This window comes from Tyto alba, unplaced genomic scaffold, assembly GCF_018691265.1.
Source record: "Tyto alba isolate M040663 unplaced genomic scaffold, T.alba_DEE_v4.0 Super-Scaffold_13, whole genome shotgun sequence".
Taxonomy (NCBI): Eukaryota; Metazoa; Chordata; class Aves; order Strigiformes; family Tytonidae; genus Tyto; species Tyto alba.
In genome coordinates, this window is record NW_024881275.1 from 21,986,418 (window position 1) to 22,058,506 (window position 72,089).

The following is a 72,089-nucleotide window of genomic DNA, read 5'->3' on the forward strand; positions in this document are numbered from 1 at the left end:
GGCTTTACACATTGGTATGCTGTTTCTGGGTACTTATTCTGACACTGGTATATTGTTCAGTGACTTTGCACTCTTAGGTGTGTTATCCAGGATTTTCTTCTGAAAATTTAAAAATATGTGTTGCTATAGAGAATCTTAAGATGATAATTTCTAAGGTTACTTGTTAGAACTTGGAAGCGAAATCAGATCACATCTGAATATTTCACATGTATTACAGCCATTTAAATTACTTACTGCCTAGTAGGTTTTCCTTTTCTCTCTGTGTTAGGTTATATTGATAGCATAATTAAGATGCTTAAAACTTTTCATTAAAGCTCCTTGGTGCATTTAAAATGTAATGAAATCATTGTGAATTTTCAGCCTTTGTTAGATCTTTTTAAAGAAGTGGAAGAATATTGCCATATAAACAACATATATTCAGTGATTACTGTTTTGTTCTGCTGCTTAGTGAAAAGAAGATAAAGCTTCGTGGAGATGTTTTAATACACTATATTGCAGCCTGTTTCATAAATTTGTAAAAAAAAAAATTCTATCATTTTATTCCACATTGATAATTATATTACAGCTGAAAAATCAGAGTGGTTATAGTCATAATTTTTAAGATGAACTGTAAAGCTAAAATGGAATAATGTAACTTCCCAAAAATCAAGTACCATGTTATCAGATGGCTCTGTGGGTACATTTGTGCTTTCAGAAGTTATTCTCAATATAGTTAACTTTTAGCTCACCTTTATTTAAATACTGTTTTCTTCTTTCTATTAACCAGTTGAGTCTGATTTTCCAAAGTTGTGGGTTGTCCAGGAATCTGTCATTTATTAAGGTTAATAACACTGATGTGAAATCCTAGCATATTTGACAACAGCAGGAATTTCCTAGTACTCTCAGAGCTATAGTTTAATACAACTGAGAGTCTTACTGTGGAAAACCCATACTGCCCCGTGCTGAGCTCGGTCAACTGGCTGTAATGTTGAGAACGGTTTACTTTGTGGAAGCTCTGGCAAATCAGGAATCATGAGAAAAAAGAAAGAGAGAGAAAATGAAGAATATTATGGCAAATCAAATCATATAAATGTGGAGTTAAATTAGGCCTAATTATTTTTAAAAATTAGCTCTGAAATTCTCTTTTCTCAATTAAAGACTAATATGTTTACTACTGTCACCTTTTGAGGAAAAAATTCTAGCAAGATAAGATCTCATTGTGTCTGTCCCAAAGAGCTTGCATTTTAAATTTACACAAGTTAATAATGTAATAGACTGATCAATCCTTTTCTTTTCAGTAAAGGTTTGTAATTTTCATTGTTCTTTTCTGTTGAAAATGGAATGATGTAACTGTCTAACAGTGAATGCTGATGTACACCTGAGCCCTTATTTTGTCTGGCTAGAAAAGTAGCTAATCCAGTAATATGACATGGGAAGAATGAACAGTTTTCTAAAGGTCAAAGCAGGGCCATGATGAAAACTCAAATTCCCAAGTCCCCTTCACGTGCTAAGTGTAACATTATCAATTTATAATAGACCTAAAGTTAATTACTTTAACTCCAGCCTCTAACACATGCAAAGCCATCAGCATCAGTTCCTGTGGCTTTGTTGAAAGTTATTGTAGCTGACTTTTCAAGAGTTGACCCTAAACTATAATAATAAAATAAGCAGGCAGAAGTATAGTGATCACCAAATGCTCAGTGCAATTTTTTACTTCCTCTTGTTTCATTTGGAAACAACACTATTCGTCTTACAAGGTAAGTGAAATAATACTCTTACAGGTTCTCAGTCTTTCCCTTTCAGATTACTATTCTGACTCACAAATTAAAAAGCCATTTTTCAGTCAGGAAACTAATACCAGGAGGCTAAATGTTTCACGTTGTGGTTTCTGTTCTACTAATTCTATAGTTTGCCAGTATCATCTCCTCTGTGGCTGGCTGTTATTATGCAGCAATATTAAAAAAAAAAAAAAAAAAACCACTCAGGGAAACATCTCTGTGGTACATGGCCATGTTCAGTTTCTTTTATTGTTTGAAACATGCAATATGAGTTCAAGTGGGGTTTTTCAACCAGACAGAAATCTTAGAGCTAGAAATGAACTCTCTCTAACCCAGGACCTTTCTGCCTCTCGGTTTCTCACTCTTTCTGTTTCTCTCCACCAAGCCCAAAGCCAGATAACACTTTCCTGCTGTGAACTTTTTAAGTCACCCAACAGCTCTAGCAAATGAGGGCTGTCATAGTTTTCGGATGAGAAAATCATCTGCAGCTCACACAGATCTATGAGCTGATAGGAGTTAATTGACAGCTTGCAGGATTTTGTCTCCAGGAAGAGTTAGAGGGAATGGGAGCCCTGTGGGTTTCATTTGGGCAGAGATAAAGCAGGTTTTTATTCAGTGCTCATGGAGAGAGCATAATTAACCTTTTAGAAGTTTTAAGAATGATCAAATTGTTATTCATTTTTGCAAATGAGAAAAGAGAGCTTCTTTCTCTGACAGGAAAATGCCAGTGCAGATTTCAAGGTCACTTGATGATTTCCTTTGACTGAAAAGATAGAAGTAGAAAAAAAAAAAAGAGGAAATTGAGAAATGCCATCATAAAATCATGCATCATACAGGATGTGAAATGAACAAATGTCCTTTTCTAACATAATATACTTTAGCTAACATTTACTACAAGTTCATATTAGCCTGCTGGGCTCTACAAGTGATGAAGTTTTCCATTGTTATTGCAAATAAGAAACTTGGTGCCAGCAGCTGCCTTTAATGTTGCTGCTATAATTTTTTTAAAAATCTAGTCTTAAAGGAGAAAATGGACCATTATACAAGGTCAGGAGCTTGGTTTTCAAGATGTGTAATATAATACTTTCAAATGTTGTAAATTCCTGGAATGATTATGTGAGTACAGAATGGGAGAATTAAACATCTGTAAATTAAAAATAAATATATCTTAAGTCCCTTTAAACAATAATATAAAAAACCCCTGAACAACTGAGAGTCATGATGCTCTAAAGTCTCTGATGGAAAAACAAAACTCAGATTTTTGCTTGTTGACTAGGCACTAGCTTTTATAAAGTATAGACTAATAATCATGCTTCAGTTTCTGTCTGTCTGTGTTTCACTTTTCTAGAGAAGCCAACACAAGGCATAAGATACCTTGCAAAATTATAACCTCTTTTCTGCTTGTATTATTTATTACTAATTTCTAGGGTGAGAAGAACAGCGTATCTCCTACACAAGAATAGATCCAGTGTCTTGTGTTGTGTAAAAGCAGCATTGCAGTCAGCAATAAGAAACCATGAACAACAATATCAATAAACACATTTTTCCAATCTAAACTGTAGGTTTTATGACACTCTCCTAATTCCAGTCTTGTAGAACACCCTTTTTTGTCCATCCCAGTATGACGACACTCTACATGTAGGTTGAGACTCTCGCTCTTCTTCCCACTCCCTCTTCTCACTCGCACTCTCTCTCTTCCCCTTGCTACCCCCCAACTTTTCAGATCTAAGATCCACACAGTGTGACAAAAATCATTGAAACATGTCATACCTCCTTTTCTGATCTGGAGGTACACAGGAGTGTACTACAGGAGTTTGCTGCAATAAATGTATAAACTACTGGTGATGTGAGTCTCTCCTGATCGATGGGCTCCTGGCCTCTACGCTGTAGCTGATTGCTGTAGTATGTGCTCTCTGACCCTGTTATTTTTTTCCTGTATGGAGATGTGAGTGCCAAAATTGTGGAAACTTTTGATACATTCTTTAAATAGATACCTTATAAATAAGTTTACTGCTTAAAGAAATCAGCTTAGGGAATGAGGGATCACAGACTTTGCAATGAGACTTTAAAGAGTACTTTCCTTTAGCTCACAAAGATTATCTTATCTTGTTTTGCTTAAAGTAAATCCCTATTATTACAGTACATGAGGAAAAGGTTGTTTTGGCTTCCTAAAACCCACATGTGAGGACAAGGCGTTCTTGGCATGATTCCTGTTTATGTTACCTGCTATTTATAATTTTTATTTATTTTTTTTTTCCCTAAATGCTATTGTCCTTTTAATTTAGGCAGGCTGGATGGTAAACTGATACCTTTGTTAACTCTCAAAAAAGTGCTGAGACTATGGCTGTCTTGAGCTGCCTCTTTATTCTTAAAACATATTTAAATATGGTAGGATAAAGAAGTCATAAATAATAATTCCTTCTTTTTTGTGGTACTGTTATTACTGTGCTATTGACTTTATTAACAAAGAATGTAGAAGGTTAGGCTGTGAAAATTTCTTCTTTTTCAAGTTGCAGTAATCCAAAATTCATGGCTCCATTCTCTACCCAAGTGAATGAAAGAGGTCTGCACACTACTTTAAAACATCTGTGCTTTCCATTCCAGCTGGAACAACCTCTCTCCCCCAAAATAACGCAAGTCATCCGACTGATTTACCAGAGCCCCCTGTTACTATGTGAAAATCATAATGCTCAACCAAGACAAATGTGAGTAGTTTTTCAATCTGAGTGCCAATGGGTCCACAAGAGGAGAATACTTCTGATGAGTCTCTAGAAGGCTTTCCAGTTAAATCCTTTTATTGCCATGAATTATTCATAATCAGATCATTGGTTACCAGTAAATAGGAAGGCTTTGCAGTAATAAAACTGCCAGACAGTTAAATGTTCAACTATACATTTTAGCCTAAAACTCTCACAGTTTTACAAAATATGTCTGTCATATCAGTTTCAAAAAACTAATAATGAGCTAGCTTATATCTTCAAACTTGCAGCAGGCCTTTAGGTTTTTATTCTGAAAAACTTATTTAGTTTTTACAATATGAAAATTATAGACATGGTGACATTTAAACCTTTTCTTTTCATAGCATTTCACACTTACACCATTTTAAAAGACAGCTATTAACATTTACAAAAGTCTTTCAGAAACCAAATGTTCTAACATGCAGAATTCCAATTATACTGTGTAAGAGGGTTATCGACTATTCTTCTACAAGAATACTTTGAAGTGCTTGGTATTAAACCAAGAGCTAAAATGTCAGTTGCACATAGACAATAAATTAAGGTTTATAAAACCATGTTAGATTTATTTAATATTACAATTTTGACCTTTAGACTGTCTTAACCATAGCTTGCTTAAGTTTTCTTCTCTCTTGTATTCCTTCTTTATCTGCCTAATCTTACTTGAATGTTAAACAAAGGTTGTGATGCCAGTTATGCAAAGCAATATAAACCATTCATAGTATTAGTACTTTCCTCTAACTGTTGTAATACAGTCACATAAACCATGTTTTGTTCTTCAGAGATGTTTTCTGAATTGCTTGGGGAGTTCAATAGCAACATTTCTGGGGCTGACAAGAAAGAGCTGTTTAATTTTCAGTTTCTCATTAAAAATATCCAAAACTTTCAATGAAATGCAAAACTAAAATTACAAATGCAGGTCAGCTCTCGTATCCTACCAACAGACACTGAGAGGAAGACAGACAAAGTCAAAAGAGAGGTGGCAATAAATAACAGGAGAAGAGGAACTCAGTGTCAAAGGAAAAAAACAGAGCTTGCAGAAGATAGGTCTAACTGAAAGCTGTTTTGAAACACATTTCAGCTCATAATAAACAAAATCCTGCCCTGCAAAGGTAGGGGATGAATTAACCAATTTTTGCTGGCTTCACATTAAGGAAACTCCCTCTCCCCAGACAAAGAATCTCCTATGTCAGAAGCTAAGTATCTAAACTATTTTTTTCATCCCTCATATCAGTGGTATTATTAATTAGCAATGACCAGAAAAGTCAGGAAAACTATTAAAGAAGGAAATAAATGCTGAAAAATCTACAAATAATCTTTGAAGTCACCTATCACTGATATACTGAAAGGTATAGCAGTGTACACCAGTTAGCACTGAAGAATGACCCGAGACTGTACATGGAAATTAGAAACTCAGCTTAATGATGCTTTCTTCTTTGCACAGCAACATGGATGGTGTGAAGGAGATTTTATAGAGAAAACATGCCAGGCTTTCAGAAGTCATGAAGGACACGGAGGAAGTAAATGTGGAAAACTTAATTGAAGCTCTACTCTAGATGATATTCTGCTATGAGCTGAGCTGTGAGACCCAGACGACTGAAAGGGCACACAAAGTGCCAGTGCAGAGTCACCACCTGGGAGCTTTCCCTAGACACGTTTCTTCAGATGTCTCAACTACAGAGATAAGGTTAAAATGTTGAGATTGGCTGGACAAAGATCAGAAATTAAATTCAACTCCATGTTCATTTCATTTTATCCAGACTGTAGTTTAAAGATCCAAAGAGGTCATGGTTATTTTCTGAAATTTGAAGAAAGTCCTCAGAGATCAAAATGTTCAGTATGTCACAGCATGCTTCTTTCTCTGAAGTTGAGAGGTGAGCTATAGTAAATGGGAACACTACATTTTCTAACTCAACCTGACAGCAGCTTAACATTTCAGCTTCACCAAAGCCACAACATTGTTTCTTCTAGCTCATTTTGAAAACAGGGATTTCAAAACAATGTTTAGGGTTTTTTTAGTTTTCACTGCAGGTAAGTATTGGCATAACTATGCAAAACAAAGTAGAGTTGTTATAAGACAAAGTATTTTTCTTCCAATATGGATGGCAAACTTGAAATTTCTTTTTTTTTCTTTTTTTTTTTTTTTTTTTTTTTCCCCTGATAACAGGCCTTGGTGAGGTCATACATGTCTGATAGCTTCTTTCCTTCCTCAACATCAACACAAAAGTCAAATTCTCAGCTGTAATTTGATCTATATGAGGAGATTCTGCTCAGATAGAGTGATTTTGCAGCCCTGTAAATCACATACCAAATCCTCTGTTTCTATCATTTACCATCTTCTTATATTCTTTGTCTCTTTTTTCACCTTCTTTCTCCACTTTTCTGGTTATTCAACAGAAGGCATTTCTAGGCAGAACTCAAACATCACATGAAAGGGTTGTGTTGCCTTCTCCCATAAATCTTTCCTTGGCCCACACATGTCTCTGCTTTAATTTGTCTGCTGACATTCATTCTGCCTTTCAGCAGGCTGCAGCCTCCAGAAGGGTGCCTTTCCTTTTCTCTCCTCTGAAATCCACAGCAACTGCATTGTTCTACTATCAGATGAATAAATAGCCACGCTGGCAAGACAAGTCTCGAAACACTACAGAAGTTTAGAAATTTTTCTGTATAACTGAAGATTTTTGTGTAATTTTTTGTTCAGGCAGCTTTCCTTCATCATTCTTATCTGTCTCAGTGCCTCAACATAAAACATAGAGCCCATCTATGCAAGTTCGTAATAATTTGAGGTGCAGCATTCCTGATGTTATGTAAAGGAAAATTAAAAGTCAGCTCACAAAAATAATTTGAATGAAATGGGTTTTGTAAATTCCATGAAAAGTAATTTCATTCAGCCTGGTACTAAAATTGGTAGCAATTATTTGCAAGATCAAGGTCCCAGAGAACAGTCATCTCAGAACAATACAGTGGGCAACTTTTCCCAGAACAGTGCAGCACCCAGCAGAGAGGCAATATTAGGGAGCTGCAGGAGAGGTAAAAAAGTGAAAAGGTTTATGTCACTGATTGCAGAAAAGAGAAGCTTTCAGTCACATATCAAATCAATCAACCACTCTATTTCGGTTTAGTACATTATTCATTTGCTACATCTAGTAGTGCCTTTAATTGTTTGCAGTATGATGAGATTTGCAGATTTCTTGAGAATTTCCAAAAGATGAAATCTGGAGACCTAATAGTTAAGTCGTTATTATCTTTAGTTGTGGTTTTGGGGTTTTTGTTGGGGTTTTTCTTGTTTGTTTGTTTTGTTTTGTTTTGTAATGTTTTTTCATGTTTCCTCTCTCTCTCTCTTCCCCCATACCCACTCCAACCAGTACTATATGAAGGGGGGTGAGGGCACTTAATCAACTTTATTGAGCTACCGCAGTTTCCATACCTCTCAAGTGTCTGGATTTTATTGGAAAGTCTTCCACTTACAGGAATTTGAATTATAGGCTATGCAGTGTTTTCATGTTTTATTCCAATTTTTGCTTTGTGGCCACTGAAATTGCAAGCAGATATCACTAAAGGTCTAAGAAATGTAGTCAAATTCCTGTGAGTTAAATTTATTGTGTTGACTCAAATACTGTGTAAATTTTTCCTACCACCTAGAACTAATATTGATTTAAAGAAGAAGAAAAAATAATCCAAGAAAACAATGAACTAATCCATCTAATTTATGTGTCCAGCATCACCACTTCCATGCCTGGATTTTCTTTATTTATATTGGGCTGGTAAAGACTCTGCAGTGCATTCTGGAATGGTAGAAATAAAAAGCCAAATACATTAGACTTGAGATTTAAATACACTGCAACACTGAATTAGGGAATGATTAATGCTACTGAGCGTTATGGGATAAAAGGACTTGAGGATCTTAGTGTCATTTGACATATGTGGTTATTACGTGCATTTTTAAATTTTCTCTCATTACCCTGGTATGCTTAGTTGCATACTGAGCTAAATAAATAAGTGAAAGAAACCATTTTCATCTGGGACATAATAACTTTTCATTCACTATATGATGCATTGTTGAACATTAAAGGACAGTTCTGTTTCCTGGATGCTAATGAGGATGTTGTTTGACTTGAATGGCACTACAGTCGGAGATCCTTACAGTTGCCATATGCTTAAGAATTTCCTTGTATAATTCTTAAGACTGCAAGTCACTAAAACCAGCCAGTAGAACTCCCTATGTCTTTTCAAGCTGTATCTGTAACACCAGTACATTACTGGCTGGAAATGTAGGTTGCAAATTGACTGTAAATTCAGAAACATAAATTTTTAGCAACATTTGATAGTCAGGTTTTTCTTGCAGTGATATAAAGAGGAAGAGGCTAAGCAGTTGAATGAAGGTAGAATGAGGAATGTTGCTTCAGCCAAAGGTAATTTGTGTAGAGGGAAGCTTCTCTTCGTTAGTGTGATATGTAATGAGCCAGACACATGTAACTAGTGATATTTTGGTTGTTAGAGTCCTGTTTTCTTATCCTGCACATGTGAATTGCACCTGCTGTGCAGGTGTAATTGAGGTAGTTGTACATATGAATAAAATAAACACTTGAGCAATTGTGCTTATATTTTGAGCACAGACTTTGGCTTTGTCTCTTCCAATCTCTAGACCACCCACTGTCTGTAAGGACTGCTCCTTCCATCATCTACTTTGATCAGATAAAAATTGAAGCTGTGACACAACAATATGTAACAATTTGGAGCTAATCTTGGGAACATTAATGAATGCTCTCTCTCTCTAATATCAGGCTCTAGCCCCAGCACACAAAATGAAGAACACTGCATTTGAAAAAATTGCAGGATAAATGCAGTCAGAGCAAATGTAATTGCCCCACAACCAGCCTTTAGGGCCCACCATGAGCCACAACCTGAGTAAATTTTATGTGCAGACTGCCCTGTATTTTATCATGTCACCAGACCTGGACTGCTTTTAGAAGAGATGGCCACCTGCAACACCGTGAAGTAACCAACCCCTCCAGAAGAGTCTGAAGAGAAACTGGTGTGAAAGGGATGCAAAACCAAATGTCCATTTGTGAGGCCGGTGTTGGGAAGATGTGAAGGTGAACCCCAACATGAAATGTGAAGAGGAGGAACAGCAGAGGCGTAGGAGACATGGAGAGTGGGCAGGATAGCAGAGAGCAGGAAGGAGTCAAGGAAATGCAGGAGAAGCAGTGGTGCCACCAAGAAAATTGTCAAGGAATGGTGAAGGGTAAAGAGATGAGGAAATATAGAGGCTAGAAACCATGTGGCTGATCAAGAGGCTTTGAGAAAATTAGTACAGAGAAACATGGGAGTAAATGGAGGGTGTGAGAAAACAGTCACAGAAGAAAAAAAGTAAAGAAGGAAGAAATTTTCCTCCAGGACATGGGACAGGAGGAGAATAATGCTGTTCCAAACAGCCACTGCATGGGACTACACTCTTCTGTGGCTTTCATAAACAGTCTGTTAATTAAATGGGGAAAAAAAGTAGTCTGAAAATGAAAAAAAAAAAAAAGAACAGTGAAACTTTCACTGAGCAGACACCTGCTATAGCAGCTGAGATAGGGCTAGGCTCTCTTATGGTTGTTACAAGGGTTTTCACTGTGCTTAACTTGGAATTATGCCAGACACTGACCAGGCAACCCCATATTCGTGGAATAACCAAAGAGATTTTAAAGATTCTGAATGACTGGAAGATCAGGTTTCCATCCAACACAAATGATATTGTAATAACAGGTATGAGAGGATGATAAAAGCTGAACATCAGACTTTTATTTTTTTTGTTGTTGTTGTTAAGAAGCTGTGTGGTTTCTTGAAGTCTTTTTGTCCTCTGAATTTCTTTTTTAAACAGATGTAAAGAAGTGGATGGAAAGTTAACTGCCAGTAATTGGAAACAAAACCACAATGCAATCTCCTGCTTGTCTGTCTTCATTCTAATGTAATTTATCTAAAAATGCATCACTTTATACATATGGGAAACTGGGATGAGTTCATTTGAGTGCTTTTCAAGTGCAATGTAATTGTACGTTTCTCTGCTGTAAAAGGCCAACAGAAAATTGGACACAGTGCACAAAACAGATTTTTAACTTTTTTTTTTTTTTTTTTCCATCTGCATAACCACCCGCTTTCAGGACTGGAAATCACATAAACAAGACAGAGTGGAGTGAAAATCACTTAACATCAGATTTGTGCATTTGGCTTTAGGAACAGCTTTTTCAGCTTATGTTTTTATTTATAAAACCACCACTGGGCCAGACCCTTTAGCAAGCTGTAACTGAGAGCAGATTCAAGAGGAACATCAAGTACTTTTAAAAAATTCAACCCAGTAACCAAAATTATTTGATCTTTTATTGGCAGAGTGTGACTGTTGTAAAAAGAAATGAAATACAGTGACCAGTCAATGCCAAGTAACTGTAGATGAATCCAGCCTACACTGGGCTTAGATAATTCTTGGAGTACGCTCTGCATGACAATTGACTTCAGGTCAGACAAACACATGTGTTATACATGCGTTCATGAATTCATGATATTTTGCATTTTTCCTCTTTTTTTTTTTTTTCTTTTTCTCTTAAAAGGATCATTTTAATTTTTAACAGACCACTGATATTCTTGCGCCAATAGTCTTTTTCACAAACAGGTCATTTCTGGAGGATTTCTCTATTTTATGTGCAAGCAAATAAATAGTATGCAAATAACACACACATATGCCTCCTTTCTAACTGGAAGAAGATATTTTCTTCTAAACCTGATTTAGTTTGATAAATGTGAGAATATACTGCAACAAGATACTTTAGGCTATGCAAAACGCTGGACTGGAGCTGCATTTAGTCATGGCATGGCAAATCCACTTATGACTCCCCTGAGACAGCCTGGTGAGCTAGAATAACAGCTCCATTATTCGGAGTTTCATGTCTATCACCCTACTTATTAACATAGTTTTGAGGTTAAACAATGGTGTTAGTTTTCTGTGTGCATCCTCCTACTTATTCAATATCAAATTACTTTACAATGTTTATTTAGACTGCTATCATCTGTATCAAGCATACGTAAAAATGTAACTTCCCCAGTAATAAGACAATTTCCAGTGAAATTTCCAGTGGTTTATCACCTAACTTTAACATGGAACTGGAATCACCTTAAACACAGGTTTTGAAAGCATTTTATCAAGGAAGAAATACTGTGTTTGATGAACTGGTAACAGTGGAAAGTGTTTCAATGGTTTCAATGGGTTTTGAATCAGGATCAAGGTCTCATTTTTGGAAAGTATTTAGTACATCTCTCCCTATTCAACAAAAGCATTTAAGGACATAGACCAGTGGATTTTGTTTCATGATTAGAGGTCAAGTAGACTTATAAGTGCTTTCCTGATCAAATATTCAATATTGACAAAAATATCCAGCACTAAGCACATAAAAATACAAACGATGAGGCCCATGCCTAGGCTTTTGTCTATACTAGAGTAAAACAAAGAAATATTTCCCCCTGAGTGTAAGAGAACGTTTTGCTTCCAAGCTACTCTTCACTCTTATCACACTTATTTGGATCTTTAACACCCGATAGAAGTATTCCAGTGTGCTGCTTGCCACTCTTCCGCTCACAAGTAACACATGACACTCCTCGCTCATGCTATGAAACTTAGGACTTTTTATGTAATTCTTTCAAGAGTTTGATAAAGAGTATTTATCCACAACATGGTCATGCCTAAAAAAGTTTAAAAACCCCTAACCACTGACCCAACCAAGAATTGTTAATCTTATGGATGCATCAGCCCAAATTTTTATGTAGAAGTAACTTAAAGTTTCCTACTATTCACTTCTTATATTTATATGAAGTGAGACATACTGTATGTGTGTGTACATGCCTAGCTGGGTGGTAGCATTAGATAAACACAGACAGAAAGAAATGACTGTGGTCTCAAATTGTGAAATGTAGACAGTGATCATTTTCTGGATAAATGTCTATAAAGTACACACATGTCTCACTAGGATATGCGTTACTTTGCCCCTTTTTCATAAGCAGTTTACAGCTCCCAGGACTGGTGTCTACTTCTCCAAAGCCTGGAATGACGGAAGCTGAAAACAGGAAATTTTCTTGTTCAAGAAGTCATTGCTCTTTCTTGCTCCTCCTTCTCTGTTTTTGCCTATGTCCACCAAGAAATGGCTTAGGAAAAGTCTAAGCTGAGCTAATTTAATTCATTCTTGTGTTCAAACTGAACTACAACTGAACAGCATTTGATGGTGTTCCCATGGTTTGTGTGTGATGCTACAAACAAGAAGAAATCACAGATCAGAATAAACCTCATGTCAGCTGTCATTTCCCACTAATATATTTTACTGCAATTGCTACTTTTTGAAAACTGGCATACATTGTAAACTACAAGGTTATTTAAGTTCTTAAGATGTGCTATATTTCTGCTGTGAAGTTTTTGAAGAAATTGTTTCTTTTTATGTGTTTACACTAGAGCTCAAGTCTGCCAGAGAAAAACCATACTACGTTTTAAAAGTAATGTGTATGCGATTTCTCTCCTTGGCATCTCTACACACTTTTTTTTTTTTTTTTTAAACTATATATATATATATAAAGAGGAACTCTAGCACCAATCTAATGTTTTTATAAAAAGGACTACATGACACCCAGAATATATTATGATGCATCTATTTAACATGCAGCTTTACCAGAAGTACAAATTTGATATGTTACACTTCTCTAACCTTATGTTTTCAGTACAACACTATGCCTTTTTAACACTGACTTGGAAATCAGATTGAATATGTCTGGGAATACAGTTTCACATTGTGCATAATCCTGGTTCTGCCACTGAAGAAAATCAATGAGGGTGAAGCATTGATCTCCTTGCAGAGTGCAAATGCAGTTAGCTCTGAAACACACTGCTGGGGATTTTGTTATTCAAGTCATTCGATCGCTCAGTGTGTTTGCTAACCAAGTTCTTATCATGCAGCACCTCACTAGCCTAAGCTTAGCTTCAGTTATGTATATAGTGAAAAAAGGTCCCTTTTGGAAGAAGAAAAAGGCTTTACATATGCACAGTTCTACTACGTGTATGTTTGCTCAAGGCTAAACTGAAATGCCTTTTCTTCAATGACATTTCACAATGTCACTAAATATATGAAAGTCTCACAGAAGGATGTGTGAATATGAATCACTCCAGGAAAATATTCTCTTCTGCTATGATGGATTTTATTTTAGTCTGTACTGGTTAGTGAATCTGTTTTCCTTTTTTGTTAGAGAAGGAAATTTGAGCAAGTATTTCTTGTTGCCAAAATATATAAATATATATTCTTCCACATAGATACCTACATAATTACAGGTATGACAAATTCACGCACACACACATACACACACTCCTTAGATAGAGAGATATACTTATTTTTTTATTTATATATGAACTATATTTCATTCTTGTCAGCAAAAATATTTTCCTAACTTACAGCCTTCCAACTGGAGACAGTAAATCAAGTATTTTAAAAATGACTGCAGATGATTCATTTAGTGCTGTCATAATATAGTGTTTTCTTTAATGAAAATTTATATCATTTCCCCTGGTATAAAACTCAGTTAAATAAATTTGTACTGAAAGGTGCAAGAGAACTGATACATTCTGTGGTAAACACTGGCTGGTGCTTGACAATAGACAAGACCTTGACCTGCTGAAGTACTCTACCATTATTTAATGCAACTACTCTGAGTTAGGATTTTCCATGGTATTGCCGTTATACAAATATATGTAGCTGAACCAGGTGGCATTTGTATTAAGACATAGCACTTGCAGATCAGCATTAAGCTGCAACTATATAAAGCAGTTCCTCAGAATATTAACCAGATTAAGATAATGAATTCTGCTTCAAAGCATACTAAGAGCAGACAGCAGCTCTGGAAGTAGAAATGGAAAAAAATGTTCTCTGGTTTTATTGTTGTTTGAGTACTAAATTTTAAGAAAGATTACATATTAACTGGAATATTATATGAAGTATAGTAGATTAAATTGATGAACTGCAAACAAGTGTTATCTAAGACACATATATATTATTCTTTATTTATTATGACCACACATTTGTCATAACTACAGTGAAAAATTAAACAAAAGAGGAATGTTTCAAATTAAATATTTCTTCTGGCCATTCAGTGTTACACCAGGAGCAGCTGAAGTTCACAAGACAACAAGGCCTTCTGTAGTTAAGCAAAGAGCTGATATATATCAGAAACAATTACAGTAAATCACCAAAAGCATCATGTAGAACTCAACTGGTGGTGAAACATTCAATACCAATTGAACAGCAGTATAAAATTAATAGCTAAGCTTTTCATCTGTCTCTTATATCAGTGCATTAAATCCACTCACTTTAAAATGTGAATACTTTGAGAAATTTTGATATTGCATAATTAGGTATTTTAACACAATGGTGTGTGAATATAATAAATATAATGTCTCTCATGCATATGGCACTGCCTTCAAATCACTTACCACAAATTATAAAGAGTTAAAATAGAAATGAATAAAACACCCTGTCTCAGGGTGAAAAAAAGAAACTCTTAAAAATCCTTACAGGCAACCAGATTAAATAAATGTTTTCTTTTATGCTCACTGATTTAATTGTGTGCAACCAGTAATTCCAAACTTGACCTCACAAAATACACAATGATGGAACCTTCTTAAATAGAAGAGTAACAGCCTAAACCTAAACACAGCCCAATCTCTTTCAGCCATGTCATGTCCATGCCTGTGCCACTATCTCTTCACACTCTTGAATCTCCAGCTATGACTTCAAGTAACAGGAAAGCTACAAACTAGGATAATCTTCACATGGTAAAGTGAAGCACCTGATCATCTTTTCATCCTCCTTTACCTGTTACTGCTGGTGATTCAGTTATTCATTACTCTTCTTTTCCTTTGGACTTCTAAATTGTGAATTTAATTTCTGATTTTTACCCTATATTCATGGATACCATTGCAAGAACCTGCTAGATTTCTTCTTACAAAGTCTCTAAAATACATTAATTTTGTTTCTACAACCAAATCTTGTATGCAGATTCCTACTACCTTTCCCTGTGAATACTGCATTTCCAGAGAGGAGAATGAATGCTTCCTCATTTTTTGAATTTTGTTCAAAATAATAATTAAACAAAGTATCTTTAGCTCAGTGTTCCAAATACCAGGATCAAAGCACATCCCCACATCGAAACTTGATCTTTTTCTTCATAGACAACTTACCTTTTATTTACATTTCTATTACTGATTTCTATTACTGTATTTTTCCACCTTCCCACAAATTCACTTTCTTGTATGTCTACTATTCTTGTTTGTACTCCAACAGAAAGAAATAACTTCCAGAACTCTGAGAAGCAGGCCACAACCTTGCTCTTATTTTCCTTGTCTTTTCCTACATAGGCTCCTAGGTAAAGCATGTTTCTTTCAGAGATATGGGAAACAGTTTGCTTCTTTGCAAAATGTGTGAAACACTGAAAATAAAGATACATCAAAATGAGATTTACATAGATCAACCCTTTCCCTCACTTTCTCTCAATAAACCTCTAAAAAATTATCTCAAGTCAATAATTTCTATGGCAATTCTGGCAATACTGGAATACCCCTTTTTATTTCACCCTCATCAGTTGTGAAACTGAACTTCAAGTCAAAACAAGTGTGTTCATCAGAATTACTTTGCTTTTCTGTTTTTTATTCATATCATTATTGACTCACCTCAAAATTAAACTGGACAATATGATTTTTTTTTTTTGTAATTATTTTCTAAAAATATAAAATAAAACCACTGGAAAACATGCCATCTTGATACTCTCAGCATCAAGAGCTGGTTTAATTATTAATTGTGAATGAAATATCTGATGACTCCAGCTTCTTTCCTGTATGTGAATCGCTAGTAAACTAATCCTGATTTCCACAAAATATCTTTCATACATCTGTGCTGAATAGTTTATGCAAACAAATATTACCCTATGGCTTGTTTGCAAACTGCTGACTTAAAATGTTTGTTATTCATGGCAGATGACTTATCAGAGAGTTAACACTTTGTTGATTTAGTGTCCTGATAGTTTTTAAATTTTAATGGAACCACAATAGACTATGGACTGTGTGGGACATGGTTTCAGTGGGTAGGAGGAAAGGAAGCATGAATAACCCAGATAAAAATGAAGCGAGGATAAAATTAAATTTATGAAATTGGACTGGTACATTTGACTTTGAGAATAAAGGTAAATAAACACAGAAATAAGCTTTAAATGTAATATTAAAAAAAAAAAAAAAAAAAAAAAAGACATTGTTAATCCACAACCCAGTGTGTCAGAATATATAGTTAATGATATTTCCAATACAGATTTTCAAGTAAATTTCTTATATCCACTGAAATATTAAATTTCTGTGGTTTTGGTATCAGAAGCATTCATTACAGAACTTGTAATTATTCAGTTAATTACAATCAATGATTAACACAAGTAATTTATACTATTGAGATGAACATACACTATATAAATACAAGAACTCAACTATCCCATACTATTATCTAATAATTTTCAATGCCAGTATTAAGAAACCAACTCACTTTCAGTGGGAGCTCATGTAATGCCACAGACCTATTCACTTAGACAAAAGTTTATTATCCGGACATGTTAATGAAAGAAATGTAAATTTTAAGTTGTACAATATTATGTTAGGCAACATTGAGTGCATAACTGGCTTTTAAAATTATGAAAATACAAACAGAAATAAATCTAATGTTTTCTAATTGTTTCATAGCATAGAACACTTTTTCACAAAAAATGCAGAAGTACAAAGCCATTCCTTGACTAGCTCCCAGTCTGTAAAGTGTATGAAATAGAAGCAACACGGAAACATTTACCCATAAGGGAATGGTGCTCAAACACAAAGACCTGACATTCACTTACTGCCACCTTTGTAAGGAGACTGACTCTCCAGGCTCAACTTATTGCCATGACTCATTGAGACAACTCAACAAAAAATGGGTGGAGTCAAGGATTCATAATTTAGACCTTTCTAGTGAATATATGTTAGTTATAGTTCCTTTATACTTAAGAAAATGGTGATAACCTTCAGTGTCATCTTCAACAATTTCCTGTCATGAGGCACAGTTGACTATTACCTCAATGAAATATTGTTGTGTAAAACTGTGATTCTGAAAGTTTCTGAGGAGGAATTTTAACATGATACCAATTCTGAGTGCCTGAGGCTCATGGGAGCATGAACTGGCAAATAATAGGTTTCCAAGCACTAAAACTATAGACCAACACTGTATGAGTGCAAGCTCCATACTGAGTGTTTGTCTGAAACAATGTGAAAGGATGTAAACTTTTTGTATGATGGTGAATTACTAAATAAACTTCATGTATTTATGTCATTGTTTTGTATACAGCACAGGAAGTGATTGTTTATATTCCCAATCCTGAAAAAAAAAAAAAAAAAAAAAAAAAAAAAAGCAGCATTTCCTTCTTCAGGACAAATCCACAGTTTCATGGTGAGGTGCACAGTGCCCTTGATGGAACTCAATCAATGTCAAATACTTAATCTAGACTTGAACTTCATGACTGTGCAGTCACCTATAGTAGATGCGTAGAGACATAACAAGATTACAGGTCTAAATCTTATATATTGGTAGTTTTTGAATCTTCAAGGTGTTATCAAAACATAAATATGCATCTTTGAGTGAACTCTCTGCCACAGTAGCTTTCTTCAACACACAGAGATTTGATCCGAGTCTGTGGTTCTTGCTGAGATATGCATTGCATCATTGTCTATTTTCAGCTTGTTACATTAATCAAAACCTATCCCATTTATTAAACTGCTTCCTGCAGCTCAGGCATTTGAAATTCAGAGTGCCAGCAAGCAGCTGCCAGGCACCGTGAAGGAAAGAGGTGGAGTAGATTTGAGTAATATACAAATTGAATTTCAAGTGACTGAGCAGCCTCTTTATCTCTCAGTGACACAACCAGTGATTGTAACAGTATTCTTAAAGGAAATGAAACCTGGAGCCACGGTTCAATCATTGGGTAGTTACTATAGCCCTTCCCAGCAGTCCTTCCGGAACTACTGATGAGTGTGACCTTTGCAAAAATGCACAAAGCCTTGATTTCTGCACAGTTAACCTTTACAAGCTGGAACCCTCCTGTGGAACCTAACCACAACAGAGGAATGCTTTGGAATAAAAACACACACACAAATATTTTATGAAAGAGCAAAACTCCAAAAAAGAAGGGGGGGGGGGGGGGGGGGAGGGGGAAGGGCAAAGGGTAAAGGGAGAAAGAGGAAATATTATGGATAAAGGCATTTAACAGTTTTTCAAGTAGTCAATTACCTACATCTCTCTTTTGATGAGTATTTTTTGTGCTTCTCATATTCTACAGGTTGATCTGGAAGACTAGCATCAAAGTTGTTTTTCTCAGAAATATTTCCTGTGCTTTAGAAGTCACTCAGGCAAGAAGCTGACAAAACAGAAATTCGGTACAATCTTAACATTGGACATTGCACCAAAATCATCGTGGAAATAGGTGCCACATCCAGGCAGTCAGCGGGTTCCCTCTTCGCCATCAGTGTTCGTCTCCTGTGCACCTTATATCTGTGAGAGACACCAGACATCCAGATCTTCATGTGAAAAAACCTGTCACATTTTAAGAGAGTCTGAATTACTATTCTTCCATCTTTGCACTTCAAAACTTGAGCTCAGCTATGGACATTATTTTCTTGAGCACTCAGGAACTCATGTTGCGTTAGCCATGGGTGTGTGCTTCTAGAATTCCTTCAGGATTGCCTGGGAAAGCAAAAGCCCATAATTTTCCTTACCAAAATTTCAACCAATGCAAAACAAATTGTTGGTGAACATTTCAGCTGGTGCCACTGCAGGTCAAAACAAGATGGTGGAATGGTTTGTAAAGATCTCTTCTAAAGGAATCTTGATGATACTTTATTCCAATTCTAGGTCTTTTTCTTATTATACTTGATGGCGCTGGTAGATGTTAGGAAAGCTTTAAATATGTCTTTAAACAATGTGAAAAGCAAAGTAATGTTCTTTTATGTTTGGTTGATTTGGTTTCCTGAGTACATGTCTTTGTGGAAATGACCTGCAGGGTAACATCTTTGGAAAAATGACTTTTTCAAAACCAAATCCTTACAATGTAAACTGCACATTTATAGATTTCTTTTCTGTGTACTTTTCAGTTTGATGTATGGAAGTCTTCTCTCTCACATGTGCTGTCCCAGTGTCTATTGTTGTCATGCTGGCAGTATGAAATTCCTTCTGTTGTGTTTTCTTGGGTGATTTCAGTCAGGTTAAGATATCAACTAAAGCATTTAATATAGAAAAAGGATGGATAGTATTAAAACAGAAGAAGAATTAAATGACAGAAAAGTGTCACTAAAAGAGCACAAACTGGGTAAATAACTAACTCACAAAAGTATTTTACCTTTAATAGCTAATTAGAAGCTCCATCTTGGGAAGCCGTATATTAGTTGTCATGATTTCTGTTTCCCTGGACAGACTGAAAACATGTCACAGCTTTTTGAAATGCATTCTGTAAAACTACATCTGTAAGATACATGGGTAAGAACAACTTCATTCTAATCTTCAAAGTGAAGCCACATGCTTGGACCTCAGCAGGAAAATGACTTTAATTCATTCTAGATGACCTTTTCATTGAAAAACAAACCCCTGCCCTTAAGCTATTTAGAAAGGTTAGGTGTACCTTTTTCCTTTTACTATTATGAGACACATATTTATTAGTGTTCTCTAGTGTTTTTTTCACACCAACTCCAGTTAGCATTTAGAAAAAATCAAATGACACCCACCTTCATCTCTACCTTTTTCACTTTTGTAGATCATTAACTACTTCCAGACTCCTGATTTTGAGATCTGAGTGTAAAAAAAATTCATTCAAAAAAAGAGGAAAAAGGATCAACAGTATAATTGATACTATTCAGCAAACAGTAGGTCATTAAATAGCCAGCCTTCCTATTCTTTAAGACTTGTTTTAGTTTCTTTAAACAGTCAATTTAAAGGAAAAAAACCTCTAGTGAAATGGTATTAAATATGTTGCTTTTCATCTCTGCCAATAAGGATTTTGGTATGGATATATGGAGTTAGCACCCAGGGGACAATGTTAATTACCAACAGAGGAAATCATGTTCTGTACACAGATTGGTGAAAAGTCTTTATTAACTGCTAAGAAATAGTTAATTTGTCATTAGTCAGAACAATGAACCAGAGGCTGCTGCTTATGAACCATTGATTAAAGTTTATGGTAGCAATAACCTCACTGAAAAACATTTGTTACCATACTTAATGACCAGATTTTAAACCATTAATCTTCCTTTGCAGGTTAACCAAGCAAATGGGTATAAGCTGTTTGTAACAACCAGTACCACCGGTATTAATATTCAGATGTTTTAAACATCAAAAAGCTTCTTAATATATAGTCTATAGTGACTTGTGTATTAATAGCACCAAATATGAAAGAAAAGGGCCTCCATTCCAAACAGACACAGCATGATATTGTAAATAAAAAGGTATAATTTGGTTTTTAACTAGCACGTTTCCTTAGATAGAGCACATATGCTCTACAGCAGTAGAGTGCCATAGTCCCCTTCCACACAAGTGCTGAGAGATGGGGGAATGCACAGGAGCACATGAGAGGTCCCTGTGATGGATCAGTGTCAGGGGCAGCATCCACTGTGACTGTAACTACCAGGGCACTGTCGTAAGCATTGAATTGCACATCTTCATGGTGATGAGGTGAACTCACCCTCTACCTTACCTATGGTACAAAGACAGACCTGCTCTGCCTGAAAGTCTAGTCTCCATTTCTGTAGGGAGTAGCAGGCAAATGATATATCAGACAGTGAAAACACATAAGATATCAAAAATATAGTTTACTCTGATGGTAATTTCTTCATCAAGCTAGGATCATCTCTGCCAAGTCCAAACCAATACAGCCATCCTTTAGGCTTCTACTGAGGCAACTGCACTCCTTAATTTTCCCTTGCTGCAGACTTCCTGGTGTCCACTAGTATGACAAGTCTAAGGTCCAGAGCAAAATGCTTGCGTGAATAACTGCTTTTGCTGGGATTTGTACTTAGTTGCTTTCAGTCATGGAAAAATCGAGCGGGGGATGTACTTACTCTGAAACCAGTCCAGCAACATTTCTCTCAGGAGTACTTCTGGAAGATGAGTGTGTCCCAGATCACTGCCTATACCCTCTAGAAATGTTTTGATTAGATTAGTGTATAGAATGTGCTTCATTCTGGATGTCTGTAGTCATTGGGCCAATGTCCAAAGCGAGAAGGTTACAAACCACTGCTGGATGCTATTTCAGAACGAGCTCCACCGTGCAGCTACTGCACCTATTGCAAACAAGGCCGAACAACCTGTGGTGGACCACTGGTGTTTTTTACGAACCCATTTTAACTTGGCTGAACATACACAGTGGTATGTACCTACAAATGAATCAGTGGCAGCATTGTTAGGCTTGAGGTAAAAAACAGATAGCCTTAGCTGTGCATAAGCACCTGCCAGCTTCCACTGAACTTAACTAATGCAGCTTTACTATATACAGCACCTCTGGGATCTCAGTAATGAAGTGACCCATCTTTAATAATTCTTCAAATCACAGTAATACAATAACATTTGTGACCCAATCACTTAAGATAGTTACTCTTGAGTAGCAAAATAATAAAGCAGGAACACGTGGGGTTGCTAGATCAATAGAGGTGGTAATGACGCAAACGGTAGCAAACTGTGGGGCTCTATTAGCACAGCAAGTACTTACAACCAAAGACAGCAGCTCTGAGGAATTCGATTGCTCTCAGTCATTTCCTTTTTTGATGGCTATTTCATAATTGTGGGAAATTTCATATACATGTTAATGTTTTAAATATTCTTGGACAGTTTCCATCAAGTAAACAAGCTTTGTTATTATCTGAGTATTTAACTGAGCCACCAAGCTCTCAATAATAATTTAATGACTGGATTTCATATTGCTTTGGGAATACTTGTTAACTGAACGGTTGCACTGAGAAGTTGCAATAGAATATTTTTGTAATCATCTTGGTTTTGGGGGCTTTTTATCTTTTTGAGGGTTGTATTCTTTGTTTTCCCCAATACATTAAAATACTGGGGGAAAAAAAAAAAAAAAAAAAAAAAAAAAAAAAAAGAGTGGTTCTTTATACATAATGACAAATTTCAGTAGACAAATTACTTCTGAGTTAAACATAATCTAAAAAGGCGATTTTTCTGAAACCAGATACTTAGAAGAAAATCAAGTCTTGGTTTAAAGTGCATATTCCCCCTATTTTGTGAATTTGTCTTAGGGCTCATTAGTTAAATAGTACTTAAGAATATTTGACTTTCAGTAAGGAGCTCACACCTGAAAATTATGAAAACATTTTACATATGGATGATAAGCATGGAAAATACACTTACAGGTTTTTCACGTCATAGTCTGTGGTGATACTTATAGCACAACTACACAACATGCACATGCTGTACTACTGATAGCTTAAAAAGTACAATTTCCTTAGTGTGGGAACTGCCATGGACAGGAGGAAAAGCCTGTATGAATATATAATTTCCCTGCATTATTTAGGGAATAAACTACACAAGCAGGCACACTGTCTTTTGACTGACATAAGGAGAATCATACACAAAAGCTAATACCAGTGCAGCCATACTGTTAAAATACTACAACACAACTGTGCACTAGCACTGTGCCTCGCTGAGGCCTCACCGTTTAGCTCTTAATGAGCTTTGATGCTCTCCTTCCTGAAAACCCTTTTATGCTTTCTGTTGACTCCATATGGCACTCTGATGAGCTCACACTTCTTCTTAAGTACTTCTGTATCAGAAAACAAGAGCAAAGCTGAAACAAAGTGAGTCATCTGTTTTAGTCTTTGCTTTCACTGCATAAAATAATATGGAGGTGTTAATTACAAGACTTCACTGAGTCTTGACTAATAACAGTGTGCAAACAAATGTATGTCAAACTCAGCTGTAGAAAGCTTCTACTAATAAGGTAAAACTAGCAATTAGAGTTGACAATGAAGTCATACTTTTCCTTGAATATTCATTTATGAAGTTGTCTTTGTAGGCTTGCTTCTATTTTCTTCAAGAAAACTAATAGGAACTCTAGTCATTCATTAAAAATGACTTAAATATCATTTGGTGAGCGAGTGCACTGGATTAATTCTCCTTTGTACTAATCCAGTGACCCTCTGCATCAAAGGCAGAGAAGTAATGTTCTTTGAGATTCCCCAATCTGTGACCTTGGCATAATAGGAACAAATTGAATTCCTAGAAGAAGAAAAATGACACTGACCATATAAAATCACTAACCGCGTGTCTGAAACACCATTCATTTCATTTAAATTCTACAGTAGAACTCCTTCGGTTACAAGAAGAACGAATATGATTACAACACTAAACTTAGTCATGTCACTTGGTCTGGGGCTTTTTTCCCCCTTCTTTACAAAGCAGTTTTGACATGCTTCTTTAAACACACAAGCTTTGCGTTCCCATGCTGGATGAATGCATACCAGGAGGAAGCAGACTGCATATTCAAATGTCTTTATGTGCCTGAATCCCCAAATAAAAACACTTGCAAGCTCAGACTCAGTCATGCTGTCTAATTCCATATCCATGGATTAATTATTACCCTAAAACCATCTAATGATTATTAAAATATCTATTAAATTAAATACAGATAATTTTAAGGTTTTTTTGGAATAGCATTTCTAGTGGAATATAGAAAACACCATCCTGGAAAACGATTCACTAGAAAGTATTTCATATGTACCTGGCAAACTGAGAACATTAATTTACTAAAAAAATAAGAAAGAAAATTAAATTATTTTGTTTGGAAAGATGCTTTGTTTGACTACCAATCTCCATTTTCTCCCTATGTTATAATGTAAGCCATTCCCAATGTTAACGTATGATGGTTATATACCACTGCCAATCATTGCTGGAACTGTGGCAAATGTAATGTTGCATTTGTGCATCTTTCCTCACCATGATATAAATCTGAGTAATAGTTTGGCTTCATAGAATTTAATATATTGCCAAATACACTTCTGAATTTTATAACTATCCAGGTATATATGGAAATCTGTAGGGATATCTATATAAATAGCTACATGTACACACTGATACATATTATAAGTCTCCAATCCTTTAGCTCAAGTATCTTTTTCCAGGCCAAACTCGGTTTTTTTGTTGGCTCTGAGAAGAAGATGAGAGGACTTAAACAGTGACTAGCCACTGCATGCTCTCGTTTCCGCTTCCATTTCTATGTTGGCACAAGTTATAAAAACAGATGGGACTGACAAGTGTAAGTCTGCAAACCTCATGCAGAGCCCTGGAGTCCATTGTATTCTGTGGGTGACTGAAAAGTGAGAAATCTAAAATTTTGGTAGCTAGAGCCTCTATTTTAGTTCAACATGCATCTACAGAGAAGGAGATATTGTAACAACACTGTTACTTTCACAGACAAAACCACGTTGATATGAAAGCTTTGTTTGACACTGCATTTCTTTATCTGTTAAGCTAAGTAAATACAACTGAAAATAAACAGAAATAAAGTTAGTGATTTCAAGATGAGGTTTGCAGATAGAGGTAATAGGTCAATACAGTAGGAAAATCAGCAAATTATTAATTCTGAAGTACTCTATTTGGTTGTGACATTAAGCTTTGAAAATATTATCCACATTCATCAGGTACTGTTCAAAGTATGTATCATGCAATTACACCTTTAACAGAGAGTGGGTGAAAATAGTATTTTATGAATTCTTATGTTATTTGCAAGTTTATGACTACTTACAAGCACTTCAAACAAATTTCCTCCACAGTGCAAAATCCACTAATCTACTGCAAAATAGTTAAAATCAAATAGATTAAAGTGAACAAAATCAGGAGGAAAAATTCTGCCTTCAGTGCAACAGAATTTCGTAAGAAGGTGTTTCTGCTAATTATTTCTTGCAGCAGGTATTTGCTGTCAAGGTAATGCATTACTACACCATTTGGAAAAAACTACAGTTCTAATTAGATGAGCAAATAAATGTTCATTTCAATTTATTAATATAGCTGCAGGCCTTGTTACAATTTATCTCTCATTTCTGAGACCAATGCATCGCAGGCTGGAAATCATTGTGCTGAAGTAACTGGCTTTAATAATGGATACAGGCGGTGAATTATTCATGTGAAGGGTAGCAAGCCTTGATGCTTTCCACTCAGTCCTTTAATTAACTGTGAGATGCTGATGAGCCCTATAGTGTGTCTAAGCTTTCTAAGTTTAACTCCCCTGTAAATGTGAATTCTTTTGTAGCTGCAAAAATATTCTGTTTATCAACAGCTTAATCCAGAAAATACAATACTGACAAAGTAACTGCTCTACTGTTGTGATATTTTTATTGTTTTCATGTCAGCACCATTTCTATAACTGAAGTCTTCAATTTCAGCCACCAAATTAGCTCAGCTCTCCTTTGCAAAAGTTATACAGCTTACAAATTCTGAAAAATGTTGCCTTACAACTTTGATATTCAATGCTCTTTCTCCCCTAAAATTGATGGGTAGAGAATGCACTAGTGAGAAGCCTGCTGTACCCAAGACGTGTCTCCAGATCCCACAGGAGCATAAGATAACTTTGCAGTGTTTCTTTTTTTTTTTTATCCTAAGGGTTGCACCATGGTAGTGGGCTACCAATGGCAACATTGAGGAGAAATTCCTACCCTCTATGAGACTCAAGTGATCAGTCAAAGCAAGACTTTTCAAACTCCTGGACATAAAAAAGTGTAGTTTTGATTGTGCTTCATTCAACAGAACTGTTTCTGTGAGGCCAGTTATGTATACATATGGCAATTTGTTGGAACTAGCTCCAAGCCAAGAAAAAATCTGAAAGCATATAGTTCAGGAAAATTTTCCTAAGACATATGAAGTAATTGAGTTTTTCCTCTCAGTATTTTGTACTAAACTTTTGTTTAAAACTGTCAGTTTGTAGCTGCTTAAAGTTAATGAACTACAGAAGATATTTTAGAGCCTGTGTTTAGTGTAGCATCAAACAAACATTGCAAACTCATACCAAATGTAGGCACTGCAATTGTTTGTATGGGGATCTGTATGCTATTTATGTGGGTTTACTAATGTGCTTTAATGGTTTCCTGTAGGGGATCAATGATTATAGTTTCATAAGGAAAAAAATAGTAAAAAAAAGCCTTCAGAATTTTTTTTTTTTTTTCCCCCCACAAGTTTCTTAATTACATGTACAGAGTAGAGCAGAAGAAACACACTTCGGAGACAATTTCTGCTGAGATATAATTCAATGGTTTTGCTGCAGTCACATTAGCGACATGCCTAGATAATTGATTGTCCCTTATCTGACAGATCTACATTGCTATTAGCTGTTACTAAGCAAGTAAAATCTGTAGTGCACATGAACATTTATTGAGCAGTTTTTTTATTGCAATGGTAGACTTCCTTTGACTTTTAACATTTCTGAACTAAAGAAAAAATCTGAGGGAGGTCTTATCCTACTACTTTAAGGAATTGAATCACTATTTCTATAAATCAAATAACATGTTAAAAGCTCAGTGAAGTAAACAATGATGTATGTGAATTAGCAACACAACTTTAGTCAATACAAATCAAAGTGGCTTTATGAAGTTATTGATGTTTTTGGCTCTTGCAAAGGTTGAATACATTTAAGCATTTACCCCTGGAGGGACTGTTGATCCAAATTAATCTATTCACTTTAAAACCAGATCATGGTCATGGCAGAAAACAAGCTTACATATACCAAACTAAACATGGCACTTATATTAACCGTAGCAACTGTTAAATTCATAGCAATACAAATGCTATTTGTAATGCAACAAAATAGCGTTGGAAACATGTAATTGACTGTAGTATACAGGCTGTATTTTAATTCAATTTTCCACTTATTTTTGTAATTCCAGGTAAAGGGAGTGGTGGTAGAATGCAATTATAACTATATTTTCACATATTCCACAAAAAAGAAGAGAGATGACTGTGATAGATTTTTTGCCTCAGCCTTCACTAACAGGTACTCCGACCACACTGCCCAAGGTGCAGAAGACAAAGGTAGGGACTGCTGTAAGGAAGAACCACTCATTGTAGGAGAAGATCAGGTTCGAGATTATCTAAGGAACCTGAAGGTGAACAAGTCTGTGGGACCTGATGAAGTGCATCCATGGGTCCTGAGGGAACTGGCGGATAAAGTGGCTAAGCCACTATCCATTATATTTGAGAAGTTGTGACAGTCCATTGAAGTTCCCTCTGACTGGAAAAAGGGAAACATAACCCCCATTTTTAAAAAGGGAAACAGGAAGTCCGGGGAACTACAGGCCAGTCAGTCTTACCTCTGTGCCTGGCAAGATCATGGAGTGGATCCTCCTGGAATCCATGCTAGGTCACATGGAAAGTAAGGAGGTGGTTAGTGACAGCCAACATTTGCTTCACTAAGGGCAAATCATGCCTGACAAATGTAGTGGCCTTCTACAATGGGGTTAGAGTGCTGGTGGATAAGGGAAGAGCAACTGATGTCATTTACGTGGACATGTGCAAAGCATTTGACACCTTCCCGCATGACATCCTTGTCTCTAAATTGGTAAGACATGGATTTGACAGATGGACCACTCAGTGTATAAGGAATTGGATGGATGGTTGCACTCAAAGAGTTGCGGTCAACAGCTCGATGTCCAAGTGGAGAGCAATGATGAGTGGCTTTCCTCAGGGGTGAGTGTTTGGGGCCAGTGCTGTTTAACATCTTGGTTGGTGACATGGACAGTGAGATCGAGTGCACCCTCAGCAAGTTTGCTGATGACACCAAACTGTGTGGTGTGGTCGATACACCGGAGGGAAGGGATGCCATCCAGAGGGACCTTGACAGGCTTGAGAAGTGGGCCCATGTGACCCTCATGAAGTTCAACAAGGCTAAGTGCAAGGTTCTGCATATGGCTCAGGGCAATACCATGCAAAAAAAACAGGTGGAGTGAAGAGTGGATTGGGAGAAGTCCTGAGGAGAAGGACTTGGGTGTAGTAGTGGAAGGAAAACTGACTATGAGCCAGCAATGTGAGCTCACAGCCCAGAAAGACAACTGTATCTTGGGCTGGATCAAGAGATGTGTGGCCAGCAGGTAGAGGGAGGGGATTCTCCCCATTTGCTCCACTCTCATGAGACCCCACTTGAAGTATAATGCCCAGCTCTGGGGCCCCTAACATAAGAAGGATGTGGACCTGCTTGAGTGGGTCCAGAGGAGGGCCACAAAGATTATCAGGGGGCTGGCACACTTCTTATATGAGGACAGGCTGAGAGAGTTGGGGTTGTTCATCCTGGAGAAGAGAAGGTTCTGGGGAAACCTTATAGCTGCCTTCCAGTGCTTAAAGGGGGCTACAGAAAAGGTAGGGAGGGACTCTTTATCGGGGAGTGGAGTGATAGGACGAGAAGTAATGGTTTTAAACTGAAAGAGGGTAGATTTAGATTAGACATAAGGGAGAAATTCTTTACTGTGAGGGTGGTGAGACACTGGCACAGGGTGCCCAGAGAAGCTGTGGCTGCCCCCTCCCTGGAAGGGTTCAAGGCCAGGCTGGACGGGGCTTTGATCAACCTGGTCTAGTGAAAGGTGTCCCTGCCCATGGCAGGGGAGTTGAACTAGATGATCTTTAAGGTCCCTTCCAACCCAAACCATTTTGTGATTCTATGATTCTGTAATCTGTTATTTTCTTATTTTCCTTAGTAGATTAAAGTAATGTCTGCTTTAAAAGAGAAATTGTACTTTGTTTTTATGCAAATGTTACGCAGGATGTGCAAAATTTACTCCTGACTGCATCTGTGTAAACCTAGAGAAACTCCAGCAAAGCCTTCCCTGAGTAACACAGCTGGTTTCAATAGAATTACTTAACATTGATGCTGATGTGCCAGGTCTAGATGGCCTTATGTGTTGAACACTGTTAGCATGGAAGCAGTGAGTGCTGAAGGTGGTATTTATTTCTATAGAAATAATGGCTGTGTGAAAAATAATGCTTTATTTCTCTTTGAATAATAAGATGAAAATAGCCGGTCTTTACAGGATTAGCTTCAGGACAAGCAACCTCATGATTGTAAACATATGATGAGTGGGAAATACTACAGAATGCCTCTATCGATAAAGAAAACTACACCTTTTGTTTCAAATACAAAGTACACGCTGCAGGTCTTCACCTTACAATTTTAAACCTTCTTCTTTCTCTTCACTGCTCTGAAGAATTTGGCTAGTACCCATGGGCTTAAAAGGTAACATGGTGCCTGTACTGAGTGTACAAAAGGGTAAACCTCCTCTGAGTCCTTTTGCCTTTTCCTCCAAGAAAATAAAAACTTATAAATATCTGTTCAAACCCAGCACACTTAATAAATGTCATCTTGCCTGAGGGTGCTTACGAGAGACAAATGTATATTAGAGGAACCTCACACAACTAAAAACCAAAATCACTGTGTAGTTGGAAGCAATATATCTTTTTAAGCACATATGAAAAAAGAATTGTAAATTAAAATGTCCTCCACAATGGTTTTTTTGTAGGTCTCTCCTTCTCTAAAGAATAGTGCAGCATTCAAGTGTGGGAATGTTTCTCTTAAACATGAGTAAATCACACATTTCGCCTCACAGACTGTGTCAGAACCATAGCGGCAGTGGGGGTGGGGAGAATGAAATACTGGTCAAGCAGTGTGTTAATGAAACATTTATACAAGCAGTTTATGTGGTGGTAATGAAAAAGGCCTCTTTCATCCCATCCTTTCATTATTTAGCACAATCTTTAAGAGGATTAGTTAAAAAAAAAAAAAAGATAGGGGGGAGAATGTGCTTATCAGTTGATTCTCAGGATTGGTGGTGCTGAGTTCTTAATAGATTGCCCCTGGATTTGGGATTACCGCAGTGCAAGCTCTTTCAGGCGTTGCTACAGAACAGAAAGCAGTTTGTTTTTGCATCATTCTCACCCTCGGATGAAGAGAGCTATTGACTTTGTGATAAAATGACACGGCACTCTAAGTTGATGTGGACTGATCCCTTCTGTTGCTCCATATTTTCCTTAAAGAAGAAACTACATATTCATAATGATCTCTTTATGGTGGATGATGCAGATTGCATTGAGACACGCACTAATTCCTCAGCTAATATGATTAAAAGCTGCTGACACTATGAGTTTAGGCACAGCAAGCAGCAGATTCTCATGAAATCCCTGAGCTGGGATTCACCTCTACATACAATTTACCTTGGAGCAAACTGGTTACAGTGCCTTGTGCAAATGTGGACATTTTAGTGCTGTTTGGATCAGGAATCGTTTTATACTGGAGCAGATTATGCTGGATGATGTGCGTGAGTGTGCCTCCCTCTTCCTAAATCACTCAGTACTCTGCTTTGTGCCCAGCGCTGCTCTGCCATGTGGCTCTGAGCTTGCTAACAGTGGCCACCACCACTTTGACCTCTTGCATGTGGACACTCTAGCATCATTTGGGGCCACTCCCGAAAGTCTCACCTGTGCCAGCCATGTTTGCAAACAGACTTATGAAGAAGTCTCCAACTCAAATGAGAAAAAAAAAAACTTTACTTGGCCCATACATCTCTTTTAATGATGCAAGGCCAGATCTGCAGCTGACACAGAATCCCTTGGGCCGCTTCAGGGCACCATGAGCACATGTTGATGGTGCATCCCGGCCAAAGCAAGACGTAGCAGTGCTCTGTGGGAAGGTATCACAGCAGCAAGCTCCAGCTGCGTGACACAGCCTAGATGGAGGGAGCTGCCCTGGACTGTCCTGGTGGGTGCTACTGCTCACCTGGTCCTGCCTCTGCTTAGTTTGCGTCTGGCAAGCGCACACAGATATGTGATGGTGTGGATTAGATGTTCTGTTTACTAGCACTGGTGCTGGCTTCCCAGCATTATCACCCTGTTTCAAACCTCTGCTTTCCCATTTGCTCAAGGAAATAAACTAATGAGAGGAAAATGGGCAAATCTGGCATATTGACTGTTTCTGAAATTAATTTTCATTCTTGATATAATTTCATTATGCACTGTCATGAAGAGATTTTATTTTCCATGAGGTATGGGGAACAATGACAGAAGAAGATAATCAGATATTCATCTTCAGTTGTCTGGTATCTCTCACTTGGTATCCTTAAATGTGGGAAAAGAATACTGAATGACAAGAGAAGAAGTAAATGTTCATGTTGATAATTCAACTCTTGATTGGAAATGGACTGAAATCTTGACAAATATGGGAATCTTTAAACATACTTTCCTATTGTCAATTAGGAAAGCAAAAATTCTATTTTGTCTCTAACCCTTAATGATATTGTATGAGAACAGTTTTCAACAACAATTAAGCAAATTATAATAAATGATCTAGTTAAAAACATGATTAAGTAAGTTTTTCATTGGACTTAAAAAAAATGTAATGGAATTCCTGCATCTGGAATCACCAAATGGGACATTAGTACATAATAATTAATGAATTGTATTATTATTATATTATAACATGTAGCATTATAATATTATAACCTATAGTATTATATGTTTATTATGTATACATATATTATATATGTATGCAATTATAATATATAGTAGTATATGTTATAACGTATAATATGCAATATCATAACATAATATTATTAATTAATTGATAATTGATAATTAATTGTTAATTGATTAATTAACAGCTTTGGAAGTGGTTTGAACAGATCATCTGAAGCAGGCCTGGAACATTTTAGCGTTAAAACATGCTCTCTTGCCTTTAAATCCTCCTTTGCTTTAGAGCTTATATGCTTTTGTTTCTTGACGGAAAGGAAGCAAATCTAGTGGTTCAGTCAAGGGAATAGGAAAGAGTAAAAACTAGAAACTTTTCCAGGTGACATTTTATCTGTTCTGTTTCTGATGTTGTCCTGGAGATCTCAATTTAGCTTTTCAGTCTGATTGGAGCTTTTAACTAAGAACATGCACCTCACAGCTGATAACTGCTTGAGCTAATTATTTTGCAACATTGAGGATTTTCCTTTTATTCCACACAAAATCTATATTTAAGAGAGTATTATGGTACCATGGTTAAGCATTCAATAGTCGACATGCACAATCTCAGCACTGTGCCATGAACATTTTTAATTATATTAGACCTTAATTACAGAACTGGTCTTCAGAATTGCTGAACAAATTTTCTACAGTCTGTGTACAACATATGGTAAGATTCCCCTCCCCCCCCATATGTTATGGTCCATTTATTTTAATATGATAACAATGCTGTGTATTTCACTGAGTTAACTTTCAGATTGCAAGTACTATCTGCCAATGGTATTTTATGAAGTTTATAGGTTTCCATGATATACGCCATAGTTCTTGCTACAAACACTTCATAGAGGTCAGACAGGGCATAACCACAATGTCAATGTAGTTGGAAAATTCTGCAGACTATGAGTGCATGTATGTTTCTGTATATGTGTATGTATATATACACATGTGTGTGCATGTGTACACATAGGTACCCATGACATTTTTAAAATACAGCAAAAACAAAAACCAGGTTTTATTGGAAATCAAACTGTTAGTGTCACTTGATTAAAAAGAAATATTTGTAGATTTTTTCCATTTAATTTAGTTTAAATTATATTTTTAATTATATAAAAATTATTATTAAAAACTTATTTAAAAGAAAACAAAAAAGGGTTATGGGGATGCAGACTGACAGCAGCTGAGAAATCTAATGTCATGGTGTTCTGGAAATGAACAGTCTCATCCACCCCTCACCTTGTTCTTCCTTTTGTTGACCATGTGCATGAGCAAGTTTAACTCACTAAATCTGCAGAAAACTGACCCAGGGTAGGCAGGGAAGAGATGGTAGGAGGGGGAGAATATATAATTAGTTATATTAGCCTATTGGGAGGTCCTGAAGTGGGTATATGAGAGTGATTGGAATTACAAAGCCGGATGCAGGGAAGTGAAAGGAAGTGAAGGAGTGGAAGGATGAGACCTGCCCATTGCAATGGTAGTGAGGTGTTAGATCAACCCAGCTGCCTCAGAGACACAGCAGTATTGAAAAAAAAATGGATGTCTTAAATACATGTGTTGTCAAAGTACTGTTTTTATGTGAGGTCCTTCTGTTAAAAATAATAATGAGAGAGCTTAATTAGTTTTTACTTATTAATATGCATACACAGAGTCTATGTTTCTTTAAGCATTTCCTATACACATCTTCCAAGTGTGATTTTGTTTAGTAGTATTTATTACATGGTATCCAAAACACCATACACCTCTGCCTAAAACAATAGTCTTGCAAAAACTTACACATCTGATTTGCTCTATGTGCTGTTGGGTTTTGAGACCGTACAATCTCCAGTCTTGGAGAGTTTCAAACCCTGACTGGACAAAGCCCTGAGCATCTGACCTCAAATCTGATCTTGTCATGAGCATCACTTTGGCCTAGAGACTTTCTGAGGTCCATCCCCACCTGAATTATCCTATAATCCTAAATTATCTCATATGATTTAAACCTAAACAAGTACGCAAGTCTTTTTTAGAATTGGGACGTGAAAGTTCAGAGACAGTGCATGATATCCTAAAAAGAGAATGACATGTGACCACATAATCAAGCACCATGTAGATGTATTAAAAGACAATAATAATACTGGAAACGTTATTGCTAGAAATTGAAAGAAAGGCAGAAATGGTCAAAATAAATACAATCTGAAAAGGCTAAATCCATACTAGGTCAGAAAATAATTATATTTGGTAGGAGCTCCTGATTACATGTGATAAACTGGCTCTCTTTCTTCATACAAAAGGAGAAAGGAACATTGTGAAATTCTTGACAGACTGTGGAAGAAAAAAAGAATCAGTCTACTTTGCTACTTCAAATGCAAACCAGATGAAAGAAAAATTAGCAGAGTTTATTCTGTGTGACTGGATCTATGCCCACAGAAAGATATAGATGTAAATAGACGAAGAAGATGAAGTTTTCAATTTAAAGTCTAATTGGTCAATTTAGAAAGAAATAGATGAAATTAAAAACAAAAGATTTGGAAAACATATGTCAATCAGTCACTGTCTCAAGAAGACCTTAGATTAATAGAAAAACTTGGATTTCAAATTCATTTTCAAAACAGCTCAAAATCCATTGCAGAGTGAACCCCAAACCTTTCTCTGTCCCTTTCACATGCATGCAAAAATCTCTCACACAGTCTTGGTGACAAATTCAGTCCAGGTTTATCTTACTGAGGATGCATGTAATCCTCTGGTTCCTCCCACACTTTTACAATTCAGGAAATTACAGAACAGTTCCATTTACCTCAGGAAAAAGGAACAGCAAAATGAATTTCCCAGTGTTGTCACAGCACAAATAAAGAACACATTAACCTGGGTGTGGGGTTGCCTACAGCTAGACTGGATGAACTAATTTGGGTCTTCTGACAAGCATAAAGCCATAAACTTGCTATGTTCTACTTATACCTTGCAAGGAAGCAAGGCCAATACACTTCTTATTTCTATTTCCATCTCATCCATCTACCCCAAACTTGAGCAACAGCAGGTATAACATGATCAAGACTCTTTATTGTATGATGGAATCGCACAACAGCCATATACTCATTATGCCCTCTGTGCAAAGGTGCAAGCAAGTTCACATCAATATCTGCCTTAAGCACAATTTTCTCTCACTGTGTTTAAAAATGGAGAGTGTTCAAGAACTGTCATCCAAACACAGATAAGCTTTAGAAAATAAAAGACTGTGATGTTCCCTTACCACTGTAATTAGCATTTCAAGGCCAAAAAAATTCCCAACCTTGGATCCAGCTCACCCTTAGCACTGTAAATGCCTTACTTTTGTACAAAGAGTTGATACAGAAAAGGAGGTGAATAAAAACTCCAGTGACACCTTTTGTTGTCATATTCTTCCTCCTGATCACTTTAGATGCATATGTCAGACCGTTAATTCACCATGACATTAAAAACTGTGACTAAGTCAAGTAAAAATACAGTGAGCATACTGAATGTGAAGAATTTTTTTCACCATTTTCTTTCTTTCTTTTTTTTTTTTTTTTTTCCTCCTGGGGGCTTAAATAATTTCTACTCAAAACATCTCTGCTAACTTTATTTTCCACTCCTAAAACCAATTTAGAATAATGTTTTTGTTCTGTGGATATTCCCATCCTGAAGTAACTTCCACCTTTCCTTTTCTTCCTGCAATACAATTCTTCACCAGTGATTAATTACAATAGCTTTGTTATGTTTAGTAATAACAGGGAATAGGCACAGCTGACTTGATTTGTGTGGACATGGAGAAGAATGTTAACCTCTCTGTAGCTTAATTTCTGTGTTGGTAAAATGTTTCTACAGGATTATGGTGGGAGTTCTTTGGCTAGCATTTGCACAATACTTTGAGATTTCTGGATTGTCAGAACTACATATAAATCTTATATAAATACATATGTTGTATACATATTTTATATATATGTGTGTGTATGCATATGTATATCTATCTGTATATCTGTATGAATGGATGTACATATGTGTACATAAATATCACAAATTGCTATCTGATTCCTGATATCTCCCTTTGTCTTAAAGATGGTTTTTAACGTATTTTCCCTGCACAGCATGAACAAGGATTTTTCCTTAATGAAAATCACCCTTAACTCCTTTTTATCCCCTTTTAACTGCTGCATGCTTCCAGGAACCCACAGTAGAATGTTTTGCCTTGTGGTGTGTTTTAGCTTGTGAATTAGGAAATAGCTTCCCTCTGCTCCCCCAAGCTACTCCATTCCAGACCTTACTGAATCTATGTCTTTCCTTCATGGCCTTGCTAAGATGGCCTTTCTGAACCAGAAGTAGAACAGTTTTATAGCCACTGATGTCTTCCATATGGCACAGCCCTCTACCTTTCACAACTCTGCTGTTAATAGATTAGCATCTCATGCAAACTTTCAACTCACAATTTCTTAAGAAATCAAATACACTGTGAACACAAAATAGAAGAGTTTAAAAATTAAAATTCCAAAGGTTCAACTATTATTGTGTTTAGACAATTTGCTGCTAGTAAATATTTTTGGTTCTCTAGTAAACACTGTATCAAAATAAAGTTGAACTGGAAAAGAAAAGAAGTAGGAAAGATCCATCTTCTAGAGGCACTGTTGCCTTTTTAGTGATATGAAGCACTGAGTCACCAGTTACAAGTGTTATAGAAATTACTTTTTGTGTGATAAGTACAGGGAATAAATTACAGCCTTTAACACCCGGTAGTAACACAAAAGATCTTACTAGTTCCTTTTCCTCTTGACAAACAGAAAATTTTTCTGAAGTACAAGATAGAATTCTGTTTGGGAACGAAGATAGAGTAAAAATTTCAGTATACCTGTGTAGGAGCCAGATCATTGTCAAATGCTGCCAAAAAGAGAGAGCAAAGCAGCACATTGTGGATAAGTGTTGTAATGATCCGCTTTTGGATACTGAGAAATAAATGTCAGAACTAAGCATTTTTTTATAAAACTGATTCACTTTTCTTCAAAATCTTCTAACACCCATAGAAATGTATAGGCCTTTCTATTTGTATTCATCTGATTCATTATGACAATACTGTCACATCACAGTCACAAGCTATAAAGAAATCCCCACGTAAGTGCTACATTTTATACCACCCAGCAAACAAACAATAACGGAAAGAAGAAAAGATGCAAATAGATGAGTGATACCACCCCCTCATACTTGCTGTTTTTCTAGAAAGTGAAAACATTAAGAAGCATAAAAGAGAAATACACAAATTTGTCTCCCACAGAATGAGTAGCTGTTCAAAGACAAATGACAAAACATAAAATATCATCCATAAAAGCAATGAATCATCTAACTCTACAGGAATTTACCAGCATCATGCAGCTGATAAGTGAATATGCTGTTGTTGATCGTCTAGGGTAATTTCTAACAAAACATCAAACAATTCATGGGTGTATGAGGATCTCAATGGGTGTTTTCATCTGCTGATAAATATGTGGAGAAATTTCTTGAAAGGCATTAGAGAAGAATGTGATAATTTACACCTGCCTCTCTTCTTCCACAGCGCTCTGTTCTTTAGCCTTTGAAGACTAACATAAAATCCTGAGAAATCAATGGAAAGACTCTCTCATTTCAGTGGGATTTAGAACATATCCTAAGGAAAGTTTTGTAGCATGCTTAAGGTACATTCAGTTAGAGAAATACAGAGAGTAGTGTTCATTCAACTCTCAGAGCTGTGAATCAGCAATATGAAATTATGTTGCTGTGATCACCCACGCATACAATACAATGCCAACATAAACACTTCATCTCTTGCAGTTCTTTACAGTGTGATAGAAGAAGAACAATTACAGCAACAGTTGAAAAATATAAATTTCTCCATTGTTTTTCAATAGCAAAATAAACAAAGCAAATCTAAGATGGCATTTACTGTTATGATGGAATGCAACTTGGAGTCCAAGCTGACAATAGATCTATTTATTAATTGAATTGTTTGAGCAAGAGCTATTGCAGAGGAATATAGCTTCAGCCATGTCTAAGGGGCAAATATATTGATATCTCTTTATTTAAAAGCAGAACAGATCTCCATAGGACCTATGCCTACACACAGATTGCTGAAAGCATAAGTCACATTGGCAGCCATAACACTGAAATTCCGTCTATTTCAGTAACAGTGGATACAAGTTTCCATGATGAAGTCTACTATTGTCAGGCAAGATCCTGCTCAGGATCCTGCTCTTCTCTCACAAAAATACACATCCTTAAACTATTATCTATCTTACAGCTGATGACACCATTGTGGGTGTCAAAGAAGTAATCTACAGTGTCTTAGTAGCACACTGTAAACACTTGAAGCCTAATGAAATAAATAAAAAAGCAAAAGCAAGGCAATAGCACTGCATATATGAAGTCTCAGCATGACAAACATGTTGGTTTTCCTTTTTCACATAAAGAATTCACAATTGTTATATGTTTTTTGTTTTGGGGAATCGCTGTCTTTTACACACACTATTTTGCCTTCTACTCTTTACATGATATACTATAATATTTTTCAAATGTTATATATTTCACAGTGATCTTCTTGAAGGACTAATTCTATTTTAAAGGCAGAACTATATGATAGAGGGCCCAGTTTCTCTAAGGCCTTGATTTTTCTACTGGGGGTCACTGAGCCACACATAAATAGCACATGTGTACGCAAACACTTCTACAATTCCTTCTGTGAACTCATCAGTTTCTATGTTTGCAATGACATTTGAGATAGACTGACTGGCAATATTTCTGAAACTTTTATTGAATGTTCCAAGCTTCACAGAAATTTCTGCAGTTGTCTCTGAGTAATAGAGCAGAAAATTAAATAGAAGAGGCCACACTGAGTTTTTACAACTGAACTATGCAAGTGGTACAGAACATGTGCAGAAGTAACTGAAGTAGAGTTTTGAGAGTATCTGTGGTATCTGAAATTTCTGCAATTTAGAAAAAGTGATTCATAAGATAAAATATGCCACAATGACATCAGATGATGGACTTCTTACTTCGTCATCATTAAATGTATGTGGGATCAGACCAGTAATTCTGATTCAAAACTGATGTGAAATTCCACAACTCATTCAGAGCTTTGTGTCAGCACTTGACAAAATTATGTTTCTGAGGATGTCAGCATTACAGGGACCTCATAAATGCCCATCAAACTCGTGGCTTCTATTAAAAAAGTCCTCATGTTAAAGGAAAATAATTATTGTCTAGAAGTGAATTTCATCCTTCTGTGAAAGAAACTCACTAAAGGCCTTCACATCTCTCAAGTCCCAATTAGATCCTTAGAGGAAGGCAGAAGTGGTGCTAAATGGTGTCGAAAAGATGGCACAGAACTGCTAAACAGAGGAGGATTTTATTCCCTGTGAACATTACAATTGGAAAGTGAGGAAGCTGATCTAACCAAAATGTTTTTGTCATAGAAAAGCTGTATCCTCATGCTCACGCAAGTGAACTGATATGGACATGCATGTGTGTGTGTATTCATGCTTGTGAATAAGCCAAAACATCACACAGCTGTTGCAAGTCTGAATTAAAAACACAAAGAGAAAAAAAAAAAAAAAAAGAAAAAGGGGGGGGGAAAATTGCTCTGTTTATAAATTAGCCCTAATGAGACATGATAAAATAAATGTAAAAACTGTCAGAGACCTCCTTTTCTTCTTGACCAACACTAGCTGTTGGGAACTCCAAAAAAAATTTATATTTACTTATCCAGGAGAAGAAAGGAATGATACATGAGAATTTCATACTTCAAATACAGTATCTAAATTAATGTATAAGAGATTATGTTTTTCTCTAATCTAATACAATCAGAAGTGTAATCTTTTTTTCTTTTGACAAAGAATCTTGTAATGGGGAAAAAAAAAAAAAGAAAACACAATGCTGAGAAAGCACCAGCAAAGAACAAGTCACTCGCTATGACATTTCATTTCTTAGCAGCTTGAGAGATTAATGCGCTCTTCTGCTGCTCATGCATTACTATTCCTAGCTATCCAGAAATGAAAAATCATGTACTCAACTCATTCTTTACTGCATAAATGTTATACAAAGAGAATAGAAATTTGCATTTAGGTCTTCTTTTCTGTTAAAATATTACAGACTTGATAACACTAGGTTAAGAAATACTTTACTGCCTGTGCACTTTCATGTTCAGGATCACTGAAACAGTTTAATATATTCTAATTACAAGGTGGGAAATGAGAGACTTATATTAAATTATGTGGGGGCTACACCGATTTGAAAAGTCTTGTCATCTCTACATTCCATATAAAATCTAATGACACATCTTTCCCATACCCAGAATCAATGAGGACAGAACTGCCAAACTTATCAACAGCTGACAACAGAAGAAGAACATAATGTTGCTGGTAGTTTTTTATGGTAGCTGAACATCAGAGAGAAATGCCATTACAAGGACATTTTAGTGCAAAGAGCTATTCAAACACATGCAGCAGACACCATTGTATGTCTAGTAGTATACATAGCACACCCACACCTTGGCAAGGAATGGCTTGTTGGGTGGATAATACAGTTCAGTTATTTGTCCCCTTGAAATGGGGGACAATTTTTTTCAGTCAGTGAAAAGAATTAAATTTGAGTTTGACAGAATAAACTGTTATAGAGATGAGATTGTCATTGATTAATTTGTTACTGGAATCAACAATGTAAAGCTGAATTTACTTGGTCTGAGTGTTGGAATCAGGAAGATAAAGTGATTCTATATTCAATAGTGTCAAGAAACGCACTCGAGTTCTCATAGATACCTCTCTGCAGTGTTCTTTTATTCTATAACAGCTTTTATACCCATACAAGAAATTCTTGGCATACGTTTGTAGGAAAGCCAACACTTCCATTGATACATTATATTGTTTCAAGACAAAGAAACTCCTCAGTTTTGTATGCTTTTATTTAGCTTTCATACAATGAGCTATTCAGATGTTCTACTGAAGACTGGCCAAACCAAATAAGAAATTTAGTTTTAATTAATTTCTAAAGAAACTTGATTGAGGATTTCTAAGGAATATTTCAGAAGAGAAGCCTCTAAAAATGTTTCGCTATGTCTGGAGACGGTAGTGTGAAAGAAATACAGAGTTTTTCAGATACAGGTATTATCGCATCCATCTACATAAGACAGTTTCATCCAGTAGTAACTAAACATTACTTGAGTTAGAAGAGGGTGTCCATAGCAAGCTTGCCCTCCAAGTTTCTCCCACAGGAAGATTTCACAAGCATGAAAGTGGCAAAAAAATAAGATACTGAAGTTATCTGGAAAAGCCAGTTCCCCTTCAGACTACTACAGCTACAGTAACAACATGTATAGAGAGAGGTCATTTCTCTCTCCCTTACATACCCGGCTCCTGACTTAAAATCCATCCTACTGTAAATACACTCAAAGATTTGTAGCGAGTTGTTGGTCTTAATGTAATTTTATTTTTCTAGCAATTAAAGATACCTTCTTGCACATTTTTTTTTAAAAAAACTCTCCAACTTAGATTAAACCTTGATTCAGACAGGAAAATACGAAATTATACCAAAAAGGGAAAAGCAGGAAAAGTATCAGCTTTCATCCAGCCTAACTTCATTTCATTACTTTTGGTATCTACCATAAAAACCAGTTAGTTGGTTAGCACTAGAAACCTGTTCCTTTTGTGCACTGATTTCTACCTTTGTAACAATGAAGATAACTGCTGGTGCTTACTAGACTGTAATTCTCATCTCACAAGTTGAACTTGGCCAGTTCAACTAACAAAGTACCAAATGTGTGTGTTGACCTCAGTCATTCTACTTCAGCATCTGTTTTAAATCTGAATCTGTAAAATTGTAAGTGTGAGTACATTCTTTCTGAATTATGGACTTTGAAGGGGCAAGCATATCTATAGATACCTTAAAAATTACATGTGATATAAATTATTTGCTATAGTAACATAAATTTGGTCATTCCTCATCTGTTATCTGGGATTTACTCACCCACATTTTCATTCCTAGATATGTCGCTTCTCTTGACATGATAAAACTGAATTTTAAGTTCAGGTTTTCAAAAAGCTGATGTCTAGTCCTGTATCTCATAAAGGTTTATCATACTCAGATTTCACAAGTTCTGCTATTGTGGCATGCAACAGCATAATATTGAAGAAAACATGCCAAACCTTGCTAACTAGTTGTGTTAAACTACTGAAAGACTATGCCTAGAAGAGAGGCTGTTGTACTTCCTGCACTTTTGTACAGTAAGTGTTTAAGAGCTTTGTGATAATTTCACTAATGTTTCATACCTCTGAAGAGAAACAAAAACATTCCACAAATTAAGACCACTTACTAGTTTTCAATCTGTAATATGTACTGCAGGTGTTACAGAAATAAATAGAAAGAAATTAAGAAGGGGAGAGATGTGTAACAGAATAAATAGCAAAAATAGGCACACTTTATTTCTCTTGGCATGTTACTGTTAAGGAACAGCCATCTTTTGGAATATAATTTTCTGGTTTCCTTTGGGAAAGTGGTGAGTCTCCCAGGAACTTCAATGGCGCTTCCTGACAAGATTCCCCATGATTTTACTAAACATCTGGCCTCTGTGGTATGCAATTATACTGCTCTTTTCTCTTCATGCTGACCTCCAAGTTCAACTGCCTCTGACATGAGCAGCAGGAGAGAGCAAGCAGCTCAGTACCGTGTGAAAAGAAAATCACGAAGCTGGAAGTTGAATGTGAAGTCATTATCAGGGCAAATGGAAACACTGGAGAGTGGCTTAGCATACAACCTAGGAGAAAAATACTGAACAGAGACCTAATGGTGCAGACCTTGCTGTTTCTTCATCAGCCTTCTAATGTATGCATGGGGAAAAATGCCTTCATAAAACCTGATTTTCTGAATTCACTTGTGAAATTATGCTTACACATAGTAATAGGGTGCCACAAAACAAAGGCAGGAGTCAGGGGCTTTCGATTAAGTCAAAGATTATAAGGCTAATTGAAGGCAGGTTGCTCACTGATAGATTTTACATCTAAAGAATGATGATGAGGAGGAACAGTACATTTGCTTTGGCTCAAAAATATTTGCCAGAGGCCTCATTCTGTCAGAGACATGCACTTGTTAAGTGTTCTCTGTGATTAGGTGATTAACCCATATAATATAACACCAGCAAGTATACTTCTATTCAGCAACACCCTCCCCAAGATGAATTACACCCACACCATGTTAATCTTCCTCTGTGGAGGTGGGGAGCAGGAAACATGGACCATTACTAAGACTCGAAGCAGAAGGAATGATACATTTGATATGCATAACATCAGGTGCACAGAAAAGGCACATCTTTGTAATACTGCCCCAAGGGTGAAAATTGGACAACCAGTGTCATCATTAATCTTACAGCACTGCCTAAAATGGTACAGTCATTTAGTCCAACAAAGCCCTTCTTAACAGCCAGGACACATATTTGATTTTGATCCAGTGACAAATGTCTTTTGAAGGCTTTCTGGCAGGCCAGTAACATGCTGGATTAAGTATCTGAGGAAGCTGAGCACCAGTCACTACAGAGGGCTCTGAGTTTCAGATCCTTTCTGATAAGGACAGTCATTTTTTAAAAAGACACATCTGCAGAGAACTGTCTTTGGAGTGTAATGTGTAGCACCAATATTTATTCATATGCCTGTAATTCTATTAATAAACGAAGAATATGCAATCACTGTAGTTTCTTTCATGTAATTCAATTAGTGTTTAAAAAATAGTTTTATACTAAGTTTTCAATTCAGTGCTCTATTTGTGTTGCACTGAGAAACCAGTCATCAGGTTGGCACTGAAATCTCTCCATCTCTTGAATAATGAAAACAATATTAAAGAAAACATAACCTTTTCTCCACTAAATCATCTTTGAACATTAGGAATCTGTTCACAGGAGTTAATTAGGCTATGCACATGCCAATGCAAATGGTCTAGCCTTTAATCTTTCAAAAATATTTGTAAAGGGTTTTTTTCTCTCCATGTAGAGTTTATTTATGTAATTCATCACCACAGACCCAGCACAGCCATACATTACAACTCTTTGTTTGCTCTTGTTGAAACATATATTACTTTCAGAAAAACAAAACAAAACAAAACAAAAACAAACAAACCAACATCATCAGTGAAAACAGAGATATAAAGTGGGATTAAAATAGGAGTTCTGCAAATATTTCAGTTGTTTTCATAAAAGCTCATGTTCCATTAACTAGAGGTCTGTGGAATAGACAGCTCAGAATATGGCAGAAAACTACATGCATTTTATTTGCCTATTTACTCAACAGTTTGAACAGGAATAAGTACTTACTGTGGTAACCCTTGTGTGACATGGAGACTGAGAACTTTTTTTAAGACACAGATGCTACACATAAGGTATGTGGCTTGTGGAGTTGTACACTGCCCTATTCATGACCAGTGAGAATGACACCATCTTACCCTTAGTGAGCTATGTCTTGAAAACCATACTTCTGGAAAATAACATTATTTATGTTACATATGAATAGTTACAGTTTGTGTGTTTAAGATGTGAATGCCTCTTTTTGGTTGTGCACCCACTGGAACACATAACATATCCTTACCTCTTTTAATGCTCTGGGAGAGTACTGTTGGACTCAATGGCTAGCAATGTGGTGTAGCCTTGTGAACATCACAAATGGCACTTTTATTCATTTTCCATAATGAATAGAGAATGTATAAAGCCACTGCACATGCAGAGAGCCTTAGGAATCCACACAAGTTCAGAATGGAGTGGTATAACTGGAAACAGATAAGGTGCTTATGCACACTAAAATTTATCAGATAGCTATTTTTTAAAGTGGGTACCTTTCTGATTTAGGAGAAAGAACCTCGACTGAACACATGCTCATGTCCTTTTTCCAACTGTGCATCCACTTGAGTGATGCGAATAAGCATATCCAGAACTTAACTTCAACACTGAACCCATTAGTATTGAACTGAGTTTGTGGTTGCCAAGGAGAGGATTACTTATAAGAGAAGATACTTGTTAGCTCTGTATATACTCCCTCTTATCAGAGAGCTGTTGATATTTTCTTGTCTCCCTCAAACACCACTTACTTTTCCTACATAAATCCGCATAATCCTTTATCATGTATTTCTGCTTCCATCTATGGAAAGCAGATAACTATGCTTCAGATGGTCTCACTTTGTATGGATCTGAGTGACTATTCCTCCCTAGAAATCTTTTCAAATGCTGTCATATAGGGACTCCCTCCTAGGGAGTCTTACAGGAGGCAGGTGTTATTCCACACTATTTTGTTCAAGAAGAAGGAAGGAAAATGCAGCTACCTGCTTCCCATCATGGAGACAGGACAGATAAATATGACAGCAGAGTCTTTAACTTAGGAACCAGTCATACAAATACTTGAAAGAAATTCCTTGTGAAACACCCATCACTACTCTCCAAGACCAGTCTGACAAAAGATCTGACTCAGTGGAGGCCACATCATCCTACAAAACTCTAGAAATGAAACACTTTTCAAAATGCAAACAGACATGAGAGGACAAGGGTTTGTTGTGAATATGCAGTGTGGTACACATGCAAATAATCAGCAGAGAGTTATTTAAAGAGTATGTTCCTTGGTTTGTGGCCATCTGTTTAGTTCAGCATTAGAAAAGGGTTTAGTGCTGTGAAAAAGAGAGGATGCCTTGATCCATCAAAAGGGTGCTATTCATAATAGCTTCCTAACACAATAACGAATAACAATGATATAAGCCCACAGTGTGTCCTGGTACCTAGATTATAATTTTGTTTCCACACAAACCATTTGTTGCAATTTACTTAAATCAGGAAATTTATGAAGCACAGTGTGGAGATAAGGCATTTTGTCCCACCATCTCACTACTTTAAGAAGTGCCACGTATTACTGCCGACTTATTTGTGTTGCATTAACAGTATTTAACCTCTTTCCTAGAAAACAAACCATATCAGAATTCAATACCTTGGGAAGTTTCCTGTCAATGCGTAGATAAAGAGGATATTCCCTTCAACTACTCTGAGGTGTATCCTAGAAAGGTATCCCTCCTAACACAGCATGTCTGAACAGTTTCCAGCTGCAAACTGAAGCAAAGAATATTAGACACGAAGAGGGAGCAAGTGAAGACAGGTGATGAATACAAACTTGCCTTTCGGATTTGCTGGGTTGTTTGCTCAGCCAAACAGTTTGGATTATCAGATAAACTATTGTAAATCATAGCTATTTTTCTAATGTAAATGAAACCACTCAGACTGGGATGCCTACATACTTTCAAAAAACACATCATGTTAAATAATTATGCTGCAGATCCATTTGCACAAGAAAGCAGAAAGTTCTTCTATTACCAGTCTTCAAGACATAAGAAGAGTCTAGCCAAGAGTAGCTGAACATGTTTTAGGGAGGGCGTGCATGTAAGAGCAAAATGGTTCAGTAATGAGTAATAGGAGGAGGAAGAGGTGTGAAAGACTTCTAATGTTACAGTGCTGGCTGGCTTTGATAAATTGCCACAGAGAACAGGCAAGAGTAAATACCAGAATTAAGAGTCTGCTGTTTCTCCAGGGGCTATGCTAATGACCCCACCCCAGCTCCTGCTGGAATCAAACCTCAAAGCTATTAACTCGTCCAGTTGACTGAAAAAATCCTGCCCCAAAGAATATTTTAATTTTTCATAATGTCTACAAGATGCCTAAAAAACCTCAAACAGCCAAGCTTTTATTCTAACATCCATGGAAAGCTTCTATTTAAGTGTCTGTGTGACTGATGCAGTGTATTGGAGCCTCAGGGGAAAAATATCAAGACTAAATATGGATTCATCAGTTTCTAAAATGCAGCCACATTTCCAGGAAAACATATACATCACACTCTGCTAAAAATTACTTATTTCCTGTTTTTCATGTACAAGCAATAGATGGCTGGTTTAACAGATGTAAAGATTAATATTAGTCATAGGAACAAGTAAACTAAATATTTCTTTGAAAACAACCCTTTAAATCTCATTAGTTCAATCTGACACTGAAAGAGCCCTGATTTAGAAATTATTTACACTGCATAGATTGTTTGCCCAGATTTAGAGTTCTTTTATGAAATTAAAAACGTGAAGATGAATTTAATATTTCTCAAATGAATAGGCACGGGGCTTGAAATCTTCCTTTGACAGGGGTAACTGCATTTTGTTTCAACGTTAATAAATTCACTTTTGTAAGATTGGGGGGGTGTTTTTTCTTAGATTAATTCCTAGTTACTGCCCATCAGTCTCTGTGTTAAACTATCTCCTCCACCAGAAAAAACCAACACAACCAGCCAAAGAACAAACATATAGGATTAGTACATTATGAAGAATAAAGAGCAGCTTTCAGCTCTGTCATGGATGGTATTTATCACATTTCTCTCTACCCAGCTCCTAACAACGCTGAGAAGATAAAGTAGGCTGGATGCATTTTTCCTGTATAGTGTGTTTTACAACAACAATAATAGTAAGGAGACTGGGAGATGATGCATGTATTTTTCTTCTTCCCCGTTTTTATTTTTCTTAGAAAGAAAAAATACTTCTACAAAAAAGTGGGCTTAGACTTTTCTGTCTGTTATGCTAATATATTCATAGAAAAAGCTGGTGCTAAGGGCGGTTCTCCAATTAAGACAAATGAGGCACATTGAATTTCTCCCTCAGGGCACAGCAGGGGTGCTGGCAAAATCTACTTTATTCTTTCTGTCAGGGCTGAACTGGAAACAAAAGCATGAAAATTCAACACATCCACTTACAGAATAATAAAGGCTGTTGTTTAAAGCGTGAAGAGTTTTGGCACCCTTCTGGGGCCTTATGCAAATCATTCTTCCTCTCAACTGCTACCAAACCATCGGTCTTGGAAATTAAAGATGTACTTGGTCGGTTAGCAGCTGAAAAGAGAAGAGCAGCCTGAAAGTCAATTAGATTTGTATTAAGCAAATAAATCAGGTCTGACTGATATTGGCTAAACTAAAATGCATTATTATGGTCTGACAGTAATTCTAATTTGATTGACAAATGTATGTAGTGTATTATTAAGCTAAATGAAAGATGAGAATAATCCTATTATTTTATTTTTTTTTTTTAAGAATCACTTTCAAGCAAATAGCCTCCCCCCACCTCCAAAACACAATAAAGACCACCAATGTCGTATTGTTAAATACAGTATGGTTAAAAAACCACAGAAGAGTATTTTATGAGATGTTAAAATAATTAGGACAGAGTGTGACCTTTAGAAATTTGTAATTTTATACAGATTTTTTTGTGTGCCTTCGTAAATGCAGAAATGTAAGACGTTAAGTTAAATTTTTTTGTTCTTTGTGTCTTCTTCTTATGGAAAGCCTTACCCTGAAAGTGATGGTAGTGTATATCATACGTAAAAATGCTAGCACCTTGCTTGCAGTGGTACTGTTAGCAGCCATAGCACCAACTGTAACAACAGCAGCAAATTTTAGGGAAAACAAAAACACTTAGCACATATTATGTTAATAAGAACAATGCAGCTATTAAGCAAATACCTTTTTTTTTTTTCCATTCTTGGAGCAAACAAGCCAAGTACCATTACAACTCACAGAGCCTGTACAGCTAAGAAAAATGCCCAAATCTGGCCCTATAGGATGGAATAAGCAACAGTATGTGAACATAATCTAGATAGACAACCATCCTTTTAGAACAGGATTTGTAATGTAAATGACTGTATATGTGGCTAACTGCCGATGCTTGTGTACTAACAGCCCAGTCTGTATGCTCCTGCCAAGGGTTTCCTTTCAGAAGCAAGCCACATACTTGTGCAGTTGTGGAAGTTTGACAGTCAGAGTTTTATCATCCTTTCTACTTCCTGAGAATAAATTATGAATGTTGTACATCATTTGTTTTTCTTGTGAAGGGGAAAGATACCACACTGCACTAATATGGTCAGGAGCCAGGATTTGCTTGTTAAAACACAGCACAAAATCCAGACATATCAGTGTTAACTTTTATACTATATACTCAGAAATTATGATGGTAACCAATAAGACAGTGGTGGAGTGCTTTATATAAGTGGCTCACCAATAAATACACAGATTTGGTTACTCCTTTTTGGGTTTAGGTCTTATATATTTGAAGGATATCACAAGATTTTAATAAGGACAACATGTCAAATACCTCTTTGTCTCAAGCTTTTCTGCATTTGTAGTTTTGTGGAATCCTGTTTTTTAGAGATAACATATGGAAAACAGAAAACCAGTGTGAGTGAGCAAATGTGATGTTCAGAGGGAAGTGGAAAAGAATTTTTTAAATGCTTTTTAAACTCTGAATTCAAGGCTAGAGCTGGCAGAATACTTCAGGAAAGTATTCATAAACATATTCTGGAATAGAAATAATGTATCTACTTTGATGGCATTCAGAGATGTTTTTATTTGTTTTCCATAAACATTTACACAAGTGACTTTTTTGTTTCATTTTCAAGAATGTTAATTGAAAGCAAAGAGCTGGACAATAGCCATACAAATCACTGAAGCAAAGAGGTTTTTTTCTGAAGTGAACAGGAAACCTCTAGATTACAAAAAAAAAAACAAAAACAAAAAACAAAACAAAACAAAACAAAACACTAAAAAAATGGCTTTGTTAAAAAAAAAAAAAAAAAAAAAAACATTATAAATTTGCTGTGCCTCTGACTCTGCTTACTCTCCTTACACTCCACCTTTTTCATCTGACATGCTTTAATATGGGATATAATTATTGTAGAATAAAATGGTTTATGATTTTAAAGTGCTAAACAAATGATTGCTTTTTTCCTTCCACCTTCAAAAAGCTTCTTATTCATCAGTCTCAGGATTTAGAGCCACAGAGTCAGGATTTAACACTGGGAGCTTGGGATGTACCTCCAGAGCTGGCTCCTCTCCAGGCTGAACCAGCCGTGGTCCTCCAGCCTCTACGCACAGGGCAAGTGCTCCAGCCCTGACCATTTTGGTGGCCCTTTGTTTGAAATATTTCTAAACTACCACATCACTCTGATCATTATTGTGTTGCTAATTCTTTTTGGGAGTGATATTTTTCAGAGAGAAAAAAAAAAGTAAATAACTAATGAGATATTTTCTCTGGATCCATGTGCATATAACATTATGTTAATAAATAATGTCAACTCACCACTTGTAGTTTGGATATGTTTATACAGACAGTCTACATACACATTAGTATTCCAGAAATAACTGTCTTCAAGTACTTCTACAGGTTTTGAGAAAGGAGACGTTGGCAGTTAGCACTGAGGATGCAGAATAAGGAAGCTGGGTTCCAAGTGATGCAACAAACTTTTAGGAAAAATTAGTTCACTCCACTGTGATCAGTGTTGGTCGTGAGAAATGGGGGTTCCTTGTCATGCATCAATTTACAAGTGGGGAGGGAAGTAGCAGACACTTTTGCTCTCCCCCAAGTTCAGGTTCCTGCCCTCATGGCTGGTTTGCACACATTCAGGTAATGTTTGAGGACTGCTCACTTAGTGCAGCCAGAGGAGTCTACTATTTCTCCTTTGCATCTCATACCTCAAACCCATGTTATATGCTATTTCTTAACAATGTTAGACCCACACATGGGTTAGAAAAATGGAAGGAAAAGTTTGCTCTTTTTTTCTTTCAGTTGTGACTGCCCTTCTCCTGGGAAGGAGAGAGGTCAGCTGTTTCAGCCAAGTCTTTCATCTGTTATAGAGGAGAGAAACAAAAAAAAGAAACCCCTGAAATTAAATGGAAAAACTGAAATCTTATGGGATTTCTGGGGTAAATGGGTATTAACTTTGTCCAAAAAAAGTGCAAGACCAAGATTTGAAAACTCCTGGATTTAATGGAAAGATCAGTACCTTTCACATTGTTAGTTAAATAAAAAAAATTAAGCTTTGCACAGCATATTGAGTCACAGTGTAATAATTCCTGGCAAGTCATGGAATCACAGAAGGATTGAGGTTGGAAGGGACCTCTGGATATAAACCAGTTGAAACTGTCTGCTCAAAGCAGGATCAGCTAGATCAGGTTGCTCAGGGCTTTGGATATCTCCACAGATGTAGGTTTCACAACCACTCAGGGCAGCCTGTTACACTGTTTGATCACTCTCATTTTTTTTTTTTTTTTTTTTTAAAAAAAAAAAAGCTTCAGTGAAATTTTCAATATGTCAGTTTGTGCCCAATGCCTTTTGTCCAGTCACTGAGCACCACTAAAAAGATAGTCTGGCTCCATCTTCATTACCTCCCCCCACCTCCCAGTATTAGCACTCCAGGTGTTTCTCAGTAGCACCAAGCAGGGGAGAAGGATCACCTCCCTTGACCTGCTGGCAACACTCCTAATGCAGCCCAGAATGTACCACTTGCTGCAGATTTCCAGTTGAGTTAACAGGAGACATACACAAGCACTGAATGTTCCACAATGATCTTTGGCAGTCAGCTATTAAACGCAATATGCTAACCCCTTGCTTTGCACAAATTCATGAACAGAAAGTCAGTTTAAATGGAAAGGAGAAATAAAGTTTCAACAGTCTCAAAGGAATCTACACTGACCATCAGGTCAGTAACACCTTTGTATCTCATAGTGAATGACCGCTATTTCTAACCTAAAGAGAGAGAGTGCAGGTCATCCAGGATTGAAAGGGGATGAGGGGACTACATGTCACCGACTGCTACTTGCACCTAGTCTCACTTCTACCTGGAGCTCACACTGGGAGCTGAAGTTTTCACAATAGGTCTCATTTTCTTCTTTTACAGCTACTTTGACCACTGATGTACAAAATGCTATTAAGCAGGTCTCCTTCTCACTCTATCTGTATGATATGCAGATGCCTTCAAACCTCTCTATCAGTGAGACTGGAGACTTCTCAGGCTTCTCATCCTCCACTCTAAAGGGAAAAAATACGTACCCTGGCTTACACATCAGCTTTTAAAAAAGATTCTTACAAATATTAATAAAGAAACACCCAAAAGACACAAATGAATTAAATGGCAGACAGTTGATTTTGCCCTCCTATCCTCAAGGAGCCATTTTTTCCCACACATGGCAGAAACTATTTTCTATCACCTCCCGTCCAAACCGATCATCACCCATCAGAAACAGTGTTGAGAGATATGATCTTCTTTAGACAGATCCCACTGAAGTCCTGGTGTAGTTAGGTTGTAGATTTCCAGGTCACAGATTTCCAGGTCAGCAACATATATGCACAACACCAAAAAGTGTTTTTAAGACATAATGGTACAAAGCAATGATCTGAAGCTGTTCTGAGATTTTTATGTCTTGTTTATTTTTTTTTTCCTTCCTAAACTAAATTTTAGATTTAGGGCTGCACAGGAATTTTTTTTCCTTTAACAGATAGTACCTGCTATATATGCTATCCACTTAGATATAAGTCTAATCCATAGTCTATAGTTAATAATAATGTCCAGTAGTAGCAGCACTTTGATGAACATAAAGCAAAAATGAAGGGGAAATTAATCTCATTTGTAACATATTAGCTCTTGTAGTTTTATTAACAACAACCTGTAATAAGTACAATACAACTCCAAAAGATATTGGAAAATTTAGACAATTATTCCTTTTTTTCCCAGAAGCACTCCCTCCTCACTTTTAAACTAGATGCTGGGTACTATTTTAATGAGATTTCTGGTTGGGGGTTTTAAAACAAATGAGAACAGTTCGTTTCTTAAAACAGCAATTAATGTTGAGGGGATTATATCTGCCTTTTGGGTTTTTAAAGGTTTTGAAAGCTAATCTAAAAATTTGTTTTCTTAAGATAATATTCTTTAAAAACAACACCCTATACTTTTATGTTTAATAAGCTGAAGACTTGCAATTTAAAGTAAATAATACAATAATACTATAAAAGTCAGGATACCCAACGCATCTCTTATAACTATATAAATAATGTATGATTATATGATCACTTTTTATTGTCAATTCCCCATCTTATATCTGCATATTAAAGACACAGTACAATTTTTCTCTCTCACACACATACTTATGAATAACATCTGATTTTCCTGATGGACCCTTATTAAGATTCTTTTGCATCTGCAGGCATTTCCACATTAGCATCTTCCTATTAAGTTCAGATAATTTAAAACAAGTAACTAGACATACCTACTAAAATCCAATGGTGGTGATATAATGCGATTTCATCACTTCTTTTCATTTTACATTCTTTTGATTTTATTGAACTGCACTTGATGGACATTTAATGCACTTGCATTATCATCTCACAGACAGACTTATCATCTAGTGCTTGCAAAAAGTACTCAAACTTCTTTGCTGAAATGGCTGGACTTGTGGTACTTTACCAATGAAAATAATTAAAAAAAAAAAAAAAAAAAAAAAAAGAAAAGAGTTTCAGTGTTATTTTCCAGGAAGATAAATACCACTTTAACGTGGGGAGGTAGGAAGAGGTAGGAACGGAGGCAGGAATCCCAAGGTTTAGTTCTTAGGTGGTGTGTGATGTAGTTCTTAGAAATTCTTACCTTTAGAGAGAAATGGAAAGAAAATGTAAACTTGTGATGCAGATGTTTCAGCATTATAAAAATATGACAGGCCATAACCGAATTCTTAATATAATCTCATAGGCAATGTTGCTGACTATCTGAAAAATGTTTTTAAAAAATTGTTTATTGATATTATGGGATTTATAGAAGCTGAAACAGTAGACTGGAAAAATAAACGTTGAGGTTTTTGCAGCCCTTTTCATTTTAGCTTTTCACAGAACTTTATAAACACTAATGAACCAGGTTTCAGAACACACCCCTGAGGCATGCAATACCAAGAAAACTAGTTCTTGGACTGACTGTACTGGAAAAGAATCCAGTTATGAAAGAGAACAAATTACTAGCAGTACAGCAGAAGAGTTGTCCATGCTAACCATGTCTGTCCGAGAGAGCCTTTGCAGTGTCAGGATATTCTTTTGTCTGCTATTAACATACCAGAGCTTTTGGCAATGCTAAATGTAAGTTGCCCCAGAGTGAGAAGAGACCACAAATCCAGACCAATTACAGTTTCAGATCAAAGTAAGGGTCTATTTTCTGTTGATGCCTCAACATGTCAGCATGATTTATAAGGCCTGGCTAGAGTAGAATGAAGAAAATGAGGAGGGTTGTTTGCCTTGTACAAAGACACTTAGCTTAATCTGAAAAAGAAAAGAAACATTTTAAAAAAAATATGTTTGCATTTCTGATAAGGCTGTAAACTTCGGGTACTGTCTGGCTGTTTCTTGACCTCCTTCCCTCCTCTTTTTTTTTTTTTTTTTTTTTTTTTTTTTTTTTTTTTAAGAATTTGAATGGCTATCACACTGATTTATCATAACCTGGGTAAGTTTTAACCTTGTAAAATTCAGACAGCTAACCACTCCCCCTCAAATCTTGACACTTATGAAAAATTTATTTGTAGTTCATATTTTCTAGATACTAGAGACATGCTTTTTTGTAAAATTGTACAAGGAAGGGTTAGTACCAATTTTAAAAATACATTTAAAAAAAAAAGGTAAATGCTTTCCAAGTTGAAGGTCCTCCATGCATTGGAGGACCATGTAGTGTGACCTGGAATGTACAACCTGAATTTGACCTGAGTCATGTTGAACAACTTCCCTGAAATCATGCAGGACACCTGGTATTGTGAAATACACAGTCTCTCCTCCTGTACCCCATCTTTCCAGGACAGTAGTGCTCCTTTCATTCAAGTCTTAAATAAGAACTCCCTTATGTTAAACTGATGCAGTCTCAGAAGTGGGCAAGGGGCAGTGATTTCTTTATAAACTTGATAGCTTAATCAGATGGAACTTTTATCATGAATTTGTACCAGCTCCAGGGCATCCTGGAGGTGGTGGGTAAAGAAAAGTTTTTGAATGTATTGCTATTCTGTATTCCTGTAACCTTTCAACTGTGTGGATGAGAAACCAAGTGGCCTGACACATATTTCGGTAGCAATGGTTGCCCAGCTAATTGTTTCTCCCCAGAAATCACAGAGGCTGTTGCCATTGCATCCATGCATCCCTCGCAACCAGAGGAGACAAAGATGCCAAAAAGGGACTGAATATCTGTCCATACAGTGGATGGAAGTGGAAAATTTTGTCCTCTTTATCACTTATGGGTTGTAAATAACATTCAGTTTGTTTAGACTGCACATCACAAATATACTTCATTATCTATCCATGCAACATTCAGAAAGGCCAATTTGAAATTGGGTGTTTCTGGTTCACTTTATATCCTGTAATTTTTCTATTAAAACTGAAATAACTGGGAAGGACTTTTCCAATCATAAAACCTCCTTCCAAGAAAAAATAAAGCTCCAGGCAGCTGATTAACAGTGATTCCAAAGCTAATCTACTTTGCAGTAGGCAGGAGTGGAGGTGGGGAGGAGAAATAAAACAGTGAGGGATGAGTCACTGAAACTATTTCTATGGTTTAGGTTTGTAGTGCCAGAACTAAAATAACAATGGTCAAAGATCCTCAGACAGAATGTTTATTCTAAATTACTGGTGTCTGGTAAATTACAACTTGAACTACTTTTGGAACATTGCAAAATTAAGCATTTATTTTAAAATTGTAGTTATCTCTGCACACCCTCTGCTCTCCTGAAAGTGTGAAACTGGGTTATTCTGGAAAGAAAAAAAATGGTCAGCTTTTACTGTATTTTTTCAGCTGGACATTGTGCATGCTTGTGGAATGCATCTGCACAAATACCTTACTACTTTTACATTCAGGAAGTGATATTTCAGAACAAGTTCTTGTAAAACAATACTCCATTTTCTGTGGTTTGGGGAGAAGCCAACACAAAATTTAGATTTCTTCCTTTTTCATATACGAACTCTATAATAAACAAAACTAACTCCATAAAGCAGATTTACAATACTGCCATTGTGTGGGGTTCAGTACAACTACAAAATATTACGTTGTGCAAGATTAATGCTGCTGAAAATATATGTTGCCGGCAGCTTGGATAATTACAAGGAAAGGCAGTTAGTAATGAATTCCTTTTATTCAGAATTCAAATCTCAGGACTGAATGTTGCCCATTATTGCAGTTCAAAGGCAACTATCTCTAGAATTGTTCTTTTAATGTTTGCTCGATGGTTTTAGTTGTTCTTTTCTTGTAGGCACACAATTGTTGTCTTGATCTTTGTGATAAAAAGAGCTACACTGGAGCTTTGTAGTGAATCCAGTTGGCTTGGTAATGTGCCCGTAGTCAGAATTCCAAAGTGGGAAGACAAAAGCTTAGAAAATATAAGGCTGAGAACTGTTTGTTCAGGGCTGTGGGAATCTAACACAGACCTACAAAACCAATGAGCTCTCTCCGTTACATCCACATTCATAAAGTAACTATCCAATTCTACGCTCTTCTGTCTTTTCCCAAACCAGAGTTTTAACCACACTTTAAACAAATGTGGCAACTTCTTTGTAGCTCTGCTCCTACCAAAATTCCCAGCATGCTATAATTCTTTCCCTTCAAGTTAAATCTCCATTAACTTAGCTCATTCAATGTTGCATTTATTTCCCTAAATAACTATGCATCAACAGAAAGGGTTTTGCTTAAACAGACAAAAGCAAAAGCTGCTTTTAAAACCAAGTGTCAGTTTTCACAGGGTCACAAATTACATTCCAAAGATATTTTATAAGGCTTTCCAAAAATAAAATTAGAATGCATGTCTGTCATTTATATCTTAATTGAAAACATGGGATTCTAGGTTGTATCTGAGTAATCTGTTGCATCTGTAGATCTCAAAGGACTTTGTAAAATGCTCTGTAAAAGCTCAAGCACAGAGGCTGAGGCACAGAGATCATGTTCCAAGTCTGAGACAGAATGAGGAACAAAACATGGGGCTGGCAGCAGCAGCTCCACCATATGTCTCACTATACTGCTACACTGAAATGCAAAACAGGAGCAAAGTAGCTAGCAGAAGGACAGAGAGAGAGGAAGAGTGAGTGAGGCTTGGCCACCTTCTCAGCAGCTGGAGTAGTAGCTCATTGCTGGTGGCCTTCTTTAAGTGCAACAGCAATGGACATGAATGACAGAATGACAGCTATAGAAAATGTGTGGTTGTCATTCCAGATGAATGATATTTGTCTGGGGCATTGTGGCAAGATTTACACCTAAGAGAACCTTTGGAAAATATGCAAGGAGGCAATACTATATAAGTCTACTGAGCCGAGATAAACTCAGAGGGGGTTAGCAAAACCAAGAAAGCATTACTCATATTGTTTCAGAGGAGAAGCTAGCTGCCATTCTTAAGATGTACAGAAGATTGACACACAAACATGCTTTCGCAAAGGCGAGTGGTTACCAGCTCTTTAAGCAATGGGAAAAAGCACCACAGGACCAACCCTTTCGACAAACAGGTGTTGCCCATGGTACAGACGTGAAGTGTAGATGTATCTTAAGTTCTCTCTGCCTTCATTTCTTCCCTGAGTCATAGAGCAGAATGGGGACATTGAATGTTACCTCTAAGTTATATGACAAAGTCAGCATCTACTGGCATTTCTGTTCTTTTTCTTTCCTTTTTTGAAATCAAATGTAAGTCAACACATCAATCACAAAGTAATACAGTTGATTAAAAAGATACAGGTAAGATAGGAGAGAGGGTCAGTGGTGACACCTCACTCCTCCTGATAGATGACAGGATATTTTGCTTCATAACACAGAGCTATCAGTAATTACTGTCTGTGTCTTATAACACCTTTCTTCTAGCAGAGGAACTTCTCTGTTTTAGACTGACTCTTGCTGCAGTGACCTGTGCAGCCATTCAGCTGCTCAGTCACCTGAAACCTGTTTATATTGCTCTTCCTATTGTACAGTCAGCGAGCAGGTAGGCATGCACAACATGGTGGGCACAAACAGGAATAAGCTGACTGTCCTCAAAAAGGCTGCAAGGCCAGTGCCCTTGCGTTTGCACCCTTTAAACTATGATCAGGCTGTATATTAGGCCCGGGATTTCAGTGCCCAGAGCTGACTGCTGATTTCATGGTTTGAATGATAGTGAGTTGCAGATTGCCATCAGGATCATGTCACTAGCTGACAAAGGGAACTCAGGACTGATCTTAATCAAATAACAAGAATAAACAGGTAAAATCTGTAATCAATACATCTCCCACTTATTACTTTGGTTTAGTGCAAAATGAAAAGGTCCCCCATCTTCTTTCTGTAGAACTAGATCTCTGGCCATGGGGATAGATGTCAGCCTTTTAACAGCATTTCTTGTGTTTTAATTCACTAGGAGGTAATCCTAAAAAAGGCTAATGTTCGAGAAGCTTTTTATGTTGAGATAAGTCCTGATTGCTATGAAGATAACAGCCACCACAGCTTTCAAGGAAAGCTGTTTCACTAGCAGTGTGTGGGTTTTTCTGTTGGGAATGAAATGGCTGAGTAATCCCACTAAAGAACATGAGGAACAATATTGTCACAGTGAGTGATGTTGGGAGGAGATCTTTGAATCTGACAGGACTTTTCTAAATGCTGGTTTTCTTGACTTATACTCTCTATACAGAGTAAAATCTTAGCATTGTGCACTTGGACTGAAATAGCAAGGAGAATGAATGGAGGCATCTATTAATTTTGTGTTAAACAACACACTTCACATCTCTTAGGGATTTAATTGTGATTGAAAATGTTATTTCATGGCTACTCAATGAGCTATATAAAAATCTCTTTAAGGAGTCTACCAATAAGAAATAACTTTTATTTTTCAGTTCAAATACCTTGAACCTGATTTATGGATGACCTGAAATCTTAGTTACACTCTGTCCTATGTTTAATTCAAATGGTTTCAGTAGCTTCACTTGTACCATCTAGGCTTGCTCAAAATGAACCACTCTGGTGGGTTTTTTTACAGTTCTGGAAACGTGGATCAGTGTCTATGTGATTTTAAAAAAATCAGTAAAAATCTCGGTTGGTACTCTCTGACACTTTAGCTGGTTAAATAGTTTCAAAAATGTGACCAAAAAGTTGTTGGTTCCTACTCATGTAATAGTTCTATTTTCTGCATTAAAATTAAAATATAATTTAATGTTTAATGGCTTCTTTATTGGATATTTATCTAGCCTTACCTCTCTAAGTTTTACAGAAGACAGGCCATTTTATTTCTCATTTGAATTAGTCTAACTTCATTTAACAAGTAGGCAACATACAAGTCGTATTACACTTCTCTTCTTGCTATTCCTTGCTTTCACTACTTATTGGCAGTTCTGAAAACATCAACTGTAAGAAGCTTCTTTTCAGACAGGTATTTCACTTTTTATGAATACTTGTGATATTTCATGATCATTTTCTGAAATACATCCTCCTAAGATTTATGGTCTGTTTCCATTTCAACTGATTTTTGCCTGTAAACACACTTATGAAATTGCTCACAATCATAAACAATTGCCATCCCTCCCTCCCTTAACTAGAGCATAGTCTTATTACATTGTAGACAGAATATGAGAAGCATTTGGAGTTAATTTGTTGAAAGAACAGATCCCTGCACACGCAATGTTAACGTGGCTCAGACATGATATCCTTTGTTACTCTCCAGATGTCTTAATGCAGGTGCTTTTTAATGCTCTAACGCTCTTGTTTAATTCCCCACAGTTTCTCTGAAGCACTTATCTAGTGCTCTCCTCCCCTGCTCACAGATACTACTATGAATAAGTAATATGAAAAATTCAGGGTGCATGTGTACCCATAAACTCTCCAAGAGCTAGTTTGAGACCTTCTGTTTAGAATTTCTTGCAAAACTTTTGCTTCTACTTAGGAACACATGTGATGGGGTTATGTCTTTGTAGGCCAACAAGTTCCAGCCTACTACCCTTATAATTCCTCGTCTTCCTTGGTTCCTGCCACAAATTTATCAACCTCTTTAAAGTTCCTCTCTTACTACTTGTATCAGAAGGCTGTATTAGTTTGTCAAACTGATAGTCATGATAGGTAAGATTATCCATCTTTTGGTAATAGATATAATTTTCTAAACAGAGAAATAAATTTGTTAATCCAGCAGGAAGTAACTTTAAAATCCCAATTTGAATTTACTTCTTCCTTACTTACCTCTTTGCCATTAACTATTCCTTCCTTCAGAATTTGTCCCAAAGCTTTGCAAGTTCTTGAGGTTAATTCTTGTTTTGATCACTCTCCTTCTTAAATGCAAGTATTTCATTTGCATACTGTGTGTCAACCATCCCTCAGGTTGGTTAATTAATTTTAAAAAACACTTAGTAATGGGCTTCTAGCTGCCTAGGCAGGATCTCTCAGGACAGGGAGAAGAGTGTTTGGTCCATTTATCTTGAGAATTATGAGAGTTAAGATGTATTCCAGTCTCACAGTTGTGAGATTTTCTTCCATATGATGAAGCAAAACATCTTGTTCATCTTAAATGTTTTTCAGGAAATTGTTTCCTTCAGATACTCATTTCCATTTTAATTAACACCGGGTATGCATGTTTTGATTTTTCATGACCAAACTGAAGAATCGATTATTCACTTAGATTTCATTTGAATCAGATAAATGCAAAATCTGGTTCTCATTTATCAGTGTGAGATAAATAAAATTATCTTTATAATTAACTGACCAATTTATGGTATATGGCTGCGAGCATACATAGCTGCATAATATAAAATTATTTTTAGAAGTATGATTTTTCTGTTAAAACTGTTTTAAGGTTGTCTTTGAAAGAGAAAGCTTACATTTGTCTATCACTCCTTACCTTAATTGACCCTAGAAATCTTAAACTGCCAAGGACCTTTCTGTTTCTATAAAGATAAATGACTGAAAAAGAAAATCTAGTTCTTACCATTCCTTTGTTTCCCTACAGGATTTTGTTACGAAAAGGACGACTGATACCTGAGATGACATTTTGTCTATCCCCAGCTGAGATTACTGAGAATGGTGACACTTGGGCTGCTGCAAACTGAGCTCATCAATCCTCTGGGATTCATCTCCTATTACCTCATTGGTGTCAAATATTGTTTAGAAATCAGTTCAGGTGACTTATTATACAGGAACATCTTTAATGTTTCCCCCCTGAAGATCTATAACAGTTCTCTTTCCCACTGCTATGTCTGTATCTTTTGTGCTTTTACAATTACATCCCTGTGTAAAACATTTAATCCACAGCATTTAACATTCAAAGAGTGAGCAAGGAGTACAGGAATAGCATGCTATGGCTATTACACAGGAAGAGAAAGCAAAATCTAGAATAAAGACTTCCCTTACTGATTAAGTTTGTAGGTCCCAGTAACATATATTTTTTACAGAATATCCTGGTCAAACTTCTCTGTTTGGAAGTATATTTGATGTACTCTAAGTGAATGTTTTGAACACAGGTATTGAACATTACTTCAAATGATGTGACAGAGGAAAGTATATTCCAGCATTTAAGTTAGTGTGCATTTAAAACCAACAACAAACACACCTAGCAAAGACAGTACCACAAATCCAAATACAATACATAGGGCATTTTCATGTTTATGTTCTTAAAAAGTTTAAGACACCATGTATAACTAATAGGTCATTTCATATATTAACAACCAACTTACTTGAAGGTGTTTATAAACATATAAAGATTAAGAGCCCTATGCTTCATTTTCTGAATAGCAAAATATGAAGTAATTCAAGAAGGAAGATCCTGGGGTAAGACAATCACTTGCATTGCAGCTGAAAAATAATGTTTTGCTGTTAGAGAGAAAAATATAAGTCACTCTTTTCATACTGAGTCATTATGTTGTATGCTTCCAGAAAATACATGTATGCATAGTTATTAACATCTTCTAATTCAAATTTTTAATTGAATAGAAACTGCTCCTCTGACTGCATCTGTTTCTGTCAAATACACAGATACTTCTCTTTATAATGCCCTTCCTCCACCAGAGATCCCTGAGCTAATTCATGACACTTGACATTAATCACATGCACAGATCAACAAAGACTTTGCTTTCATATAAAAACTAATTTAGAACATATTTCTAAATTACTGCTTGTTATTACAGTCAATTTAATTAGCTAGTTAATGACAATATCTGTTCATAATCCAAGTAGTCAAAAATACCAAGTTCAGTAATTAGACCATATAATTCCTTAACAACTCAATTTTATAATGGAAAAGTGCTGTGCTTTAAGTCAATTTGCTTCTAATACTCTCCTATATTCAAAATTAGAAATTCCTTAGCGTATTCTTTTGACATTCAAAGCTTGAGAGAGAATATTTGGGTTAGAAAGCTCAGCTCCCCCCTGTATTCCACATTAAATTGCATGTAAGTTATATTGTATTTTCTATCATTTGCCCAGAGTGTATCCTATTTATCTAAATACTGGGCTGAAGAATCTACTTTAAAACAATTGTAAAAATTTAATCTTTGTTAGAAAACAATAATAAATTACAGACTTCTGTAGCAAGTAATATTTTACCATATTATCAACACAGACATTGAACATTATTTCAATTGATGAGACAAAGGAAACCATAGTTTAGCATTTAAGACTGTTTTAAAAAATTCCTCACAAATCTAACAAAGACAGTACCACAAATCCAAACTGACACTTATAGTAACCTATGGCAATGAAAAAAATCCTGTCAAAAAAGCATTAGAATAAGCTAATTTCATTTCTCCCAGCTGCCTGCCTTTCAATTCTTTATCCCTGCTATCAGGCTTGAATAAATTTCATCTCTCACACTACAAGTAATGAGCAGGCAATGACTTATGAAGCAAAGAGACCAAGTTGAGACAGAATTAGAATACAATTTTAATGAGACAGAGCTGAGAAAGTGGAAGTGTTACTCTTTTGACAGATTTGGCAAAATACCCAACATTATTTCAAATGCTCTTTCCTCTCTATAGAGAAACTGTCATTTTTTTTTAAAAATGGGAATAGTCAGGGGAATACTTTCAGGGGTATATTGTTAATGTGATTTAAGTGAAGAACCAGTTATTAAAGAATTTGTTTTATAGAAGACCACATAGGACTTAAATTAAAATACACTAAAATTCACACTGGATGATAGACAAACAGAAGAACCTGGTGCTCTGCTCTGCTAGTACACTTCTAGAGAATCAGTCTCTTCAAAGCCTTTTTGTGGCCAACTGAATAAAATTACATCATCCTTCAGGTGTCTAGAGAGGGACTACTCATAATTACACTCACAAGGCTTAGGATGTAGTAAGCCTTTCTAGTTCTGATGACTCTGTCTCCAGCACCACTCCCACACCAACAATTTCAGAGGAGAAGGAGGCCTCAAGAAATCGAGTTTGCCTAGAAGAAAAAAAAAATAATCCAGAAAGGCATGCAAACTCACAAAGAATTACTTTATGAAGCTATCAGAAGTTCATCCCAAGGTCTAGCCTCAAGAATAGATGCATTTAATATAAGAATGGATTCTGGCAACCAGGAAAAGTGACAGGAGACAATGAAGAAAATAGTGGCTTTGAACTGTGGGGAAAAAAAAAAAAACAGTATTTTAAACAGATGAGAAAAGAAAATTAAAGACTTGAACAACAGGGTTTTTTTTTTTTGTTGTTTTTACTAATGTTGCCTAAGTCTTATGAACCTATCCTTTGTGTCCTCCCTTCAAGGCGTATTTAAAAAAACATCTCCCAAACAGAACAGGTAATGGAACAAGTTGAAAGAACAGTAACTAGAATATATGAGTACTACTTTATTTCCTAAATATCCCTATGTAAAATCTGCAACTCTCACATTTGCCTGCTCCATACGTCTTTCTTACACTAAGCTACAAAACAAGACTAGAGTACAGGTTAAGCCTGCATGTTTCAGGGATCTGAGACTCTGTCTATACAGCCTTTTCCTGACAAACCTGAGATCATCCTGGTTACACTCCAAGCTAGCTGGAAGCAAGCCAGCTCTGATCCAAAAATTGTGTAACTGCTTTAGTGCCTCTTAGTAGGGCTTATTAGCTTGGGCTCAGTGCCATGCTAATGTGGTTACACAGCTTCTAGTCTGGACCAAGTTCAGGTCTAGTTCAGCTGTGTAGACAGAGCCCAACAAAACCACCCTTTGTCACTTTTTAGCACACAGAATCAGCTCGTTCTCACTTAAAAATTGATAAGAATTAAAATATTTTTAAAAGTATGTTAAAAGACTTATGTAAAGTTAGTGAAACGAATCAGCAAGTCAGACTATGTTAAAAGGTGTTACACGAAAAAATCCGATCTCAGTCTCAAATTTCACACTAATACATATAATGACACCTAGTATCATTAATCAAAGGAGGACATATAGTTTTACCACAGTAAAATTAAGACTTTTAAAGCCTCAGGCAAGACATGATTCAATGTTTCTGATAAACAATTAGTTCATGCACTCCTTATCCAAGATTTACAGTGTTAAAAGAGAAGACTAAGATGTACATGATATTATATGAAGCAGAAGTTCTAGAGTAGAGCTGTACAAATTTAAGGCCTTTTCCTTTTTGGACTCTTCTTTCAAAATGGTATTACTCCCTGTCATTTATATTTATTTACCTTAAACCAGTCTGACTGTTTAAACAGATAAGTATTGACAGATATGCTGTTGAGGAAGTTTTATTTCATTTATATATATATAAGATTATTTTATTTTATTATCTTATTACATTAGTATTTTATTAGTTTTTATTAATAAAAATAATATTATGTATTATTTATTTAGAATTATTTTTATTATTTTATTCATTTATTTAGATATATATATATATACATAAATATATATTAAATGCCAGGTTTTTACAAGTTAATAAGGCTACAGCAGCCATCTTCCTCCTTATCCTTACAGGAAGGCTTCTGTCTGGGTTGAGTGTATATTTTTGAAAAGATAGCACATTGTATAGGGACAGTCAGTAATTTTCCTTTATGAAGGTATTCTATCAAAGCCGAGCTGAAGATGTCATTTTTTAATTTTTTCCTTGAAACTTCCTTCCCAGATGAAACTGCTGACTTCATGATCATAGCTACTTGGAGCAAATTTGCCTTCCGATTTTGCCCTTGTGTTCTCAGTACTTGCTCTAAGTACAGAGATCTATATACTAATTCTTCAGATCTCAGAGTCTTAAAGAAAATTGCATTTATTTTTGCTGAAGAAAAGCAAGGAGCATACTGAAACCAGGCAGTGTGAAAGAGAAATGCACTGTGTATTAAAACAGCAGAGATTTGCTTCACAAGAGATATTTATCTTCGTTACAGTAATCTTCATACTTAGCAAATTATACCCACAGCTACTGTATGCACAACTGCATTGGTGGTGAATGGGCTGATGGATGGTATGATTGGAACGGTACTGTTAAATGGCCCTGGAGAAGGGAGGCTACATCTCACCTGGTAGTTTAGCAAAGACCCTTGAATGGTCATTACACAGATGCAGTCTTGCAGACTGCTCACTCCAGAGAAGAGAAACACATTTTACCTCAGCTGTCAGTAACCCCTGTGGCCAGCAGACCAATTAGATCAGCCTTGAGAAGATAATTATATACTGTTGTACATAGCACGCCTTCTCTAGGGTACACAGCTCCATTCTCTAGGAGATCCCAGTTCTGCCTTGAATGAAATCAGCACCACAGATAATCTAATCTGGACAAAGAAAAATCTGAGGGAGACAGTAGCTGACATAGCTGCCACACCCTGGATACTAGGTTTTCTGGTGTGCTGTTCACTGAAATCAGTGGTCAATTATGTTTTACAGCATCCAGGAAACCACACTAAAAGTCAAAAGCAGTGGCAACTTTGTTCCATATATTCCCATTATTTGTTTGATTTTATCCTGCCATGATGTTCTTACTTTGCAAGAGGCGTCAGTCCTGCCTGCCAATCAGACCCAGTGTGGTTTGACGTCTGACATAACAGCGGAACAGTGAGGCATATATTACCCCCGGGCCTTCTTAAGGCAAAACATTTTCTGAATCTCAGCCACAGGAATATGGGACAGTCAGAAAAGAAATAACTAAATAATGAAAGGTCAACAAGGTAGGGAAAATACTCATCTCCAGGAGGTTTTCTGCTTTTGGGACCTAGAGGTTAGATGCTTTTGACTCATTTTCTTTATTAACCCTGAAAAAACTTGATCATATGTCCATGTCCGTAAACCATTCTGAAGTTTGTATTAACTCTTCAGCCTCCTTCTAAACACACATCAATATGTCCTATCAGAAGGCATTCCTGGTAAAAACCTACTGAAACAGTCATCTTACAAGGAGTCTTAGCCAGGAAATTGTGGGCAATGATCCTCCAGACCTACTCATCAGGTCATTGCTGTGAGGTGGCTATAGTCACAGCGTTGTACTCATAGCCTTCTGGGTTACCTCCTGATAATATTGCCAGGAAGCAGAGATGCTATCTATGTACAGAACATATCCTGATAGCTTGACCAAGACATGGGATACTTATGTAAACAGGGGAAGCTCCCCAAAAGCTTCAGAGAAATTATACTTTAATTATTTTGAAAAGACAACACAATGTTTAGCATATAAAGTGAAAAATCCCCAAACAAATACATACACCTCCCCTCCTCCGCCCCTCAAAAAAGCAGTTATTAAGTTTAGCTGTTATTTCCGTAGTATTTTGTTTTCTATTCATAATTAATCAATCTCTGGCACTCCTTAACAAAGTTAGTATAGCTAACAATATCCTATCATGACTGGAAAATCTGTTTGATGAGAAAGTCTGCCTTACAGTATCATAGGGCATGTCCATGTGTCTGCAGCTTTCAGTACATTGTAAAAATGAACATTTTAAAAATGACAGCTCGTCCTGTTTCAGTTCAAGCTTTCTTTCTTCTTCCTAGGGGTTTTGGAGTGGTGATTCATATCCATCCCATAACCAGAACTGAAATATACTGAATTTGCATGGAAGAACTATGAGAGGCTGGGAGGGGACAACAGAAGGTTTTATACAGAAAAGCAATGTAGTGTCTGAACAGGCAGCTCACAAAGTATTTTCTGCTCTTGCTCAGCAGAGCTGTTGGTTGCCTTTCAAATAGATCTCCACAGCCTGCTGTTTTTCCTTATTCTATACAAATGTAATTCAATCAGATATAACTGTATGAAGAAGGGTTTAAGGATAACAAGAAAATTAAGAAATACAAGCACTGTGCTACTCTATTTTTTTTTTAATCTATTAAAAAGAAAACCAAACAAGCATTGCCCACTTCCCACATCTCCACAGGAAAACCAATTATTAATTGGTTCTATGTTCATGAAGGGAGAGTGTAACAACAGAAAAAAAATCCTGAATGTGCTAAGCAAGGTTTTAACTAAAAACCAACAGCAGTAAAGCAGAGCATCAGACCACTGCTAAACAAGAAAATGCTAGGAAAATGTAAAGCAAAGTTTATTTTCTTCCTTCTTTGCCCTCTTCCACTGCTTCTGCTTTTCCTTTAGTGATTGCTTCCTGTCCATTTTTCCAGTGTGTAAAACATCTGTGATTTGCTGCAAACAGTCACTATTTATATTGAGAACCACACAGCAGGTGCCACTTAAAAAAAAAAAAAAAAAAAAAAAAAAGAAGAAAAAGAAGAAGAAAAAAAAAAAAGTAAAAAAAAAAGCAATCAGCAACCCATGAGTGTTATCCCATGACCCTGGAGGGTCATTTTACTTGTTATTGCACAATGCACTTGGGAAGGAGGCTTCTTATGAAAAGGCTGTGTATTGCCAGCAAGCAAGATATGACTCCCTTTTATCACAGGAGAATGCAGGTTTATAAAACACTTATCTCCCTGAAACAAAAATCTTTACAAGTAATTGATTATGTTGAATCTAGAAACAGGCCATGTTCAACAACTGCATAATACAGTGTGTATTCTTAAATAGGGATTATGAGATGTGAAATCTTTTCCATAGTTATCATGTGAACACAAAATCATTCTTATGTCTTCCTTGCTTAATATCAGTACAGCTGTCACAGCATGGTATTTCCCAGCCAAAATGAAAATGAAATAATTTCATTCTGAGAAAATGTATCCGATTACCACAAGAATTCTTAATGCAGTTTATATTTAACGTTCCTCCACAAAAAACCCAATGTACTTCAACATCATATAAATACCTTGTTCTTTAAACATCATTTTAGGAATTTAATTAAGAGAATTTGTTGGATCTGATTGCAGTTCACCAATCCCCACCAGCCTTGTTTCTTCTTCTGAGTCATATTTATCAGGTTCATTTAATAAAAAGCCTGAAGGAACTCCCTTAAACTGGATATTTATTTAGCTCTTTCAGGTCTGCCCTTTTCCCTTCCCCCATCTACTACTTCCTTTGCAGCTCACTGTGAAAACTAAAGCTGTGAAGCATGAAAGATTATGTCTTGATACAAGACAGTACTGGAGTTTTAACCTTCAGTGCTAATAAGATGGGTCCTAATTGTCCTCCCAAGTGTCTGCAACAAAGCTAATTTCAGACTGCCAAAGATAACCCCTGTAGATGATCTAATTAGATTCTCAGGAAAGCTATTATTTTTAAGATAAGTTGTTCAGCTATTAGCTATTTAAAACAGAAGTTTTAAATGCCTGGAAATGAGGCATCTGCAATTCCTACTCAGAATTTTCCATTCATGTCAGCTGCGGATATGGAATTAGAAAAAGTAGAATTTTTATCTTAATTTAGTATGATTTACTCAAATCTGTATAATGACCAAAATATTTGTTCCATGAAAACATATCAGGTTGTTTAAGGATAGGTAGTGTATCTTTTCTGTATGAATTAAATACATAACTGAATATGCAGTATGAATTGTTATGCTTAAAACAAAATTAGAGAAACTAAAGATGGGAACTGTCTCCCCTCAGGTCAAATAATTGCACAATTATGCATGTCAATTCATTAACTATATTGAAAGCATTCCCAGACTGACCAAATCTCACTATGGTGACAGTGTGCCTTACCGTTACAAATGTTGGCTAGAGTGATGCATTTAAGCCTTTGTAAAATGTGTGCAGTGTGCTTCACCTAATGATGAACTAATATTTGGAACTATTATTTGGAAAATCTGCAAACTGAATTGTCTAAGAGAAAAGCAACTTGTTTACAATGAGCATCTGGGTGTTAAGATAAGGAGAGGAGTCATTCCCCAGACGAGGTAGGATTACTCCAAAGAGGTGAAGAAGAAACAGAAGACCCCAAGGACAGCTCTGAACAGCTTTCAGCTATCCGGCCAGTGTGCCTGCTGCTAATCAGTTGCTGACAGTGGTATGTCTCCTTTGTAGTAAAGGAAACTCACACCAACATCTTAACTTGTTAAACTAGACATAGTTGTCATTTCATGCAAGGGAAAGAGGATTGAAGAAATGAAGAACATAAAAAATTAAAGAGAAGAAAAACATTGCCCTGTGAGCACACCAAACTACTTAAGCAGCCAGTTTTCTGTAAATATTTTACATTCCACTCTCTTTGGGCGTTGCTGGAAATGGGCTCCATCTGGCAGGTTTTCTCTGTTTGAAGCCAAAATGCAGGTCTCCCCAAACTCATTACTAAATGGTCTTCAGATTTTTCACACTCAGATGGATGTGTTCTTTTCAATATATTCTTTACAATTCTAAGAGACCCCAATGTCTTTGTTTTCCCTGATCCTAAAATAAGGAATTGTAAGAATTAATACTTATACCCTATATAAAAAGAGGGCAAATGTAAGTATTTCTAACTTATTGTAAGTATTTCTAACTTATTCCGAATGACTTTAAAATGTGCAAATTTTAAAAGCAAATATGCTAATAAGCACATTACTTTAGATAGTACATGTAGATCAATAAAGAAAGTGCTTCACGAAACTCTTTTAACTCACTGCATGGGAGGAAAGCAGAACAGAATGAACTCTCTTGCTTGAGTGGTAAGATCCTAGTTCAGCAAGGCTAATAGGAACTTAAGGCTCGCAATCAGACAATCACATGCTTTACAGGACCAAACTGACACCACAGGTAGTACCACAGAGATCGTCTCTAGCTTAGAAGAGATAGACTTGTCAGGTTTTCTATGCATGCACTCACCTTTGTAATCCTTTTTTCTATAATCCAAACAATGGTTTGCAGAAGGCACTAGTTCACAAGCCATGCTTAGTCATAAGCCCTGCTTGCTGTGAGTCCTGTTCTTTGTGCTTCACTAACAGCTAATTTTTCCCCTGTAAAGGGAGGACTTGTTGCAAAAATTCTTGCAATGTTCCCAGATTTGCATTCACACTGCAGCCCTTACTTAAGCTACTGGGAATTTTGTGTGACATTTTATAGCTGCATCAACTAATATACCAAAAATTAAACACCTAACAAAAGAAAAAACAAGAATTTTCTGTTCTGTCTTTGATAACTGAAATATAATTAATAAAAACAAGGGTGAGAATATTCTGATCATTTAGCATTCTTTCTATAGTACAGTTCAATTGTGCGGTTCTGCAATGTTTGGGTATCCACAGACTCTCTCCACAGCTTTCAATTCCCACAACTTCTTCCAAGCAGTGATTAAAAAACATTCTCAAAAGTGAAGCTAACAAGACCGTAAACTGAGGCGCAAAAAAGCTTCCTTTACTGAATTTGTTAAAGTCACATCAACCTGACAAGCAGGGGTCACTGAAGTTCAAACCCCAAATGTTCACATCCCTGAGGAGAATGGGACATTATTAATATTTTTGTATAGAAGAACTCCTGAGTGAAGCAGACTCTCTCAATGATGAAATGAAAAGGGTATTCCACTGTGTACTGTGAAATATATTATATATCTTCCACATAGTTGGTTGGGGATCAACTGCCAGCTTCTTCACGGTGTGAGCTCTTGATTGAAGCGCCAGCTGTGTTCAAGGGATTGAAAGAGACCTTGAAAATGGCAAAGCAAGACCCAGCATTCAGAGCTGACAAAACAGAACTGACAAGAGAGGCAATAGCTATTCTTTCTGAGTGCTCATCATAGGAAATGTCATTGAAAAGAAAGAAGAAAGAGAAAGAGAAAGAGAAAAGGGGGTGGGAGAAATCAAACAGAGGTTTTTAGTATGACTTGAATATGCTCTTCTGTTTTCTCACAGGTTTTTTTTTTTTATTATTAAGAAAAAAAGAAATGTAACTAAAAGCTTGAAGAAAAATTAAAATGCAGGAGTTGTAAGAGAAAAAGCTTCTCTCTGTCAAAAACATTCAGGAAGATTCTTGTTTGCCTCTTGTGTGAACTAGAATTAACTGAGGCCATGGAGCTGTGTTCGTGTAAGTCAGGTGTAAAGAAAAAGAAAAAAAATAGACCTTTTGCATTATAAAACTCAGAGAATAAATATATTTGTAAGGGAACACTGCATCCTTGTAATTCCTACTAGAACAAAACAAACATAGTCTTACTTTAAATATCTCTTTACTTCATAAAGTATGTCTCAGTTACTTATAATTCCTGGGAACTCGAAGTGGTATTTTTAGAGAGCAGGAAGTATCTAAGGTCAGCCTCCATCTGTTATGTAAAGACACACATAAAGTAAAATAGATGCTCACTTTCCATTTACAAATGCATGCTAGTTTTTTCACTGTGCTTTCAACTTTCAAGACTTTTTACATTTTTTTCTGCTGTAACTGTTTTTTTCTGTACAAACCCATTCTTTGGCAGCCAAAGTGTTGAAATGTCAATTGGTATCCCCCGGAGACTTCATTTCCACTGTCTGACACTGCCAACATCATCATGTGGTTCAGGGTTTATCTTTCCTGCTGTGACTGAGCTGGAAAATCTAAATCAGCCCTGCACAAAAGGTTGAGCAGAGGCCAGCCATAATCAGATAGAAACTATATATTTTTGACAAAAAGATAGGAGAGGGGGAGGGGAATCACTTAAAAAAGCTATATAGACAGCTAATTTCTCAGACTGGCTGCATACAGTGCTCTGTTTAATAAGCAGTTTAGCTGGAAAATGAGAGAGAAAAAAGTGCTATTAGAAAGACTGTGGTAAAGTCTTACCCAGACAAAAGCAGATAGATTTTCAGGGGAAAAAAAGATGTGCAAAAGAAAGGTGCAGACGAGTTAGAGAGGATTTTTCAAATGATTTTGTGTGTGACTCAGTGTCATCCCTTATCAGCCCATGTGGTCAAGTGAATAGGTCACTACACTGGGAGCTGGGGAAATTTATGCT